This window comes from Theropithecus gelada, chromosome 6 (genome assembly GCF_003255815.1).
Source record: "Theropithecus gelada isolate Dixy chromosome 6, Tgel_1.0, whole genome shotgun sequence".
Taxonomy (NCBI): domain Eukaryota; kingdom Metazoa; phylum Chordata; class Mammalia; order Primates; family Cercopithecidae; genus Theropithecus; species Theropithecus gelada.
Window position 1 is genome coordinate 24,666,856 of NC_037673.1, and position 72,089 is coordinate 24,738,944.

A 72,089-nucleotide genomic window follows, 5' to 3' on the forward strand; every position below is an offset into this window, starting at 1 on the left:
ACAACACAATTGCTTGTGACTTCTTAGGGAAAAGTCACTCATTACTGTTGTTAAAACTGTTTTCCTAGACTAAAGTGATGGAAACCTGTCTTAAGAATCCTTTATTTACTTCTTTTTTTAAAGAGGTGCAGAAGAGGTTTTATTCTATTGATACAAATGAAAAAGGTCAATTCTCAGTGACTGATGTAAAACTCAAAGCATGCAAAACTTGCAACCTGGTTTCCTGGAGCAGGCCCTGACGGGATCCATAAACATGCTAAAGTTTGGTCAAGGAAAGTCATTGTGAGTCAGGGAGACATTGTGACATATTTCTGTAGATCTAAGGTAAATCTTTCCAAAAAGGAACTGAAATAGAGGTGCTTTGGATTTCATTATATATAAATTACTTTTAAAATTTACTGAATACTCGCTTTGAAAATAATATTGTAAAAATCTCTGTGGAGAACACAGAAATTAGAAATAAGGAAGGGGCTACAATTTAGTACATCGATACCTTAACCTACAAAATTTCAGTGTGTTAGTTTATTGAATAATTATGGAATCTCTATCATGTGTTATCATGTTATCAAGTATAACAAGGCAATCCCTGAAAATTTACATCTGTTTCCAAAATTTGCTCCATGGAATGAGAGAAAAAGCTAGGGATATAAATCAGTATTTGTTGAATTCTGGACCTCTGCTTTGTCAAAATTATGTTGTAAAATAATACAATTGCTGTCTCTGGCAATAGGGTTAGAATTCTAATGATGTAACTGGCAGCCTGATTGAGCTTGGACTATTTAGCCACTTTGGGCTGATAGGAACTGCTTTATAGTGCTTTTATTGGGCAATATATATAAGAATAAATAAATTACATTGGGGCATAAATATAAAGTTAAATTTAGCTGTTTCTACTGTCATTATGACATTCTCGTTCTCTATAGTGTTACTGTTCTTTCAAGGAAGACACCATTCCTGTCTTTAGAAATCTCACAATTTAGGATCTAAATAAATTTTCTAATAACCACGTGTAAGGAGAGATAAAATGCAGTGATGAAAACAAAGATGAATCATAAAGATAGGAGAAGAAGAGAGTTTACAGAGACCAGGAAAGATCAGTTCTAATCTGACAATCGATCAGAAAACTCTTTAAGGAAGGAAAGGCTTCGAGTTGAACATTCCAAGATAGAAAAAAAAGAAAAAAAAATTAGCAGCTCATGTTGAGGATGTGATGGAGGAAAACTCTAGGTACAGAGGAGAACCATGGCATTTAAATAACATTTCTAAAAATGTTAGAAAAATGTGTGTTGAGTAGAGTGTATAAAAATTGCCTCGGTATTTGTAAAATAATTAGCGAAAGAAAAGTTTGGAAATATTAATTGAGGAAGTCTAAGAGAAACCTATCTGCCAATCTAGGCTGTGGCAAACTAGAGGTATTATCATTACTATTATATGCTAGATGAACTACAATTTGGCATGAAGAATTGTTTCCAAAGTTGATTGTTTTGAGATTTATATTTTGTGATTTTAATGCTTGTTTGTTGCCAAATATAAGACAGCGGCTAATATTAACATGCAAAACAGTACCCCTTAATTTAACAATATTATCCTAGACATATGCCACGTATTATGTGTCTATTAACACAAATTATCTTCTTTCTCTGCCTATGAATGCTGTTGACAAGCATTTTGTAAAATGCATTTTTATCAATTTATTCACTTTTTTGGTAAAATTATGCAGCCAAAAAAACCTGTATTATGGAACACTTTTAAAAATTCACTATATTACCTTCAATAATTCAATGGTTCTTCATTCTAGCCCAACTATCCCTCTTACTAGCTACACAACCTTACATCGGTTATGCAGGCTCCAGAAGGTTTGGTTTCAATATTTTTAAACAAATTCTTGACTAACTGACAATCTATGGTTGTTCGTGGTTAATTCGTTATATATTTGCAGTTACACAAAATAAACTGACCAGAAAGAGTCTCAGAAATTAATTTATACAAATCAGGGGAATTGAGGGAGAGACAAGACACAGGAATTTAAAATTATTTTTTTTAAATTGATGAATCTACATTTTAACTTTATGGAATATGTCTATCGAACTGTAGTCTTAATTTTTCTGCATAGAATAGCTAATCACAATTTTCAATAACTTTCTTCCAGTTTAAAAACAATCTACAACTCACAAATGCTTCCACTATTTATGAGAGAATTTTTCAAAAATAATTTGACATTTTTTGCCAACTACCATGCTTCCTTCTTGTTCTCTCATCTAATATATTATCACAGCAGATTTCCCCCCAAAAATTATATAGATTTCCCCTAGAAATTATCTAGGGCCTTGCGAGTATGAAGATTCTGATTTAGCAGGTAGGGCAGTGGACTGAGATTTTATCTTTCTAAAGCTTTTAGAGAATGCTTTTGTGGCTGCCTGGGGACCACACGCCAGGTGGGAAGGTGCTGAAAGCCTTCTCAAGATTTCCCTCTTTAAATCCTTTTCCCTTGGTGGGCTTTGTAGCCTTCTTAATGTATTTTTGCCAGTCAACTCTTCCGAAACCATAATCAAGATCCATGTGGTCCCTTGCTTGGGGCCCAAAGCCTGGAGCCATCCCATCTCTTACATCCCATGTCCAATCCTGTTACAACCACCTTGAAAAATTTTCAGAATGTGAACATTTCTACCTTTCTGCAAACAGTACTTCCACCACCACCATATGGTACCACACTGGGTGTAAGTCTTACTAATTTCCTCCTAGGTTATTATAATAGCTTCCTTATTACTTCCATGAACATATCCTTGCCCCCCCGCAAAGTCTTTCTATTGTTAATGCGAGATTTTCGGTGATACTTTTAAAACTTAAGTCAGATCATGCCACTCTCTTGTTCAAAACCATCACAGAACCCATTTCGCTTAGAATGAAGTTCATTTGCTTTACAATGTTCTACAAGGTCATACATAATCTTGGTTTCCAAACCTCTGAAAAATTATCTTCCTCTGTGCTCTCCCTTACTCTAGCCACACTGACCTCTTTGAGGGCTTCTTGAACATGCCTGACCTGCACTCCTTCTTATTCATATAGCTATATACTTCACTTTTCTTAAATCTTTGTTCAGATAGCACTTTATAAATCAGGTCAATTATGACCATTCAATTTAAAATTGTAACCCATCTTCCAGGCCAAGTTCTCCCTCTTCTGCTCATCTTCTTTTTACATATTATTAAGTATGTCACTTGCCAACTTCTAAATCACTAAATGATTTACCTATTGAGCATGTTTGTTCATTTTTAAAAATTATGTCTAGCCCCAGTAAAATGTAAACTTCTTGAGGGAAGAGATTTTGTCTGTTTTCTTTATTGTTACCCTCGCTGATTTAATTCAAACAATTCAATGGTGCCTGCCATATTGCAGATACTCCTATTGGCAGATACTCCCAAAATATACGATAAATAAAATGATCAAAATATGAACTAGGAACCTGGGCAGGAGAAATTTTCTTGACATCATTGGGGAAGATGTGAGATAATGGTAAGTTCTAAAAGAAATGAGAGGTAAGAAGTTGAGATAGTTGATAATTAGAAACAATATGCACGGAAGAAAACTAATATATAGAAATCAAAGTAAAATATTTATTTTTATTATTTTTTAAAAAAGAAATGAGATACATGAGTATATTTTTGGATTGAGGGAAACAACTATGAGATATGAATATGGCAATTGTTAAAGTCAATGTTTCAGAGGATATTTGAGAAAATCACAAGCTCCAGTCAAGAGCTTGCTCTCAAAAAGGAGCAAAATACGGGTTTTTCTTCGATAATAAAATGAGTAGGAATAAATGAATACTTATAAATTAGAAGTCAGCACTTGGAAAAAATCTACTTTATCAATATTATTAATTAACGAAGATTTTATGATAGGGATTATGAGAAGACTAGTGAAAAGAAAAACAACTGCGTATGTGAAAGGGTTGCTGATTAGCATGGAGATACAAGTTTAGGAATGGTGAGTGTTTAAACTCTCACTCCTCTACAGCTTGGTGATCATTTAACAGTATGTGGAGATTTGCATCGCTGGAATGATGCTTAGCTGGAGCTTTGCTGAACAAGTGTAACTGAAGAACAAAAATGGTGCAGATAAAATATTAGGTCTCTATAAGGTGAGAAGTTTCTAAAACCAATGTTAAATTTGTCAACTATATCCAGTATTGAAATAAAAAAACTGAAAAACTAGGGTATTGCATTTGGACCCAGGGATATTCTAGTTTAAAATAGCTCGTGTGTATTAGTTAAGAAAAATGATATTGTCTGGGTTATGGCCATCCATGTAAGAGGCTAAAGTGGTTTTGGAAATGAAGAGGATTAAAAAGTTAAGGAGATTAAGAAAGCAATAAGAGGATGGTGTTGGTTTACTGTTTACAAGAAGGTAGGGTGACCATACATCCTGTCCTTCCAGAAAAGTTCTGCTCTGCGACTGTTTCTCTAGCTTAAAGAGAAATAAAGCTTCCGTTTTACTCAAATGCGTTCCAGTTTGAAGGATAATTTGTTAAGCCTGTATATAGGATGTGTCATTTTGTGAGGTAGACGCCACATTTCTTAACAATTTTGAAGTGTATGGTGAGTCAATAAACAATGGTAAGGAGGAGTAAGAAGACAATTAAATAGTTCAAGGAACAGGGACTCAAACATTTCAAGTTAACATAATTCTTCTGTAGATCAATCTTCCTAGTTGTACAGTGAAAAACGTCTCCCTATATTTGATATGCACCCCTTAAAAGTCTATCCCAAAAGTCTATTTAAAGTAAAATAAATCATTCTTAAATAATCCAGGACTTCAATTATTAGAAAGTAGAAATTGTCACCAGTATGACTACTTCTTTAAGCCCAACATCCTAAATGTCTTTCAATGTTATCTCATTTAAATAATTTTAAAGTCTTCACTACTACTTTATTTTTAAAAGGTAGTTGTTAAAAATAAATACAATACCTTTTCATGAATGACAAATTGATACTAGAAAATGATTGTAGTAGTTTTTAGTGAGTGCTACTATTCCTACTAGTGTGTCTCAAATATGAATTAATTTTTGGTGTTTTTCATTTTTAATTTGTTTTGGTTTTGGATTTAACAAAACAGTTGAAATCCATATTTTTATTCCTTTCAGCTAACTCGCTTAATTTTAGTTGTTTAAAGAGATAATAGTAGGGAAAAACAGAAACATATTTTTTTTTTTATGCATAGGTTCATTCTTAAAATTTTTTCTTTGTCAAATCTATTTAATTACATTTTTCTTTTATTTTCTTTTTTTGCTTTTTTTGTCTTTTGTACCTCAGGTGTGTGGAATTAGGTTCATCATATTTAGTTCATGGAACAAAGTGATATATTTGATTGCCATTTTGATAGCTCAACTTTAAGGATGTTGATAAGGTATATTATCGAGGCCCAAACAGAACCTCTGATTGTATTTTAAAAATAAAATCAAAACCCATTTACTTCTCCTTTCCTCATTGTTACAATTCTTTTAAAATATACTATTATTTCTTGCCTACACTACACTGAATGCTACCATTTTTATGCTTCTAACTTCTATGGTTGTCTACATTTTAATTTATACAACGCAAAACAATAGCATTTAGAAAACATATATGCCATTTCTCTTGTCAGTTGTTTCCAGTGTACTGGGGAAAATATATAGATTCTTTGCTATGTCTTTTTAGTCTCTACGTGAATTTGCCTATTCCTCCAACTTGATCACATCTCACTCTCTTTTCTTCACTCCATCCTTTTAGCGATACTGGCTTTTAGCCAGTTCCAAAATTATGCTGTGTTCAAGTTCATGTATATTTTAGAACCTTCAAATTTTCTTCTATCTAAAATGGAGTCTCCTGGATATTTACACGGTTGGTCTCAATAAGAAGGTAAACCTCTCCGAGAACTATCTTGTGAACACTAAATCTAAAGTGATGTGCACAAGTCACTAGACATCATAACAGACTGTTTTATTATTTTCCTCACACTTGCCCCATCTGAAATAATTGTGTTTTTTCAATACTTGACTATGTTTAGTTTCTGTACTAGATTAATATCCCCATAAAATAAATAAATAAATAAATAAACAAATATATATATTTTGTTTGTTTGTTTAACACTGCAGTTCCAGTATCTACAAAAGTGTTTTGGAAAAAGTAGATATTTAGTAAATAGTTATTTAGAAAACTTATTATTTTTGTGTAGGGAAAATGTCTGAAACCATTCAAAATTTAAGATAATTGTATAAACCTAGTGTAAGGTAACTATTTTTATTCTGTTTCTTTAAGACAAAATGAAAACTAAGTTGGACATTTTGTAGATATTTAATAGAAGAGGGATTAAGTAACCCTAGAATAAAGAATAGAAATCTATTTCATAATATTCAAGATGGATTTATAGCTCATTTAAATATTTGTAGGTTTATGAGGAAAGCACAAATACAAGAATTATATTTTTTCTATTAAAATCAGCAAGGATTAGAGATAGCAATATTCTAACGAATTTAGGTAATTCATGTTTTTGAGATTTCTCCACTTGAAAGTTTTCTGAGCATTCCTTACATTCCTTAATGTATTTTATCAGGGATCAAGAATTATGTAGATCTGCAACAAGATTGACCATATGCTTTTTACCATGGATCAAACTGCTGAACTCGGTAATAATAGTTATGGAAACTAGTGGCTGCTAGAGAGTAACTACATTTAACATACATATTTGTATTCTCTTATTTATATGATCATTCTTAAAACTTTAACTTTGCCAAACTTACTTAATTACATCTTTTTCTTTTGTATTTTAGCTATGAAATTAGGTTAATCTTATTTATTTCATGACACAAATAACAACTTGTAGAAGCATATTTTTGCTATTGCCATTTTCTATGTAAACTCTGTAATATTGGATGATGACTTTTATTTCTACCACTGGGTATCTTGAAATATTTTTTAAGTCTTTAATCTCTCCTGCTTGCTTGCTCTTTTTCTCTTTGTGTGTGTACTCTTCCTTTTTTAGAAATAAGAAAAACAACCTCTCAATTTGATGACAATTTTTTCTTAAATTTTTTTTTTTTTTGAGACAGAACCTTGCTCTGTCTCCCCAGGCTGGATGCAGTGGCGCGATCTTGGCTCACTGTAGCCTCCGCCTCCTGGGTTCAAACGATTCTTCTGCCTAGGCCTCCAGAGTAGCTGGGATTATGAAGCCCACCACCTCGCCTGGCTGGTTTTTGTATTTTTAATAGAGACGGGGTTTTGCCATGTTGACCAGGGTGGTCTGGAACTCCTGACCTCAGGTGATCTGCTCACCTCAGCCTCCCAAAGTGCTGGGATTACAGGCATGAGCCACTGCACCCGGACCCATTAATTTATTTACATTTAATCTGGCATCTTTGCTCCCACGTATCATCTTCCCTAAAATTAATTAGTTATTGTGGGAAACTCAGTGTATAGATTTAAATGTTTAAAAATCTTCCTTCCTTCCTTCCTTCCTTCCTTCCTTCCTTCCTTCCTTCCTTCCGTTCCTTCTTCCCTCCTGCCTTCCTTCCTTTATAGTTTATCTATCCTGTCTATACCATTAATATAAACTGCCACTATGCCAGGTTTCACAAACTATAGCTTTAAGGACAATTTTTTTTTTTTTTTAATGACTGAAATTACAGTTTCTCACCAGAATTAATTTGGAGGAGACACTAAACATATGTAGGGAGTTTTGATCAATATCAATTTTACCAAGGAATTTGCACAGACCTAATGGATGAAAAAATATATATCAGGTTCAATTTGACTTTTCTTTTTTTGATATAGTGTCTTGCTCTGTTGCCCAGGGTGGACTGCAGTGGTGTGATGTAGGCTCATTGCAACCTCTGCCCGCCTGGCTTCAAGAGATTCTCATGTCTCAGCCTTCCAAGTAGCTGGGATTACAGGCATATGCCACCACACCAAATTTCTGTATTTTAGTAGAAAGGGGGTTTCTCCATGTTGGCCAGGCTGGTTTGGAACTCCTGACCTCAAGTGATCCGCTCACCTCAGCCTCCCAAAGTGCTGTGATTACAGGCGTGGGCCACTGCACCCGGCCAAATTTGACTTGTTCTTTTAGCGTGCCTTGTGTTATATCTTTGGTATTCATTGGAGTTTGCTTACTCTGTATTTTGGGGCCATTATTCCTAAATTCTGTTTTTTGATTCTATACAAATTCAGGAAAGCATATGGTACAGTGGCTTAGAAGATAAACTTTAATATCAAACAAGACATGGTTTGACTCTTGAATCTGGTGTTCACAAAGTACCACAATGTTTTTTAATTTCTCTAAATGTCTCCTATGAATGCATACAATAATAATCCTCTAAATTCCCTAAAGTTCTCCTATGAATGCATATAATAATTCTCATTATCACTGAGAATTCTGGCAAGATTTAAATGAAATAATATGTGAGAAATCTTAGGCTAGCCCATAATAAGTCTTCATTTTGGTGGTTACCATCATGATTATTCTGATTACAGATTTTGCTTTTTGAGTAATTACTTTTCTCCCTGTTGTTCCCTCAAATTTTATTATACAATATTTTGAACACCAAAAATTTGAAAGATGTTCCCAATGAACATTTAAGTACTGGCAGCCTCATTTCTACTATTAACAATTTACTATCCATCTAATCACGTCTATATTCATTCATTAATTTATCTCATATTTTGATTTATTCCAAAGTAAATTACAGATATTAGTACACATCCGAGAAACACTTCAGTGGGGATTTCATTAACTAGGTCCCACTATTTCTTTTTACATTTTTTGTTGTGTTATAATTTACACACAACAAATTACACAGATCTTCAGTGTACCACTCGATGACTTTTGCAAATGCACACGCCTGTGTAAATCAAACTCCTCTCAAGATGTAAAATGCCACCATCCTTCCAAAAAGTGTCATCATGTCCATTATCAGTCTGTTCTGGCCACTAATCTTGCCCCTAGGGAAAAACACTATTTTGATTTTTTTTTTACTCTAACACAGAATTTCATAATAATGAAAGCATATAGAATATATATTTTTGTACATGCTTGTGTCAGGAAGATATTAGCCATTGTGTTCTAAAACATGTAGTTATTTATGTTTAACTCCATTACTTCAATTTAGTTTCTGGGTATGATAAATTTTTTTCCTATATGAATTTCCAGTTGTTACAATGTCACTTGTTGAAAAGACTTTTCTTTCTTAATTGGGATTTCTCTTACACCTTTGTCGAAAAATCAAATGACGACATCAATTTGGTCTATTTCTGGGTTCTGTAAATTGAATTGGTATATTTGTAAATTCTTAGGCTGGTACTATGTTGTATTGCTTTTGTGTCTTTATAATATTTCTTGAAGTATAGAAAGTGTAAGTCCTTAAATATGGCTCTTTTTATAAATAATTATTTTAGATAGTCTAGATTATTTGCATGTCCACATGCATTTTAGAAACAGCTTTTCAATTTCTACCAAAAAACATGTGGGAAATCTTTCAATAGGTTGCATCGAATTTATGGGTCCATTTGGCAAAAGCGGTCTTCTGAATAACACTGAGTCTTTCAATACATGGGTATTTTTCAGATCTCCATTCATTTGCTACCCTTCAATTTTTTCTCAATATTAAAAAAATTATAGAACAGGTTTGCAGTACATCTGTTGCTAAGTTTATTCTTTGGTATTTTGTTTTGTTATTTTTAAACTTCATATTTTAATGGCATATGCCATATTATAAAAATAAAATTTATTTGTGTATATTGACTTTATATCCAGGATTACTAAGTGTACTTAATAGTTCTAGTAGATGATTTATCTTATCCTTAGGATTTCTGTTAAAATTTCTGTAGTCTGCAAATAGAGACATCTTCCTTTCTTCATTCATCCTTCTGTCCCTTCCTTCTTTAGCCTTTCCTCCCACTTCTCCCTCTTTCTTTTCCGCTCCTTTCTTCCTCTAATATTAATGATTTTACTCATATTCCTTGTTTTATTAAAATGGAATCTACAATGCATTGTGGAATAAAAATATTCCAGATCTTGAGGGGATAGTGTTCAATATCTCAAATTAAGTGCAATGTTGATTGTAAATATATTATACCATATCAGACTGAGAAAGTTCCTTTTTTTTTCTATTTGCTAAGAGACCTAATCAAGATTGAGTGTTGAGAGTTCTCAAGGACTTTTAATGTACATATTGAAATTCTCATATGGTTTTTCTCCTTTATTCTTGACTGATACTTAATCGTGATTTGTTGGCAAGTGGTAAACCAAACTTACAAATCTTATTAGGTTATAATGTATTATTTATTTATTTTATGTATTACTTGAATTCATTTTATAATTATTAAAGATTTAAAAATCTATGAGGTAAATTGGTCTGTATTTTAAAAATTTTCTAATATCTTTATGAGATTTGGGGTTATGATGGCTTCTTATGAAGTCATTTTATAATAATTGGGGAAGTATTCCCTCTTTCTCTCTTCAATAGTAGTTTTTGTAAGTTTGATGTTGTTTCCCTCTTAAATAATGGACCAAATTCACCATGAAAACCTCTGGGTTGAAGCTTTCTTTATTTATGTTGATAATGAGTTCAACTCTTAAATGCATATTGAACTACTGAAATTTTCTATTTTATCATGTGTCAGATTTGCTGAAAACATTTTTAAAAGAAATGTGTTCATGTATATATGATTTTGAATTTTCATTGTAAAATATTGATACTATTATTTTATAATCCTTTTTATTTCTATTAAGACTTTTAATGATTTACCTCTTTTATTCCTGATATGGGTTAGTTCATATTATCTCCCTCCCTTCTCTTCTCTTCTTTCTCTCTCTCTTTTCTTAACCAGTCTAGCTAGGGCATTGTTTATTTTGTCAATTCTTTAAGTAGCTAGTTTTCTTAATTTTCTCTATATTTGTTGTTGTGTTTAATTAGTGATTTTTATCTTATGATTATTTCCTTCTTATATTTAACAATAACCTTCTTTGTTTTTTGTTTTTGTCTTCTTAAAGAGACAGATCATCTTTCTTCTTTCGTAATGTGATAAAATAGAGCTATAAATTTCTAAGTGCTCATTCAACTGCAAGCCACACATTTTATGTTGTATTTCATTTTCAATAAATACAAAATACATTTTAATTTTATCTTAATTTCTTCTTTGGCCTAGAGATTATTTTAAATTTTGTTGCTTAATTTTCAAGTAGTTTGTCTTTTTAAAGATATTTTATTGTTTTTCCTTTCTAAATTACTCTTATCATCAACAGATAATACGCTCTATATAATTTCAATCTTTCTAAATTTATTTACACGTTATTTCCTAGTGCATGCTCTATCTTGATAAGTGTACAGTGAGCACTTGAAAATAATAGATATTCTGCTATCGCCATTGAAGAGTTCCATAAATATCAATTCATGATATTTGTGTTATTCTGCTTTGCAACATCTTTTCTGATTTGCTTCTAGATTTCTTTTCCACAATTTATGTGAGAGTGATGTTAAATTATCCAGCAATAAATGAGGAATTATGTATCTTACTATCAATTTTGCTTCGTGAATTGAAGCTCTTGTAATAGGTAAATACATTTATAATATCTTGTCTTCCTGATGCATGAAACATTTTATCATTATACATGTTCCTTTTTGTCACTGGACATTCTCTTCGATAATTTTGTGCCTACTATTAGTACAGTCATAGACATTTGTGACTATCATTTACATGATAAATACTTTTTCATTCGTTTTCACTCAGCCTGTTTCTTTATATTTAAAGTGAATCATTCTAAAAACACATAGTTGAGATTTACTTTTCACTTCTCTGTGCAATCTAGGCTTTTTATTGGTCTTTTTGTTTATTAATGTTTAAAGTAAATGTTTATATTTTAAATTTACATTTGTTATTTTGTTTTATATTTTCCATTTTTCCTACCTTTTTCCTTTTGCTTTTGTATAGATTATTTGAAATATGATTCCATTTAACACTCTTCACTATTTTTTAGTAGTTACTTTGGAGATTACTGTAGGCAGTTTATAGTTTTCTTGATCTATTGATAACTAAAATTTTAACATTATATATATAATATGAAAACTTGGTAATATTGGAGGTACTTTGCTTTTTATTTTATAGTGCTATAGTTTTTATCCTCATATGAGATATAGTCCATTTTAATTTGTTCCTTCCTGAACACATTAATTTCCACTTGCTCTCATGTCACTTCAATATAAAGAACTTCCTTTGGCCGGGCGCGGTGGCTCAAGCCTGTAATCTCAGCACTTTGGGAGGCCGAGACGGGCGGATCACGAGGTCAGGAGATCCAGACCATCCTGGCTAACACGGTGAAACCCCGTCTCTACTAAAAAATACAAAAAAAAAAAACTAGCCGGGCGAGGTGGCGGGCGCCTGTAGTCCCAGCTACTCGGGAGGCTGAGGCAGGAGAATGGCGGGAACCCGGGAGGCGGAGCTTGCAGTGAGCTGAGATCCGGCCACTGCACTCCAGCCTGGGCGACAGAGCAAGACTCCGTCTCAAAAAAAAAAAAAAAAAGAACTTCCTTTAAGATGTCTTGTAATATGTCTGCTGCCAACAAATTTTATTGTTTTTTATCTATGAGTATCTTGATTTCATTTTTATTTTTGAAAAATATTTTCTTTTGGTATAGAATTCTGTGTTGATTTTTTTTGTGTGTGTGTGTGTGTTTGTATTCTGCACTTCAGTGGTGTTGTTTCACTGTCTACTGGTCTCAGTTGTTATTGATAAGAAGCTGATTGTCATTGAAAACATTATTTCTCTGCATGCTATGGGATTTCACAAGCAAATATCTTGGCATTTTTTGTTTACTCTGATATTTGCTATTGTTGTTGTTGGTAGTGGCAGTGCTGATGCTGCTACTACTGCTTCTTTTCCTTCTCTTTCTCCTTCTTTTTCTTCTTATCCTTCTCCTATTTCCCTGCTCCTCCTCCTTCTTCTTTCTTAGCCTTCACTCTTCCTCATCTTCATAGTTGAGCACTCTTTTTTAACCCATGTGATTGTTTTATCATCAAGCTCAGTCTTTAATCTTTAATATTTCCTCTTTACTCAGCTGGCCAGCCCACTGCATTAGTTTTACATTGATTATCTTACAGTATGTAGTTTAGAAGTCTGTCAGGGATCTCTCTGTGCTAATATCAAGGTGTCTTCAGGGTTATATTTCTTTCCGGAGCTTCTAGGGAGAAATATGTTTACTTCTGTCTTCTAGCTTCTAGAAATCACTTACATTCTTTGGTTTATGATGTCCTTCTTCCATCTTCAAAGTCAGCAATAGGGGGTAGAGTCATTGCATCTCTCTAACCTCCTCCATAGCAACATCTTCCTCTCTAATCTCATCATTTATTTCCTTCTTCCAGTTTGAAACACTCTTTTGGTTACAACAGGGCCACCCAGATGATCCAGCCCAATCTCCACATTTCAGAATCCATCTTCTTAACCAAATTTGCAAGCTTCCTTTTGCCATGTAAAACAGCTTATTCTCTGGTCCTGGAGACTGGGATGTGGAGATCTTTGGGGGACATCTACCACTACCAATCAGTAAATCTTTTTACATCATATACTTAATCTCTTTGTTTCAAAATTTCCATTTGGATTTTTAACATGGTTCATTTCTTTCTGCTAGAATTTCCATATTTTCACTCATGAGCACATGCGCTTTTCTTCAAAAATCATATTTGCAATGACTGCCTTTAAATTCTTACCTACTAATCCCAATGCTTATTGTTTATTGCTACACATTGCCATTTCCTTTGTGATTGAGTCACATTTTCTCATTTCTTTATACGGTAAGTAATTTTAGGATGTGTGAATGTTTATTTTTTAGGTGTCAAGATGATTGGATCAAGGGACACCCAGATACCCAGCAAAGCATTGTTTTTGGATATGTCTGTGAGGATGTTTCCAGAGGAGATTGGCATTTGAATCAGTGGATTGAGTAAACAAGATCTGCCCTCAACCCAATGTGAGTGGCACCATCCAACTGGCTGAGGGCCTGGATGGAACAAAAAGACAGAAAAATACAAATTCTTGCTGTTGTTTTTTGAAATGACATTCCTTTTTAGACCCTTGACCATCATAACTCCAGGTTCCCCAGCCTTGGGACTCCGGGACTTATATCGGTGGTCCTAAAGTCACCTATGATCAGTGGATCAAGGAAAAGAAGATTTGAAGCTGGTTTGCAGATGACTCTGCATGATATGTAGGTACCATCTGAAAGTGCACAGCTGCAACCCCGACTTATAATCCACCTCTGAAGGGCAGTGGTGAAGGAAAATATTTTCAGTGGGCAGAACTTTCAGAAGTGCACCTCGTTGTGTACTTTGCTTGAGTGAAGAATCAGGCATATGTGCAGTTGTACTGCACTGCAGTCAACACCTTGCACTGCGGTTCATGCACTGCAGTCAACACCTTGGCTTGAGGGTAAGGAACTTGGAAGGACCATGATTAGAAAATTGGAGATAAAGAAATTTGGGAAATAAATAAAAGTATAAACTTCTATGAATAATCAAAGGAATACAGATATTTGTTTCCCATGTAAATGTTCACCAAAAGGAGGCCTTAGGAGAACATTTTAGTAATCGTGGATAGGCTGACTCATTCTGTGGAGACCACTCAGCCACTTATTCCCATCACACTTGTCATTGTCTAAAAATCTTATGGAAAAAGTTGTCATAGTGGCAGAAATGGAGGTTATGCATGGGCTCAGAAACATGAACTTTTCACCAAGGCTGACCTGGCTATGACAATTTTGGGTGCCCAACCTGCCAGTAGCAGAAACCAACACTGAGACTCTGATAAAGAACCATTCCTTGGAGTGATCAGCCAGCTAATTGATGGCAGATCAACATATTGAACCCCTTTCCTCATGGAATGAGCATTATTTTGTCATTACCAAAATAGACAGTTATTGTGGATATGGATTTGGCTTCCATACTTGCAAAGCTTATGCCAAAATTACCATTCATAGACTCACAGGATCCCTTATCCACTGTCATAGTATTACACACAGAATTGCTACTAACCAAGGAACTCACCTCAAAAACAAGGAAATGAAACAATGGATTCATACTTATGGAATTCACTAGTCTTACTGTGTTCTTGTTCATCCTAGAGCAGTAAACTTGAGAGAGCTCTTGAAAATGCAGTTACAGGGCCAGCTAGGTGTTAAGCCCTTGCAGGGGTGGGGCAAGGTTCTCAGAAGGCCGTATATGCTCTGAATCAGTGTTTGATTTACAGTATTGTTTCTTCCATAGCCCGAATTCACAGGTTTAGAAATCAAGGGGTGAAAATAAGAGTGGCACTACTCACCATTATACCTAGTGACTCACTAGCAAAATTCTTCTTGCTGTTCCTGGAACTTATGCTCTGCCAGCCTAGAGGTCTTAGTTCCAGAGGGAGAAATGCTTCTACCAGGAGACACAAAAATATGCCAAAACACTCGATCATAAGACTGCCACTCAGCTACTTTGGGCTCCTCATGCCTCTGAGTAAAAGGGCTAAAAAGGGAGTTACAGTATTGGAGGGGGTGATTAATTCAGACTATCAAGGGAAATTGGTCTATTACTGCACAATGGAGGTAAGGAGGAGAATATCTGAAATACAGGAAACCATTTAAGGTGTCTCTTAATATTATCATGCCCTATGATTAAGTTCAGTTGGAAAATATAACAAACCAATTTGGTCCAGACCTTTCAGAAATGAAAATTTGAGTCTCCCTGTCACATAAAGAACCACAACCAGCTGAGGTGCTTACTGAAGGCAAAGGGAATACAGAATGGATTTTAGAAGAAGGCAGTTAGAAATACAAACTACAACCATGTGGCCAGTTAGACACAAGGACTGTAATTGCCATGAATATTTTCTCCCTTTTTTTGTCAATAATACATTTGTGTGTGTGTGTGTGTGTGTATATATATATATTTATGTGTATATATAGACATTTATCAAACATACCTTCATTTTCTTTTCTCTCTTATTCCTTTATTATGTAACATAAAATGTATGGAGTTTATATCAATATTTAAGTAATGTTAATTTTGCATCATAGTATTTAAGTTATGGAATATCAGAAAAAGCATAAATATCACTCAAGGACTTTTTACCTCTCTTTATTGGGAGGGGATTAGTGCATTTATGGTTGTACACAGAATAGTTACATCATTATAGGCAGAACTATGACTCTGTTACTCTATTTACAGATTAAGTATGATCTAAGCAGATGGATATGCGTGCCAAGTTGACAAAAGGAGGACTTGTTATCATTAATTTTAGATGTCAACTTGACTTAATTAAGTAATAGCTGGTACAGCATTATTTCTGGATAATATAAAGATGTTTTAGAGAAGATTGGCATTTGAATCACCACACTGGCTAAGAAATATACCTTCACCCAATGTGGGCAGGCATCATCCAATCAACTAAACAAAAAGGCAGAAGGTGAACTGTGTACTTTCTTCTAAACCTAAGAAATCCTTCTTATTCTTCCTTTGGACATTAGAATTCCAGTTGTCCAGCTTTTGGGCTCAAAGACTTTCACCAGCCTTTAGCCTGTTCTCAAGCCTTTAGCCTGAGATTGAGAGTTATACCAGGAAGCTTTTGGACTTTAAATGATCCATGCTTCCAGCTCCCTGTTTCTTCATCTTGTAGTTGGTCTATTGTGGGACTCTTCAGCCTCCATAATTGCATTTACCAATTTCCCTAATAAATCCTCTCTCATCTATTTATCTATCTAATCTCCTATTGGTTCTATTTCTTTGGAGAACCCTGATTAATACAGGGCATTTCTTGGACATTTTAAATGCTGTGGTTTGAAGAATCTGAATTCTGTCATATTTCTCCAGTGTTGATTTTTGTGTGCTGGTTTGTTTTAGCAGACAACTAATTTGGTTGAAATTAAAGTTCGATCTTTGTCTTTTAGAGAGATGTTAGAGATAAAGAGAAGTTTAAAACTTAATACAGGCCGGGCGCGATGGCTCAAGCCTGTAATCCCAGCACCTTGGGAGGTCGAGACGGGCAGATCACGAGGTCAGGAGATCGAGACTATCCTGGCTAACACGGTGAAACCCCATCTCTACTAAAAATACTAAAAACTAGCCGGGCGAGGTGGCGGGTGCCTGTAGTCCCAGCTGAGGCAGGAAAATGGCATAAACCCAGGAGGCGGAGCTTGCAGTGAACTGAGATCCGGCCACTGCACTCCAGCCTGGGCGACAGGGTGAGACTCCGTCTCAAAAAAAACAAAAACAAAAACAAACAAACAAACAAAAAACTTAATACAGTGATACTAGCTTTTGCTGTGAGGCTTATAGTATGCCTGTGCATGTGGGTCATGGGCCAGGCTCTTATTTGAAAATAGATTACACACATAATTTTTAATTACTTTCCTTTTATTTGTCCTTTCAGGGATTCATCCATCACTTTAAAGCAGAGATTTTTTTTTTTTTTTTGGTCTCAAATTCTGTTATCTGGTTCTCCAAGTTAAAAACACTGCAGAATTTTTTCAGTTATAGAAGACATAATATGTAGGTAACTCATTCAGAGTCACTCCCTTTTTCAAAGGGCTGCTCCCTTCTACCAAGCGTTAACTCCCAGTCAAAAATTTTATTTTTTCACTATCTTTTTTTTTTGCCTTTTTTTCATTATTATCTTGCACAGAATAAATAGTTCTTATCTGCACAAAGGTTAATACAATAGGAACATACTTTTCAGAATAAGAATGGGAGAGGAATGCTGAAACTATAAATTTTATATTCAAAGTTTTCATTTTTCTTACAAACTTATTCTCACTGAATCACAAAAGTTTGGATAGAAAGCATCATTGTCTGCTCAAAGCCTAACTGAAAATCAAGTTTTAGTTGTACAAAACCCTGAAATATTTTTAAAACATTATTAAACAGAAACATTCATGTGGCTCAACTCATGTCTGATTTTTTTTATTAGAGTTTGAAGCCAGGTGTGAATAAAATGTACTTCACTCATTAACTTATTCATTCAACTAATATTTATTTAGTTCTACCTATGTGCAATATCTTTAAGTGATAATAATACAAAGACTACTAAAAACGGCATGGTCCCTAGAGTTTAACAGAGTAGAAAATATTCAACAGAGTATAACACAAACAGAAAACTGCAAATATGATAAAAAAAATATGAAGGAGAGGAGCATGCTGATAAATGTATATATTAGATAAAAATTATTTAGGAATGAAGGCTAGTGTAGGCTTTCCTGAAGAAATAACTATTGAACTAAAAAGTAAGATTCAACGAGATGAGGATTAGGTACAATGGATGAACAGTAGGAGAAAATTTCAGACAAGATAAATAGCCTCGGATGTTCAAGATGGATCTGAAAAGACGGCAGAATAGCTGAAGCACAGAGCAGGAGGTGCAAGCATAATGCAAAATGAGGCTTGCAAGGTAGATAGAGACCGGATAATTCAGGGCCTTGTGGGTCAGGCTAAGAATTTTAGTCTTTGTCCTTTGATAAATGGGTAACAACAAAGTCCTTGTTTCATATTCTCACAATTGGCTTTCACGATATTCACAGGTGACCGTATGAGTTTTCTGTGCTTTTATATAATTAAGAATACGCATTTTCCTTATATAAGTCATGTCTGTATTTTAACTAACATGAATTTTAGTATCATGTATAACAAAACAGAAAAATGAACATAAAATTCTGCATGGAACACATAAAACAAAAGGAAATAGCTGAGTATTTGTTTTATTTAACAAAGTGTATAGATTGAACGTTGTTGGAAGAGTGGCTAATTGTTTGATGGAAGACGTTAAAAAACGAGGTCTTATTTCATTTAGATAATATTTAAAACAAAACTGACTAAGTACATATCTGAACACAATTATGGTATATCTAGAAGTATTTAGTGATTGCAATGTTTCTCAAAATCACAGTTCATGAATTCCCTGAGACAGGGTCATGTCTTTACTTTGTAAGAAATATTTATAAATTATGCTTGTCCTTTGGTGGGGTCTCAGAGGAGCAGTGATCATATAATTATACATTGGCAAACTTGAATTTATTGCAAAGAGAATTTAGCAACATAGCTCTTATTTTGAAATGCCAGCACATATACATGAAAATTGCCAATATCTGTATTTAAGGACAAACAACAGAATTTATGATTGATAAAGAGCCTAGCACTTTAAGCTCATCCAGAGATCTCTTTTAAGTCTGAGGGAAATGTGTACTGTTGAGATGTACCAGATGAAATCCAGCTGTATTCTAATCCCATTTCAATCTATCATCATGAAAAATATTGACTATTTTTTTTCCCTTAGACATGCAGCTGTCAACTATTCAACTATGGGTCTAGATTTACATTATAGTTTTATTTCCTACCTATTCATTTTAATCTAAAACACTTGTTCCATGAAACAGCTTTTACTGTCTGAAAAAGGAAAACAGGATGTGCGGTCTCATCAAACCTGTCAATGGATGTGCATGGGCACAGCAAATAATATTTGCTAAATTCAAGGGGATATATTTCTACTTTGAAGAAATGATAGAATCACTATACATCTACATGCATTATTAATACCGTATTTATCACTTCAGTGAAAAGATTGCCCCTACGTGCCAACAGTTACAAAAATTCACCGCTCTTCCTCCACTCCAAGAGCCTATTACACATTCAAGTATTTGTAAAGCGTGTATGCGTCACTTAGAAAGCAAGCAAAGTAACAAAAGCCCCTGGGTGCTTCTATAGACTGCAAGATCTTTGAAAAACTTAAAGAGGTTTTATTAGCAGTAGCAGATAACATTAGTAAAGATAGGCAAGACTGAAGTGATCATTAAATCCAAAATGTAATGGCTCAGGAGAATAAACGTTTATTTCTTTTTCCTAAAACAGTCCTTAGTGAATGATCAGAGTGCTGGAAGCACTCTCTTCTGCATGGTTTTGCAAGCATCCAGGCTCCTTCTATGGTATAGCTCAGTTATCCATTAGGATATCATTTTCAATTAGATCCAGTCAGTATTTGGGGAAAAAGAAAACATGAAAACTGAGGAATTTAGCCCTTGCCTAACTATTCAACTTCAAGCTACAATTCCACGTCACGCAGAGGGAGAAAAGATTTTGGTAAATAGCTTTTTGCCTGCAACAGAGAAGTGTTTCTATTCAATTGCTATGGATATAAGAGCATATTCTGTTTGTTGTATCCTGTTTTGGTTTTTTGCTTGTTTATTTTTCTGGCCAACTAGTTACATATGATGATCACTAAGGCTAAGCAACTTATACTAAGAGCAGTTACTAAGATTAAATCTACAAAATACAATGTCAGCAAGTAGAGCTCAGAGAGCTAAACTGAAGAAGCAATTGTAACTCCGTATTTCATCTAAACCTAGAACAAAATAAAGGATGAATTTCCATGAGTAAAAAGAAGGGGTCTTGGAGTTTGAGGTTAATCTGGCATTCTTAGTGATGATATAATAAAATAACTTTTAATCATTTGATTGCACGTATATAAAGCCCATTAATATTATTAGCACGTACTATAAGTGCTATTCCGCTTTCTGAATATTCCAGGAATTTCCAGGAAAAAGGAATATATCTTAGGAAGTCATGCATATAATGAATTATCTTTACAAATTCTATGAAAAATTTGGTTTGACATGGCTGCAACAGTGTATGTCTAACTAAAGTGGTTTTAAAATTAGAAATGTATGCTGATGCCCGCCTGCCCTACTCTTCTAATCTTTGTCTGCCAGCAGAAATACTCAGTAAATTTGCAGTAGATTATTTTTAAACAATAAACATCTTTATTGCATGAGCTAAAATGAGAGGAGAGAGGGTTCATTTTGTCTCTGGACCTTTATTTTCCTCAGACAGAACTCTAACAACTTTTACAAAGCCATCTGCTCAGTCACACAAGCCAGTCTTTGACACTAGAAGATTTTTCTGGTGGTCCTAGTCCTCTAGAAAGCTATAGATTTTGGTTGTCTTTTTCCTTTTACTATCTTTTCCTGTATTTTATTTGACTTTTTTCTACTTAAAATCTCAGTCTCCTCAAATATCAGTTCAGTCCCTTTCTGAAGGCCTCAGGGCAATGGCCAGAGAGACTTGTCAATCTGCAGGCACAGTGTTCTATTGACGAGCACATTACAGATCTTTATTGAATGTCTTGTAGATTACATCCATGGTTCTAGTTCCCAGAATGTGGAAAGGACTCCACTTACCTTTTTTGGAAGGCATCCCAGTATATACTTCAGGTTCTTGTAGTAGAGTTTTCTCTTGCCTTTATCTCGTGGTACGTGGGAAGTGATTATCACACAGTGCTGGATGAAAAGAGCAAGCTGTTTAATAATTTATGACGATTTTATTGACCTGTATCTATATACTTGCATATACTTAAAATAAACCTAAAAATTCATTAAGACATCCAGTTTTACTGTAATTTTTTTTTTCAAATCAGTATAGTCTACTAGCATCTTCCACACAGTTTAAAGAATAAGGGCTGTTCTTAGAAATAAATGAGAAATGTGTAAATCATAAAGTACTGCATCTGCATTAATTGTTACTACTGTTGAAATATACAGAACATTGATTGAGACTTAAATTTAGGTGTTTTTTTTTTTTTTTTTTTGAGACAGTCGCCCTGTCACCCAGGTTGGAGTGCAGTGGTGTGATCTCGGCTCACTGCAACCTCCACCTCCCAGGTTCAAGCGATTCTCCTGCCTCAGCTTCCTGAGTGGTTGGGACTATGGGCACGCACCACCATGCCCAGGTAATTTTTTGTATTTTTAGTAGCGACGGGGTTTCACCACGTTGGCCAGGATGGTCTTGATCTCCTGATTTTGTGATCTGCCCACCTCCATCTCCCAAAGTGCTGAGATTACAGGCATGAGCCACAGCACCTGGCCAAATTTAGTTTTTTGCTTATGATATTTTATTCCTCTATATAAACCAAAATAAGACTGTGGCTGTTATTTCTTCTCTGAAATACAGCAGAACTTAGTGGTGTTAAGTGTCGTCATAACCCAAGCTCAAACCCAAATTCTGCTGCTTACTGACTATACAACTTGTACAAATTACTTGACTTATCTTTTTTCTCACTTTTCTTATTTGCAAAATTCAGGTATAATAATAATGAGGAAATATGTTAATATAAGGAACTCAGAACTATGCCAGGAACATACTAAATTTTATATATTATCATTTTGTTTCTTTGACTAAAGTAACTATTCTGTTAAAGCTGTGAACCCTGTACAGAAGTGTCACATTTGCAGAAGTGTCACAGCATGTAAAACCAGTGAACATTTATAAGAACAGGTATTAATTTTATATGATGAATTCAAACTCACTATTATTGACACAGCGAAAACCTGAGAAGAGACAGGAGTGGACATATGCTATGGATAAGACATCTTTCACCTACAGCTTGGTTTTTGCCCAAATATTGGTACCACTAACTTTCTTGTTGGTTCCAAGGTCCAACACTGTGTCTGGAGTTCTAGAATGATTTGAGGAAACTATAAGCCATGTTTCTGCTCAACTCTGCAAAAAGAAAAGTCTGACTGTTCAAGTTACCATATGATTGTTTTAGTCATTCTAATGATGCTGTTTTTCAAAAATTTGTTAATCCTATATAGCCATAAAAATGGTCCACCAAATTGAGAGGTGACAACGTGCTAGCAGCCCTCGCTCTCGGCACCTCCTCGGCCTTGGCGTCCACTCTGGCAGCGCTTGAAGAGCCCTTCAGCCCCCCACTGCACTGTAGGAGCCCTTCTCTGGGCTGGCCAAGGCAGGAGCCGCCTCCCTCTGCTTGCAGGTGGGTGTGAAGAGAGAGGCGCGGGCGGGAACCCGGGCTGCACGCGGCGCTCGCGGGCCAGCGGCGGGTGCCGGCTCGGTGGGCCCCGCGGGCCGCGCACACAGAGCGGCCAGCCGGCACCGCTGGCCAGGGCAGTTAGGGGCTTAGCACTCGGGCCAGCAGCTGCGGAGGTTGCCCCGGGTCCCCCAGCAGTGTTGGCCCACTGGCGCAGCACTCAAAGTCTCGCTTGGCCTCACCTGCCTCCCGGCGGGGCAGGGCTCGGGACCTGCAGCCCAGCCCGTCATGCCCAACCCCCGCTCGCGCAGTGGGCTTCGGTGCGCCGGAACCTCCCGAGGAGCGCCGCCCCCTGCTCTTCAGTGCTCTGTCCCGCCGACTCGTCAGGGGCTGAGGAGTGCTGGTGCACAACTCAGGAATAGCGGGCATCTCTGCCTGCAGTCTCTGCGCGGGATCCACTGGGTAAAGCTGGCTGGGCTCGTGAGTCCAGGGACTTGGAGAGCTTTTATGTCTGCCTGGGGAATTATAGATACACCAATCAGCACTCTGTGTCTAGCTCAGGGTTTGTAAATACAACAATCAGTACAATGATTAGTTAGTATCTAGCTTAGTGGGGACTTGGAGAACCTTTATGTCTAGCTGAGGGATTGTAAAGTTACCAATCAAGACTCTGTGTCTAGCTCAGGGTTTGTAAATACACCAATTGATACTCTGTATCTAGCTAACTCCGTCTAGCTAACCTAGTGGGGACTTGGAGAACTTTTCCCTCTAGCACGCTCTCTAGCTCGAGGATTGTAAACGCACCAATCAGCACTCTGTCAAAACGAACCAATCAACTCTCTGTAAAATAGACCAATCAGCTCTCTGTAAAGGGACCAATCAGCAGGATGTGAGTGGGGTCAGATAAGGATAAAAGCAGGCTGCCCTAGCCACCTAGGCGCAACACAGTACACTGTGGAAGCGTTATTCTTTTGTTCTTTACTGTAAATCTTGCTGTTGGTAACGGTTTGGGTCCATGCTGCCTTTAAGAGCTGTAACACTCACCCTTAAGGTCTGCAGTTTCACTCGTGAAGCCAGCCAGACCACGAACCCACCAGAAGGAAGAAGCTCCAGACACATCTGAACGTCCGAAGGAGCAAACTCCAGATACAGCAGCTTTAAGAACTGTAAAACTCATGGCGAGGGTCCCCGGCTTCATTCTTGAAGTCAGTGAGACCAAGAACCCACCAATTCCGGACACAAAATGACTGGATATCAACTTTAATGCATCCTTTCAAAACAAAACATTACTGATAAAAATATAAAAATCCATCACTTTTCATCCTCATGGTATTAGAAAAGTATTACAATTATAGATGTGTGTGGAATTTTGATCAATTAAGACAGGTAGAGATGATGAAAAGTTCTCTTTATGTAAAATCTAAAATATTCTTATAGATAATAACATTTGAGCAAATATAAAATACAGCCTATGGCCCAGACTCCAAGATTTTCTGTAAAAATAAGACGTGCTTTTGTCTTTCATACTCTTAACACTCAGCACTGCTAGATTTTGCTTATAAATACTTTTTATGAAAGAAACTTCCACTCATACATGGTTTTCCTTAAGTAGACATTTCTGTGAACTTTTTCTTGTTTCATTGCTGGCTGTGTATGTGAGTCCCAGGATCATTAGATCTCTGACAGCATTTACCATAAAAACCAATGAAGGAAACAAATAGAAGCAAAGAGACTCTGACGAAATAGACAAAGTGCAAAACAAAAGAAAAACAACTAGTTAAAAAAAAATCTTCTGAGAGTGGAACCAAATATAAGATGCTGTAAAAATAAAAATCAGAAAATTAAGAAGCTCTTAGGTATTGAAAAGAAAAGTAAATTTAGAAACCAAAACTTCAATGCAAGGTGGAAAAGTAAAAGGAATAACAAAAAAAATTTCTTCAAGTGAAAGCCAACAAAGAAAAAGAGAATAATAGAAGAGAAAACATAGGAAATGACAAAATAGATATTCAAATATGCAACTTTACAATAATTTTATAAAAAAAGAAAGGCAAATAATGAAAAAGTTACTACAGAAAAATGCAATGATTATCATCGGCATTAAATTGCACAGATTTCTATATATATAAATGCTCAGCCTAATTAATATAAAAATTCGTCATGGCATGTAATTATTAAAATGAGAAAAAGATATCTAAAAAGCTTGAATAATGAGAAAAAATTAGAGGGGTCAAACACATATAAATTTTGCACATAAGAATCCTTGCAAGATGAAAATTTCATTCAGCCCATCATAGAGCGTAGTTGAAGGTGAATTTTTTTTTTTTTTCTTTTGAGATGGAGTCTCCTCTGTCACCCAGGCTGGAGTGCAGTGGCACTATCTTGGCTCACTGCAAGCTCCGCCTCCCGGGTTCACGCCATTCTCCTGCCTCAGCCTCCCAAGTAACTGGGATTACAGGTGCATGTCTGGCTAATTTTTTGTATTTTCAGTAGAGTCGGAGTTTGACATGCTAGCCAGGATGGTCTCGATCTCCTGACCGCATGATCCGCCCATCTCGGCTTCCCAAAGTGTTGGGATTACAGGCATGAGCCGTCGCGCCCGTTCTGAAGGTGATTTTAAAATTGCATTTACTAGAACTTAAGCAGAAATCTCAAATACTTAGTATGCATTGTTTTATTTTCAATTCCTATTTCATATGGTAAAAAATGAGTGAATGAATTCTCTGATGAAGTATGAACACGAAAATTGTGGTCGGAAGCTTTTATTCATTCCTTCAACCCGACATACCAACCGCATGTCAGATACTGAGTTGAATGCTGAGAGAGAAACAACTTATAGAAGACATATCCTGCACCTTAAAGATCATAAAACTTTATCAGAAATTCAGATTGTAAAATGAGGTGCCATGAAAGTTAGGGGATCCATATACAGAATAAAATGTAGCCTGTGTTGGGTGGTAATGGTGGGAATAGGGACTAGGGATTTACATCTACTCTTATGATTTCATGAGAAGAGACAACAGTAAAGATGACATTTTTGTTTCTATTTCCTTAATTACACTCTGCTCCCTGAATCCCCTGGGAAAATATGAATGAATTATCTGATTAAATTCAAGAGCTAAAATTGAGGTTGCTTGGCCGAGTCTGCCTTCTTTTTCTCTTTAGAATGTTTGTACTTGCACAGAATGTATTCAGTGCTGCTACTCCATGCTGTAAACTTTACAAGGGACAGACTGAACATTTGTGATAAGGGCAGATCATTAGAGCACGGTGGTGGTTGTTAGGCATTTTCTAGGAATGGGTAAGACTAATCCTGGGGCTTAGATTTAGAAAGCCCATTAGGCTATGCACCTAAGCCATGTTTTCCCACAGCTCAGTCATTTGACCTACATCCGTGTTTCAGTTGCTTATTGCTGAATAGCAAACCCATCCAATATTTAGTGGCTTAAAACGAAACAAATTCATTTTTTTCTCATGTAAGCTGTATTAAAAGCAAGTTGAAGCAGGAGTGGTGGCTCACACCTGTAATCCCAGCACTTTGGGAGGCCGAGGCGGGCAAATCATGAGATCAGGAGATGGAGACCATCCTGGCTAACAAGGTGTAACCCCATCTCTACTGAAAATACAAAAAAATTAGCCGAGCATGGTAGCACATGCCGGTAGTCCCAGCTATTTGGGAGGCTGAGGCAGGAGAATGGCATGAACCGGGGAGGTGGAGCTTGCAGTGAGCAGAGATTGCACCACCGCACTCCAGCCTGGGCAACAGAGCGAGACTCAGTCTCAAAAAAAAAAAAAAAAAAAAAAAAAAGTCTACTGGATCTACTTAACTCATTTGTCTAACTCTCAATTGGTTCTGAACTTGGACAAGGAAGTGGGTTACCATACATTAGAGTCCTGAAATGACAGCATTCTTTCCAATCTTCTTTCTTTCATCGATGCTATTTTTTCTTATAAGTGTTTATTTCTCAGCAATGCTTCCTTGAAAATTGTATTGATTATTTAAACCTTATCTTCTGCATTTCTTCTATATATATTTCTAATTTAAACACATCTCACCTACTTCAGAATTTAGTTGCTATCTTTGTTTTTAGCAAATTACATGCAAATTGTAGATGATCATTTTTACTTTTATGGTGGCTATCCTTTTCACAGTAAGCAAATATTCTATCTCATTAAGAAATCATTTTCCCACCCAATATTTATGATTTCTTTCCTTATTATTTCTATAGCTTTTATGTTTTAAACCTGTTAATACCATATTGTGATTATATGTGAAACATTTAACAAAGCGCTTTGTAATTTACCCAGGTGTGGTATATCACGTTTCAAATTAGTATAATGCCTCTGGTACACTGTTTTTCCTCAGAATCACTTATAAAAACATATGTAATATAATACTGATGAGTATGATTTTGTTTGAATTGAGGATAATAGCTTGAAATGCAGAAAAAAGAATTCTCAGAAGATCAGGGAACTAGAAGAAAGTGGATAAAAATCTCAAAAACTTTGAGTAGCAGTTAATTTCAACTTCAAGTTATATACCTGGATGAAATAAATAATCCATTAATTTGGGAGTATTTTAGAGAAAAATTCTGATAATTTTTTAAATAAGTAAATCTCCAAAAAAAAATCACTCCTGTGACCTCTATCTTAGCGTAGTGAGATCCACAAAAATTAGTGCTTACACCTGGAAAAAGAAAAATATGGGATCTTGAAAACAGAGCAATTGGCAAAGAAAAAAAATGAGAATTTTCAGAGTAAGAGTAAAAGAAATAGTAGAAGAACTGAAACATCCTTGGATGCATTCTTAGTCCAGAGTTGATCAACAAAAGAGAGGGTTTGGTAGGAGGAAAACAAATGCATGCAACAGGAAGACAAATAAGTGATATTTTCTTCTTTAGAATACTTTATTGAGAAGTTGTTTCAGGCTATTGGACAGTGTGAAGAATTGGCAATAGGTAGGTAGAGAAATGAGCATATAAATAAGAACCAATTGATTCCAGGGGAAATGAAAAAGTTGCAGAACTAAATAAATGTAAATGCAAACATAATGCATTACTTGACTCAAAGAAAATAGTACTTACATGGCTGTAACATTGTAATAACTAAAAATTGATTTAAACAAAAATTGTAACTATGTTATACAGAAGCAGGGAAAGAGAAAAGGGGGATCTGCTAGTGGTAGTGTGTGTGAGCTTATTTAAACATAATAGAAAGTAAGGAGATTATGCTTACCAATGTTAAATAAAATGGCAAGATAAGAACTACTATTAAAAAATGAAAGTAAATACCACATGAAATAAATAATATAATAAACAGGACTTGAGTTTAGTTGGATATTTCACTACTATTCTATTAGAATTTTTTTAACTTTTTAAAACTTGGTCATGTTTTGACTGTAAAAATACTTTAACATTTTTAAAAGTCACATACTTTCTCCCTCATAATTAGCTTAAAAGAAAACTAACCTCCCATTACTCAATGGTTGCAAGCAGGACATTGTGAAACTTGCTTCCTATTTTGAGTTTTAGCTAATTATTCCCTCTATGGGAATAAGTGAACACTAGTGGATTCTCCAAATGTGGTTAAGAAACCATGCAGAGAGCCATTGCCTTGACAGGAGGGATAAAGAATGAAGGCAAATCACTTCCAAGTTGTCGGAGACCTGAATTAGAACTGGAACAGATTTTTGAAGTATGAGCCAAGGAGCTTCGTGGTTTTCTAGCCTGGAGTTGACAGATCAGAGTGAGCGGCCAGTTCCCACTTAGTTCCATCAGTTGATTTTGCTTATGGTCAGAGCAGAAAAAAATAGACACTTAGATATGAATATTTTCTTTGATAGATAGATAGATAGATAGATCGATAGATAGATAGATAGATAGAAATTGTATACACTAAAGGTGTAAAAAATGATGTTTTGTTATACATATACATAGTGAAACAGTTATGACAGTCAAGCAAATTGATTTATATCAATTTATATCAATTGATTTATATACATTGTTACCCTTTTCAATATATTTTGAAGTTAATTTATTCAATATATAGGTCAGCAAACTATAGCCTATTAGCCATATCTAGCCTACTGTCTATTTATGTATGACTATTTATATTTTCAAGTGGTTGAAAAAAATCAGAAGAATAGTTTATAATACATGATAATAATATGAAATTCAAACTCCAGTATCCTCAGATAAAGTTTTATTGGAAGACAAACATGTCTGGTGATTTACAATTTACATATTGTCTTCGGCTGTTTTTGTGCTTAATAGCACAATTGAGCAGTTGCAAAGAACCTGTAAGGCTCACAGAGTCTAAGAGATTGACTCTGTGGCCCTACACACACACACACACACACACACACACACACACACACACACACACACTCTCTCTCTCTCCCTCACACAGCAAATGTGCTGAGTCCCCTGCACTATAGGAAAATATAAGCCATTGAAATATTTAACTTTTAGATCTCTTCCATATATATTCCAAGAGAGGAATCCAGCCATTGTGATGAACACAGAAAGCACCGAACAGGATGTAGAAGTTAGTTACAATAAGCATTAAATCTTAGCCACTTTAAGCTGTTTATTGTCATTTGATAAGTCTAATCAGTATGTACAGAGAGAGCTTGCCCCAAATCAGATATCGAGTTAGATTTTGGAGATCATGAAATCTTCATTCTTTTGGGGCCAACTCAGTTGCCCAGGATCCGGGGTTATTTATGAACTGGCAGGCTTGAAGTGCTTCTGTAGACTGCAAAAAATTTATTTAGGTAAAGAGGAGGAAGAACTCGAGAAGTAAGCTTATAAAATCTACCACTTTATTGGAATGAATATCTTCTGCAACTGGTCATTGTGCACTAGTTTTTATTAGTTTCTTCCAAGTGGAGAAAGTAACTATTCAGTTGGGGACTCAAACTATGCAAACAGGAATTTAAGTGAGGAATGGTCTCATGAGATAGTAATAATCACCATGTGAGTCTTAGATACTCTAAATATGTCTGGCCAAAGGGTGAGATAATACAAACTGAAGCAACACTGGCACAAAATTGCTCTTCCCAAGGAGAAAGGCTCATGATGAAAGTTGCAAATGGGTAGTTTTCATGGGTTCAAACATTTTGAATGGTTCCTGAGAAGAATCCTTTCAGATTATCATAACCTTTCATATGGCATACTGTTTTAAAAAATTGGTTATTTCTAACTCTAGCTGGCTTCCTGTTCTTCTTCACAGCCCTGAAAGAAAACCGAGAGACAACCCACTAGGATATCTTCTTCGTCCTGCAGAAAATGTACGTAAACCAAATTAGAAATAAACGTTAGAGGATCGCTGATTAAGAATTGCTGCCAGAAGCCTGAATAAACACTTTCTAATCTGCCTCCTCCTATGAACGTCTGTTGAATATTTCAAAACTAACTCATTTCTCAATAAACCACAGGTAGTGCCTAGTAGAGGCTGTCTCACATGAAATAACCACACAGCTAACATTGCCTCCAGCAGTATAGCACACAGATTTTGTGCCCCTTCCCCCACCACCAAGTTCAGTGGTCATAAATCTGGAGACTATGACACTTAGAGAACAAAACTTCATAGGGAAACCACAAGATGTTTGACAGAAAAGCAAACACATACATGAGCGCACGCGCACACACACACACACTTGTTTGTTCATTCATTCAAGAAATGTTTTTTGAGCATTTACTATGTTCAAGGTCACACAACAATGTAAAGGTTGAGGCACATCTCTTTGGTTCTATTGTAATTAAAGCACGCTTTTGGCACAGATGAGGAAGAGTCTTTTGACTTCTCATATTGTGGACCTGACTGTCTCCAGGGTTGTCAATTCTGAAACCACATTTCCTGACAGTAACTGTGAAGACAAATTTTGTAGTAAGAGAAAGTGAAATTTAAGGAAAGATGTACAATAAAATGCAAACAATTAAACTTAAAAATTCTAAAGGTAAGAAACAAAGATCTCATTTGACGTTACAAGCTCCGAACAGAAATTTATCAGGAAGAGTTTTTGAAAATATTTCATAGCATGCAAGATGAAGATGTATATAGACAATCTCCAAATTAAAATGGTTCCACTTAAAAATTTATCGACTTTATGATGGTGTGAAAGCAATACTGATTCTGTAGAGACTGTGCTTTGAGGACCCATACAACCATTCTGTTTTTCACTTTCAGCACAGTCTTCAATGAATTACCTAGACTGTCCAACACTTTTATATAAAATAGACTTTGTGTTAGATTGTTTTGCCCGCTGTAGGCTAATGTTAAGTGTTCTGAGTATCTTTAAGGTAGGTTAGGCTAAGCTATGATGTCTGGTAGGTTAGGTGTATTCAATACAACTTTTATCAGGACGTAACCCCATTATAAGGCAAGAAACACCACTATTATACTTGTGGCATAAATCAAATTAATATGTTCATTAAAATTACAATGATTATACTTTTCACATTTTTCTTATCCTTTCAAAAATCGCTTTGAAATCTAAATGACTGAGATTATTGTGTCTAACTTCATATTATACTCCTATCAATAGTTCCGTGAAACTCAAATATTTTTACATGTCTGTATATCTATTTTCCCATCAATACAATTTTAATTTCATTGCAGTTTGCTCCTTTAATCATTTTAATGAAAGTTCAAATGTTCTTTTCAATGTTAATTTTAATTTAAATTTGTTTAACACAAATACTGTACTACCTAATTTTTAAGGTTTGCATTTGTCTAAATTACGTCAATATTCTTAATTTTAAAGTTTAGAGTCCCTTAGTTTTTGATGTGATATCTATAGTCAAATTTATATATGCTTCTAAAGTGAGTCTTTTTTAAATTTAATAGATAGATTTATCATACACAATGTAAAATATACTTGTTTAGTATTTTATTTTCTTTCTTTCCCCTCGACTTTTATTTTAGATTCGGTGGTACATGTGCAGGTTTGTTTCCTAGGTATACTGTGTGATGCTGAGATTTGTGGTATGAATTATCCTAGCATCCAGATACTGAGCATAGTATCCAATAGTTTTTCAACAGCTTCCCCGACTCTGGCCGAGTAGTCCTCCATTTCTTTTGTTGCCATTTTTGTGTGCATAAGTACCCAATGTTTAAGTCCCACTTATAATTAAAACATACAGTATTTAGTTTTCTTTTCCTCCAATAATTAACTTAGAATAATGATCTTCAGTTGAATCCATGGTGCTGTAATAGATGTAATATCATTCCTGTTTATGGCTGCATAGTATTTCATGGTGTATATGTACCACATTTTTTTCCAGTCCACCACTGATGGGCACCAAGGTTGATTTTATATCTCTGTTATTGTGTGTAGTGATACAATGAACGTGTTAGTGCATGTTTATTTTTGGTAGAATCATTTGTTCTCTTTTGCATATATGCCCAGTAATGGGACTAGGTTGAATGGTAGTTTGATTCATGTTCTTTGAGAAATCTCCAAACAGCTTTCCACAGTGGCTGAATTATTTACATTCAAACCAACAGTGTATAAGCTTTCCCACTTCTCTGAAGTCTTGCTAGCATCTGTTTTTTTTTTTTTAAATTTTTAATAATAGTCATTCTGACCTGTGTGAAATGATATCTCATTGCAATTCTGATTTGCATCAAAACCACATATTCAAAGTAAGGGGATAGAAAATGATCTGCCATGCAAACAGAAAAAAAACAAACAAAAAGAGCAGAAGTCATTATTTATATGTCAGATAAAACAGACTTTAAACTAACAATCAGGAAGGACAAAGAGGGGCATTATATAATAATAAAGGGTTCAATTCAACAGGAACACTTAATGATCATGAATACATATGCACCCAACACTATAAAGCACCCAGATTCATAAAATAAGCTCTTCTTGACATACAAAAAGACTTAGACAGCTACACAGTAATAGTGGTGAACTTCATTATGCTGCTGAAAGCATTAAACAAATCGTTGAAGCAGAAAACTAATAAGGTAATTTTGAAATTAAATTCAACATTGACCAATTGAACTTAAGGGATATTTACACGACACTCCACCCAACAAAAAACCACAGCATATTTATTCTTCTCATCCACAAACAGAACGTCTTCTACGATCCACCGCATACTTGATCATAAAGAAATTCTCAATAAAATTTTTTAAAAAGTAAATCAAACCAATCACACTATTGGACCACAATGCAATAAAAATAGAAATCAATACTAAGAAAATTTCTCAAAACTACACAAAAACAGAAATAAAACAAACTTCTCCTGAATAACACTTAGGCAAACAAAATAAATAAGGTAGAAATATTAAAAAAAAGAAATTGATGAAAATAGAGACACGATTTACCAAAATCTTTGGGTTGTAAATAAAGCAGTGTTAAGAGGAAAGTTTATAGTCCTTAATGCCTTCATCAAGAATTAGAAAGTTCTCAAATTAATAATCTAATGTCACAGCTAGAGGAACTAGAAAGAAAAGAATACAACTCAAAAGCCAGCAGAAGAAAAGAAATAACTAAAATCACAGAAGAACTGAATTAAATTCTGCTTATTTTAAAATTGTATTGTTTCTTGCTTGTTAAATTGTGTAAATTCCTTATAGATTCTGGGTATTAGATGTTTGTCTGTTTACTCTGTTGATTATTTATTTTGGTGTACAGAAGCTCTTTAGTTTAATTAGATCAACTTCTCCTTTTTTGTTGTTGCAATTGCTTTTGAGAACTTAATCATAAGTTCTTTCTCAAGGTTGATGTCCAGAATGGTGATTCCTTGATTTTCTTCTAGAATTCTTATATTTTGAGATCTTACATTTAAATATTTAATTTATATTGAGTTAATTTTTGTACATGGTGAAAGGGAGAGTCCAGTTTCATTCCTCTGTATGTAGCTAGCCAGTTATCCCACTGCCATGTATTAAATAGGAGGTTTTTCCTCATTACTTATTTTTGTCAACTTTGTCAAAGATCAGGTGGCTGTCATTGTATGGCTTTGTTTCCATGTTCTCTAACTTGTTCCATTGGTCCATGTATCTGTTTTCCTTTTGTTTGTTTTAACCAGTACCATTCTGTTTTGGTTACTGTAGCCTTATAGTATAGTTTGAAGTTGGTAATGTGATGCCTCCAGCTTCATAATTTTGTTTAACATTGCTTTGGCTATTTATTGATTTGTGTACATTGAACCAACCCTGCATCTCAGGAATAACGCCTACTTGATTGTGGTGAATTAACTTTTTGATATTCTGTTGGATTCAGTTTGCAAGTGTTTTGTTTAGGATTTTTGCATCTGTGTTCTTTAAGGATAATTGCCTTTAGTGTTCTTTTTTGTTTGTGTCTGCCAAACTTCAGTGTCAGACTGATGCTGGCTTTGTAGAATGAGTTAGGGAGAAATCCCTCCTCCTTGATGTTTTTGAAAAGTTTCAGTAGAGCTGGTACCAGCTCTTGTACATGTGGTAGAATTTAGCTATGAATCCCTCTGGTCTGGGACTTTTTTTGACTGGTGGGTATTTATATTATGGATTCAATTTCAGTACTCAATATTGGCCTATTCAGGGTTTCAACTTCTTCTTGATTCAATCTTAGGAGATTGTGTGTTTCCAGAAATTTGTTCATTTCCTCCCGATTTTATAGTTTGTGTGCATTGAGGCATTCATAAGAGTCATAGAGGTCTTTTGTATTTCTGTGTGATTGGTTGCAGTGTCATCATTGTCATATCTGATCGTGCTTATTTGGGTTCTCTCTTTTTCAATCTGTTAATTTAGCTGGTAGTCCATTGATCTTGCTTATCTTTTCAGTGCATGAACATTTTGTTTCATTGATTCTTTGCATGGATTTTGGGGTCCCAATTCCATTCAGTTCCGCTCCGGTTATAGTTATTTCTTTTCTTCTTCTAGCTGTGGGGTTAGTTTGTTCTTGTTTATCTAGTTCCTCTAGGTGTGATATTACATTGTTAATTTGAGGCCTCTCTAACTTTTTAAGGTAGGCATTTTTAGCACTATAACCTTTCCTGTTAACAGAGAATCTAGTATGCTGTATCTCTGTTTTCACTTTTTTAAAGATTTGAAAAATTTCTTTCTGAATGCCATTGTTTCTCAAAAGTCATCCAGGGGCAAGTTGTTTAATTTTCGTGAAATTGTGTGGTTTTGAGAGATCTTTCTGGTATTTATTTTTCTTTTTATTCCACTGTGGTCCAAAAGTATGGTTGGTATGATTTTGATTTTTTAAACATTTACTGAGGTTTTCTTTTTCTTTTAGACACAGTTTTGGTCTTATTGCCCAGGCTGGAGTGCAATGGTGCAATCTCGGCTCACTGCAACCTCCGCCTCCGGGTTCAAGAGATTCTCATGCCTCAGCCTCCCTAGTAGCTGAGATTACAGGCATGTGCCACCATGCCTGGCTAATATTTTATTTTTAGTAGAGACAGTTTCTCCATGTTGGTCAGGCTGGTCTTGAACTCCCAACCTCAGGTGATCCACCTACCTCTGCCTCCCAAAGCCCTGGGATTACAGGCATGAGCCACCGTGCCTGTCTTTTTGAGTTTTTCAAATGTTTTGGCATGCGGTTGATCTTGGAGTATGTTCTGTGTACAGATAAGAAGAGTGTGTGTGTGTGTGTGTGTGTATATATATATATACACACACATCATTTCCTCTAGATTTATATATATTTATATAAATGTATATCTGTATATAATTATTTTTTTGAGATAGTCTTGTTCTGTCACCCAGGCTGGAGTGCAGTGGTGAGATCTTGGCTCACTGCAACCTCTGCCTCCCAGGTTCACGCCATTCTCTTGCCTCAGCCTCCCAAGTAGCTGAAAATACAGGTGCCAGCCACCACACCTGGCTAATTTTTTTGTATTTTTAGCAGAGACTGGGTTTCACCGTGTTAGCCAGGATGGTCTCGATCTCCTGACCTAGTGATCTGCCCACCTTGGTCTCCCAAAGTGCTGGGATTACAGGTGTCAGCCATCGCACCCGGCAGAAGAATGTATATTTTGTGGTTGATAGGTGCAGGATTCTGTAGATGGCTATTAGATCCGATTGGTCAAGTGTTGAATTTAAGTTCAGAATTTCTTCGTTAGTTTTCTGTTTTGATAATCTGTCTAAAGATGTCAGTGGAGTGTTGAAGTTTCCCACTCTTATTGTGTGGCTGTCTAATTCTTATGTGAAGTTTTGATCTTGTCATAAAGTTGTTTACTTTTTGCTTTATATTTTCTATTGTGTGGTTGCTTTATAGGGTCTGTGCGCTATGTATGTAAGTGTGTTTATATGATAGTGAGTATTGCTCTTTTGTTTCCAGGTTTAGAAATCCCTTAAGGGTTTCTTGTAATGCTCCTACAGTGTTAAGCAATTCCAGTAGTACTTGACTGGTTGGAAAAGATTTTATTTTTCCTTTGCTTCTGCAGTTTAGTTTGATGGGATATGAAATTCTTGGTTGGAATTTCTTTTTGTTAAGAATGCTGAAAATAAACCTTTGACCTCTCCTGGCTTTTAAGTTTTTTGCCGAGAAATCTGCTGTTACCTTGATAGGGGTCCCTTTGTATATGATCTAACCTCTTTTGTAGCTCCATATATATATATATATACACACACACATAAAATAAATAAATTATGTATAATATAATTATAAATTATATATAATAAATAAGTATATATTTAATCAAACAATAATTGTTTAATCAAGTAATAATTATAATATATATAAATGTAATATATATATATTTTTTAATCGCTGACCATGGACAATCTGGTGACTACATGCCTTGGCGATGTTCATTGTATCTAGATTCTCACAGGTGTTCTCTGGATTTCTTGTGTCTAGGTGTCTACCTGTCTAGCAAGATTAGGGACATTTTCTCAAATTGTTTCCTCAAATATGTTTTCTAGGTTGTTTACCTTTTCCCCTTCTTTCTCAGAAATAACAGTAGTTCATAGGGTTTTGCCACTTTACATATGCCATAATTCTTGAAGAGTTTGTGGACTTCTTAAAATTCTATTTTCTTTATTTTTGTCTGGCTGGGTTGGTTCAAAAGACCATACTTGAGGGTCTGAAATTCTTTCTTCTGCTTGGTTCGGTCTACTGATAATGTTTTATTGTTTTAATTATATTTTGAAATTTCTTATGATGTGAGTTATTCAATTCCAGAAGCTCTGATTAATTTATTTTAGGATGTTTATTTCTTTTTTCATTTCCTTGATTACCTTCGAAGTTTATTTGTGGTGATTTTCATACTTGTCTTGTATCTCTTTGAGCTTCCCTACAGTCCATGTTTTGGATTTTTTATCTGCCATTTCTGAGTTTCCATTTTGGCTAGAGACTATTGCTGGAGAGCTACTGTGATCCTTTGGTGATGTCGCTATATTCAAGTTTTTCATGGTGTCAGAAATCTTGCACTGGTTCCTTTCTAATTTGGAAATACCAGCATTTGTAATTGATCTAATTATTGTTTGAAGTAGGATTTTTTCTTTTTCTTTCTTTCCCTATAATATTTTTGTATTTTTGTTTCCCTTTCTCTCCCCCACCCACTGGGGATGTGTGTTTGACTGTAGAGAATGCTGGGTAGGGTCTTTTGGCTTTGCCTTTATAGCCCTATGCACTTCTGTCAGCAGGTTTTATATTGGGGTGTGCAATTCAAGTTACAAGCTGGTAGATGTATCTTATAGGTAAGAGCCAGCTCTAGCCAATGCATCTCAGTATATATTTGATCTTTGTTTATGGAAGAAGCTCTCTGTTGCCTCAGGCAATGGGCTGCTGATTCATGCAGTGCACAGTGTTCTGGTCTTCCCGCTCGCCCCAGGGAGATAGGGGCCACAATGCTCAGGGCTGGACTGGACAAGTCTGCCTACAGGTCCCTTGATGACAGGCACAAGCACCAGCACCAAGAGAGGATCCAGTGGGTAGCCGTCAAGCACACAAAGGTGTACCTAGCTATGGAGGTAAGAGATCTCATTGGCCCCAAGTTGTCTGCATGGGAATGACAGGCAGCCTAAATTGCGAATCCAGGAGAGTGGATGCTCCAGATGACTCAATATCTGCCAGGGTGTGCAGCAGAAGGAGCCCCCCTGCACCAAGTTCTTTGCACAGGGGGATTGGCCTTCTCAGGCTGACGAATCAAGTGAGAGGGTGCCCTGAATGACTGGAGACCTCCCTAGGTATGGAGCAGAGACAGCCTGGCTATACCGTGATCTATGTCCAGGAAGGGTGGAGCAGCTTGGGCTTCTGCTACAGGCAAGCAGATTCTCCATTTGCCTGGATTACTGCCTGGGAGTGGACCAGAGAGGGCCCTGGTGTACCTTGACTTCAAGGGAGCAAGGTAGGGCACCCAGTAATGGCACACACAGACCAGTTCCAGATTGCCACACTGGTACTGGGTGCAAGTCTCACCATCTAGGAGAAACTGTAGCTATTGCAGTTCTCCTCCTGCCCCAGGATTGTGATGGGGAAAGAGCACAATTCCAGCAACTACTGCTGAGGCACTTTCCACAGTTGGAGCTGTGGAAGCCCCTACCCTACTCCAGAGCAAGCACTCCAATATCTGGCCCAAGACTAAAGTACTTGTGTGGCCACACTGCCAGGTTGCCAAAGAATAGTTGATTTTGTATGTGCCCGTATTAAAAATGGCATTCTGATCTTGGTCTCAAGTCTGATAAAATGACTTCGGCTTTTCCAGGTGTCTTTCTTTCTCAGCGTATTCAAGACTCTCCCCAGGATAGCTCTGGGACTTGGGAGAAACCAAGTGCTCTCCCTCTACCTGGGTTGCTATAGAGGGGGGTTCTCTGCCTCTCTCACAGACAGGGGCTTCCTTCTGTTTTGCTGGTTGAACACCACCATGGGGCTGTTTGCTGGCATGCTTCTCCCTTGGATCTGGGGCATTCTTCATCGTTTCAGTGGATTCTCATTTTCCTTCTTGAATTAATGCTGAAACAGTTGATCTTTATGCACTATCTTGCTATTTCCAAAGGGCTGATGCAGACTAAAAGCCTCTAATCTGCCATCTTGGGGAAAAATGACATTTGATTCTCTACATTTCTTGTTTCCTGAGTATTTTTCATATATATAAGTGTGTACATATGTGTGTATATATATAATATGTATATTTTATATATATATATGTTTCATGTTACTAGAGTTCATTTTTTTCTTTGCAACTTAAGAAGAATAAAGCCTGTTTTCTAGTAAAAGGGTGGACATACATATACAACAATTACAATTATTTTTAAACTTTACATGTCCAGAAAAAATTATTTATCAATTGATATTCTTAAATGAAACAAGAAAACATATTCCATACTCTTCTTACCCCTCTTTCTTCTCCAGCCCCACCCAAAATCTTTTCTTTGTTTTCTCTCTCTCTTTTTTTTTTTTTTTTTTTTGGCATAGTCTAGGTCTTACCTTTTAGGCTATGAATGTTAATTCAATGTTTATTCTTATAAAAATTATTCTGCTTGAAACTATAACATTGTAAATTATTTAAATTGGTCCTATCCCTAAATTTATTTTTTCTGTATTATTTCACCATTTATGTTTTTATTTTTGAGATATTCCTATTTGTTCACTGGTTTAACTTTTTAAATTAGCTTTTTAGGAATCGAAAGTATTCCTTGAATCAGAGCAATTCAAATTTTTGCTTCCATTTTCTGCAGTCAGGAATAATAACTCGCATTAGTATAAAATTAGCTGATGACAATCTTTACTTCCTCAAAAATCTACAGATTCTGTTCCTTTGGCCTCTATGTCTAACACTACTAAGGAAAAGGCTGAGGGAAGCCTTGCCTTTATGTTTTGCTTTGTAGGTTACCAGATTTTTGTGAAATTACCAGATTTTTGTGAAATTATCTTTTGAATTGGTATAAGATTTTCTAAACTTTAAGTTCGATAACATTACCAAGTAAAATCTATCTATCCATCTATCATCTATCCATCTATCATTATCATTTAAATATTTTCTCTTTACTTTTTGTTTTTTTCAGAACTAATTGAGTCCTTATTGGCTCATTAAATTTAGAAAAGGTTACTTAAAATTTGGATTTATTGTTATTTCTCTTGGTTAGGAACAACAATAATCTCTAGGTTGGATTTCCACTGGTTCTATTGTAAAATTATAATGTTGCTTTTATGTCATTAATTATCTGTGTTTTCTCAAAATTTTCTGCGATTTTTCTTAAATAGGTTCTAAATATCTGTGATTTTTTTGGTGTTTTAATTCTGCCCTCGTTGTTCCTGATCGTATTTGCAAATTGTACATTAGCATTCCCATCTTGATTTTTTTAAATAAATTCTCTTTTCATCATATTCTATTACTTTATCATTCTTTGTTTTAAACAGTACTTGTTTTTAGAATTCCTGAGAGGTGTAGTGTTAGCAATTTTATTTCACGTCTGTTGGAATGCATCCAATACACTATTCATCTCTATGCTGTCTGACATTTTCCTTTTCCCCTCTTTCTCTGCTGCACTTGCAAAGGAACTATGTAAGATTTATTTTGTTCCTGTTTTTCTATCAGTTTGTTCATCTTTGAAGAGATGCAGTTCTATCTGTGTCTAACCTTTTACAAAAAAATAAAAAGTGACTGGAATTGCCTTTATTCTTCTATTTATGTGAACAGTTTTTGATATTTCTCATAGAAAGTATAAGTGGGTAATCTCAGGGTTGATATTTTATATTTTATATTAAGTAATTGGGTTGCTTCGAGTTTGGGGGAGAAAAGGAAATTGGGTTGAAAAGAAAACTTTAACACACTTGAAAACTGCATTCTGAAATAATCATCTCTACCTATATCTCAATTTTATGAAAATCTCTTACCGTTACGCCTGCAAGTTGTGAGAGCATTTAGCAGACTTAACCTTTTTCTTCTTTTTTTGAAAATTATACTTTAAGTTCTGAGATACATGTGCAGAACGTGCAGGTTTGTTACATAGGTATACACATGCCATGGTGGTTTGCTGCACCCAGCAACCTGTCATCTACATTAGGTATTTCTCCTAATGCTATTCCTCCCCTATCAGCCCATGCCCCAATAGGCCCCGGTGTGTGATGTTCCCTTCCCTGTGTCCATGTGTTCTCATGTTCAGCTCCCACTTATGAGTGAGAACATGTGGTGTTTGGTTTTCTGTTCCTGTGTTAGTTTGCTAAAAATTATGGTTTCCAGCTTCACTCATCTCCCTGGAAAAAAAAATGTACTTTTTTTTCATAATATTCCATGGTGTATATATGCCACATTTTCTTTATCCAATCTATCATTGATGGGTATTTGGGTTGGTCCCAAGTCTTTGCTATTGTGAACAGTGCTGCAATAAACATATGTGTGCATGTGTCTTTATAGTAGAATGATTTATAATCCTTTAGGTGTATACCCAGTAATGGGATTGCTGGGTCAAATAGTATTTCTGGTTCTAGATCCTTGAGGAATCACCACACTGTCTTCCACAATGGTTGAGCTAATTTACACTCACACCAATGTATAAAAGCATTCCTATTTCTCCACATCCTCTCCAGCATCTGTTGTTTCCTGCCTTTTTTAATGATCGCTATTCTAACTGGCATGAGATGGTATCTCACTATGGTTTTGATTTGCATTGGTCTGATGACCAGTGATGATGAGCTTTTTCAACACATACACCCTCCCAAGACAAAACCAGGAAGAAGTCAAATCCCTGAATAGAACAATAACAAGTTCTGAAATTGAGGCAGTAATAAGTAGCCTACCAACCAAAAAAAACCCCAGGACCAGACAGATTCACAGCCAAATTCTATTGGAGGTACAAAGAGGGGCTGCTACCATTCCTTCTGAAACTATCCCAAAGCACAGAAAAAGAGGGTCTCCTCCCTAACTCGTTTTATGAGTTCAGCATCATCCTGATACCAAAGCCTGGCAGAGAAACAGCAAAACAAGAAAATTTCAGGCCAATATCCCCGACGAACATTGATGCAAAAATCCCCAATAAATACTGGCAAGCAGAATCCAGCAGCACATCAAAAATCATATTCACCGCTATCAAGTTGCCTTCTTCCCTGGGATGCAAAGCTGGTTCAACATATGCAAATCAGTAAATGTAATCAATCACATGAACAAAACCAGTGACAAAAACGACAGTTCTCAATAAACTAGGTATTGATGGAACGTATCTCAGAATAAGAGCTATTTATGACAAACGCATAGCCAATATCATACTAAATGGGCATAAGCTGGAAGCATTCCCTTTGGAAACCAGCACAAGACAAGGATGCCCTCTCTCACCACTCCTATTCAACATAGTATTGGAAGTTCTGGACAGGGAAATCAGGCAAGAGAAAGAAATAAAGCATATTCAAATAAGAAGAGAGGAAGTCAAATTGTCTCTGTTTGGCAATGACATGATTGTGTATTTAGAAAACTCCGTCTCAGCCCAAAATTTCCTTAAGCTGATAAGCAACTTCAGCAAAGTCTCAGGATACAAAATCAATGTGCAAAAATCACAAGTATTATTATACACCAATAATAGACAGAGAGCCAAATCATGAGTGAACTTTGATTCACAATTGCTACAAAGAGAATAAAATACATAGGAATCCAACTTATAAGGGATGTGAAGGACCTCTTCAAGGAGAACTACAAACTACTGCCCAAGGAAATGAGAGAAGACACAAACAAATGGAAAAACACTCCATGCTCATCGATAGGAAGAATCAACATCAATAAAATGGCCATACTGCCCCAAATAATTTATAGATTCAATGCTATCCCCATGAAGCTACCATTGACTTTCTTCACAGAATGAGAGAAAAGTATTTTAAATTTCATATGGAACCAAAAAGAGTGCATAGAGCCAAGACAATCCTAAGCAAAAAGAATAAAGCTGGAGGTGTCATGCTACCTGACTTCAAACTATACTACAAGGGTACAGTGACACAACGTGGTACTGGTATCAAAACATGTATATAGACCACTGGAACAGAACAGAGGCCTCAGAAATAACGCCACACATCTACAACCATCTGATCTTTGACAAACCTGATAAAAACAAGCAATGGGGAAAGGATTCCCTATTTAATATATAGTGTTGGCAAAACTGGCTAACCATATGCAGAACACTGAAACTGGACCACTTCCTTATACCTCATACAAAAATTAACTCAAGACGGATTAACGACTTAAATGTAAGACGTAAAACCATAAAGACCCTAGAAGAAACCTTAGGTAATACCATTCAGGACGTGGGCATGGGCAAAGACTTAACCTTTTTCAGCACTTTTTTAAATGGTATTTATTTTCTCACAAGGTCTGTGCCCTTGGTAAGAAGTTCATTTCTTGATGCTGTCTTATAAATATCATTTTACAGATGATATGAACATCAATGGGACTTTAACTTTTCCTTTTGTTCCTTAAAAGCAAACAAAAAAGCTAGTTAACATATCTATCACCTCAAATATTATAATTTATTTTTCCCGTCTAACTGAAACATTGTACTCTTTGAGAAGATCTCACTTGCCCCAGCCCTTAGCCTCCTTATTCAGTCATTCCACATTGTATACTTATATTATAGCATCACTTTGTACCCTATAAATATAGGCAATTATAACTTGTCAGTATTTAAGACAAATAAAAAGAAAATGTATAATAGTATCATTTAAAAAAGCAAGCAAATAAAAAAGTGGAATAAATTTCAAGACCCTTAGACAACTCAGTATCCATCATGACCTATTTATTTGCACATTTATTCTATTTTAATAGAATATCACACAATGTTCAGACGAACATTGTCAAAATGTTTTTATCCTTTAGTTTAAGAGATATACTATCTTCCTACAAAGGTACATTATGATATGAACCAACAATGTTAAATGAAAGCAAAGTAGGAAGCTATTTTTTTCTAAATAGACACATCCTTCAGAAGAGAAGTGTTCTTACCCTTTCATAATACTATCTGATTTTAAAATAATTGAGCATGGAGACTCAATCATACATAGAGCTTTCATGTTATCTGAAGTAATTGCAACAGTCAGGTGCCTTTTTGTTATGTAGTACTTATAAAAGACCAAATTTAAATATTATTTTTAAAAAGGTTATTCCAAGAAATTGGAAATCATGTAACCATAATTATTTTCTAAATAAAATGAATTTATCTTTCTCAAAAAGAAAAGATCTTTCACAATTATATTTGTTTATTTTTAATTCCTGAGAAAGAAAAGAAATAACTATTGCCAATATGGAGTATAAAAGGATTTTTGGGTTTTACATGTGACTGGACAAAGTATATTTTGGAACAGGGATGGGGCAAGCAATGAAAAATTAGCAAAGTGCAATTTTTGATAGAGAAGTGTGCTCTGAAAAATAGTACCATATAGATTAAGAAGTGAGTGGAGTAACAAAATCTCTGAAGACATCACATTCTCTTTAAGTTTTTATTAGTAAATGTTTGGGTTTGCATCTTTGGTACATGAGTATCTGTGCAATGGAGTCTTTATTATGCAGACTGCAGATCATTAAATTATCACAGTTGAGAGAATTAAAAATGTGCACATCAAACTCAATAGTCTTAAGTTTCATAGCCATTTGCATTAAGCTTTACAAAGGAATATGAAACTTGAGTGCTAAATTGAACTATAAAAGGAGATATTTAAAATCAACCAATCACAATGTAATTGCTTATTTTTGCTAATGGCCATTATAAGAAAATCCACAAACACAGACGTTTTGTGAAAATAAAGTAAGACAAAGTTTGTTTTCATGGACAAAAACAATAGGATTTTTCTCTGGAATGGTGAGAAGAATAATGATTTTTCAAAGATGTTCAAATCTTGATCCCCAGAACCTATGAATATGTGACCCCACATAGTAAAAAGGACTTTGCATATTTGATTAAGTTAAGGACTTTGAGATGAGAACATCATGTTGGATTACCCCAAGTAAGAACAATCTAAACTTGGGGGTCCTTGAATTGAAGAAACTTCCCTGGATATGATAAGAAGGAGATGAGACCATGACAAAATTGTTTGAGATGCAACCATGCTGGCTTTGAAGATGGAGGAAAATGGCTAAGAGTCAATGCATGTGGGTGGCCTCTAGAAGACTCAAAAGGCAAGGAGACTTATCTTCCCTACAACCTCAAGAAAAGAATGCAGCTGTGCAGATACCTTGATTGGATTCCCATGAGACCTGTGACAGACTTGTGACCTACAAAACTGTAAGATAAAAGTTTATGACATTATGAGCTAGTAAATGTGGTTTTTTTTTTTGTTGTTGTTGTTGTTTGTTTTTACAGTTGTGATAGAAAACTAATACACTGGGCAAAGCTTTCAAAGGAAGGAACAAATGCTCAAACACAAGCAGAACTGAAAAAACACAGACCATTTTCCTATAGGCGTTGCCGATCTCTGCCCATTCCTAACTCTTGCTGTGTTCTCCGCTACTTTCTTCAGGAGGATTTGGGGTCGGTTATTCAACATTGGGGAGGGAGGGGAAAGAAGAAATTCAATATCTGTAATTGTTGGGGAGAGGAAAATGGCAGGCCCAGACTCCATGCAGATGACTTTGGGGAGAAGTGGCATCTAACTGGGGAGAATCAGATGGCACAAATATTTCAGGCATAGGGCTATTCTTGGATGTGTCAGCAGGAGCCAGTATATGTTAGAAGAGACACACCCATGCAGTGACATTGTTGTGAACATTTGGCAATGTGTATCAGCACAGCTCTTCCCTTTAGTAAGATTTGTTTTGCAGTTCCAGATAGCTGATTTCCAGGTCTCGGATTCCTCCGAGGTAGTAAGCTAGATATGAGATATGTTTTCAGAGTGTAATTTGGCAAGATGTTGTTTTTTTTCTGGCTATTTTATCACTGCTAATATCAGTAGAGTTTCCATCCCACAGGTTGGCCCTGCTTCAGCCTTTACCCCACCAAACCATGGAATGAAAGTCAGTAGTATATTTCAAATTCTAGGCCATATTTGACAACATTGCCTTTTTAAAATTTATTTATTTATTTATGTATTCTTAATTTTTTTTTTTTTTTTTTTTTTTACAATCTCACTCTTTTGCCCAGACTGGAGTACAGTGGCATGATCTTGGCTCACTACAGCCTCTGCCTCACAAGCTCAAGCAATTCTCCTGCCTCAGCTTCCCAAGAAGCTGGAACTACAGGGGCATGCCACCATGCCCAGCTAATTTTTGTATTTTTAGAAGAGACAGGGTTTCATCATGTTGGGCAGACTGGTCTCGAACACCTAACCTCAGTTGATCTGCCCACTTCAACCTTTCAAAGTACTAGGATTACAGGCAGGAGCCACCATGGCCAGCCAACACTGCCCTTTGATTAGTAATATAAAAACTTCTATGTTGATCTTAATAGCCATTTTATTTCATTTATCTTATACTGCAAATAGCAGAGACTGCTTAATGTCTATAATAAAACACATTTCTGGATTTCCTTGTAAATAATATTTTCTTATTTTTAGTTCCTCAGTTGAAGGTAAGAGAATTGCTTTTAAAGTGAATTTTAAAACCACTCTCTTTTGAAGAAATTCAAGCAAGCTTGTCAAATTGTGCCTGTGACAGAAGAAAGAAACTACTTCTGTACTGATAGTCGTGATTTTCTGAATTGTTCAAACCTCCCACCATTTTCATGGGGAAAGGCTGAATATCTGGACCAATGAATATTCAGAAATCATTAAGGAATAAGTAAGTGGGTCAGCATCACCTTAAGTGTATGACAATGTAGATAGAAGAATAAAATTTGAAGAGGGATGACATGATAAAAATGCCACATCTTCTTTTATGATATATCTAATGGTTGATAAAGATTCAGATGCCTTTTATATGTATACTTAAATATATAGTAAATAATGGAATTTGGAATTTGGGATATTTTTATGCTTTCTACCATTTTAGTTTTAGCCACATTGAGCATACAATTTAATATACTTTATAAAATATTCCCTAAATGTAAAAATTATTCTAAAACACTGTGTAAAACACTGCGGATTCTACAGATCAGATCATGTTACATGTGATTATAGATAAATATGATGCATCTCATATATTGTTCCTTGTAAAACTTCTGACACAGATGTTGTTGTTATTGCCCTGGACAAAAACAATTTAATTAAATTTCCATACAAGTTCTTGTAAAATGAACATCATACCATTTTTAAAGTTTAAAACAATAGCTGCATTTCTAAAAACAGAGAGACTATTTTCATCAGGTTTCACTGGTGATTAACACTGAACATGTTGCGGGAAGCATGTCTGTTTCAAATCCCACCCTCGTGTATAGAATTTGACACCAGATGGTTTCAAACTAACAAGGAATTAACAATTTGTGTGTTGTTAATTGTTCCATTATAAAAGTACTCTTGTGAAGTAAATAAGAAATACATTTCCATGTCATACAACTGAAGATATAATTGTAAAGTAATACAAAATGTGAACAAAAGTTTCGGTAATTGCTAAAATGTGTCAGAAAAGGCACAGTATCATTTCTTTTTGAATATTGCTTTTTTCTCCATTCTTTTTTCTTTTGGTTATTTGAAATTAAAATCACCACCACCATAATTTAAATATGTACAAAATATTAATGAATGGAATACGCTACGTAATGTGTAATTGTATATGTCAACTTGACTCTGAGTTAAGGAATACCCAGATAGCTAGAAAAATTGTATTTTTATATGTCCTTGCATGAATTTCTAGAAAAGATTATCATTTGAATCAATAGATTGAGTAAAAGTCTTGCTTCTCAATGTGGGTGGGCATCCCTCGATTTGTCATGACCCTGAATAGAATAAAAAGTCAGAGGAAGGAAAAATTGACTCTCTTTCTTCATGAGCTAGAACAATCATCTTCTCTTGATACGGAACATTGGTGCTCCTGGTTCTCAGACCTTCAGTCTCAAACTCAATTATACCACAGGTTTTCCTAGTTCTCCAGCCTGCAGGTGGCAGACTGTGGAACTTCTCAGCATCCATAATTGCATGAGCCAATTCCCATAATAAATTTCCATCTCTCTGCCTACCTACCTACCTATCTACCTACCATCTAAGCATCTATTTTCCATCTATCTATCTATCTATCTATCTATCTATCTATCTATCTGGCATCTATCTATCTAATCATATGTCTTACTGGTTCTGTTTCTCTGGAGCACATTGACTAATGCACACTATAAATATATTCGGTTGCACATTTCAAGTGTTACTAATTTTACTTTTTGATGTGTAGCTATCCTGTGTTGTTCCTATTTGACATACTGTGAACAGTATGCATTGTATAGACAAGTGCATGATGGGAACAAAAGTCTGAATTCAAGGATTTTAAGAATATGTTGAGTATTTTTTTCATAATTACTATATATAAGAAATTGCATATATTTATGGGAATTACAACTCATAATGAAAGGCTAGGAAAAAAATTCTCAAAGGTTTTGTTTCAGGACACCTCTGCACACTTAAAATATTGAAGACCCCAAATAATTTTGTTTTATAGCTTATATCTTTTAATATTTACTATACCTGAAATTAAAACTCAGATTTTAAAATTTTTATTGAATAATTTAAAAATAGCAAGATTAGCCCATTACATGTTAACCTAAATAACATCTTTCTAAAAATATATTTCTAAACCAAAAAATAATTGGTGAGAAGAGTAGCATTTTTCTACATTATTGCAGGTTTAAAGAATATCTGGCTTATTAGAAAATAGCTGAATTCTCAAAACTCTTTTGCATTCAACCTATTATAATATGTTGCTTTGGTTAAAGTATTAAAAAATCAGGCTTATGCAGAAATATAGTAGGAAAAGGAATAATTATTTTAATAATGTCAAAGATAAACTTAAATTTGAGACAAAATTAGTAAATGCTGCTTATTCCTGATCTTGCAGCCTTAATGGAAACTATCTGTGGCCATGCTCTTTTCAGCAGGATTCAAAGGTATTTGAAGTTTTGATCTTATAGAGGAAAAGGAGTAAGTCCTGAGATAGATAGACTCTGATTAGCAAGTTTTCTTAACGCTTGAATGGGATTTTTGAAAGTGGTGGAGATTTTCTAATTGCTCTTCAGGTAAATTTTTATGTCCTGTGTTGTAGGACTTTTTCCTTAGTTCAGCTAAGAACCGGTTTCTTGTCACATGGCCATGAGAGATTAGACTCGCACTTTGAAGGTTGAAAAAAAATGGAAGTTTTGGGCAAAAATGGACAAAAAAGGAAACAGGATTCTCTGCAAAGCCAGAGTCCTGCAAGTGTGCGTCCTGCCTCACAGATTGAATTCCAGGTTCCACCCAGGAAGAGGAAGGGCCAAGCTCCTCCCCACTGCAAACGCACAAACTTCCCAAGGCTCCGTCCCAGTGTGCACTTCTCCCAGGGACAGGTGGGTTGGGGGTTCTCTGGGGACCTCTTTATAATCAGCTCTCTCACTTGGTTGGCTGCAAGTGGGTAGATAAGCGATTTGGGGAGGTTTCCAAACAGGACAAACTTGTTTAATCTTAAGAGTGACAAGCTCACTGTGGCTAGCCATTTTGTGGAACAAAAGGAGGTTGATGGAATTACTTTTCTCACTCAAACTCATGCCGTTTTTATGACAGGCAATCTCTCAATAATATATTTAAGTAATATTGCACATTCTTCTTTTATACTATACCAAAACTCCACAAGTGGTAGTCTACTTAGAGTTAGTTGCAATGTGTTAACTGAAACCATATCAGTAAACTTTTTATCATCTGGTACATGAAAATCCATTGGTGTATTTTGAATCTGGTACATTAAAATCCATTGGTGTATTTGAAAAGTGGATCTTTTCCCAGCATATGATTTTACAACCCTGTATATTTTTCAATTGAAAAATATTATTTTATTGATTTATGCAAATCTCGCAAATGTTGGCACATTTAATTATAAAATATTTTAAAAATAGCATCCATTCATATAATCACTGACCTTGTCAGGAAAGACTTTTAAGAGTTGGAAGACTGTCAAGCTCACAGTCATTGACATACATTTTCTAAAATTTCGCTTTTCATAAAAAGCTCAATTTTTATCAATCCCAACAGATACTTTGTTATGTTCTCTGGAGTGACATGCTTGCTTTGTTGATTTTTCTAGAAAATGTCTGCTAAATGCCCATGCCTGAATGACAAGAGTAAGATTGTAAGCCAGTCTTTGAAATAAAACTTCTGTTGAATGGAAAAAAATCAACTGGCTCAGTTTGCCACTCAATCACAGATGTGCTTTTCTTCAAGACAACATCAATCACCATAATTTAGTAGACAGCAGAAGTTCTTCATGAGAATTCTACCTTTTGTCACACAGAATATCAAAAATACATATACTCAAAGGTCATTGTTTACAAAAATTAATCATATTTTACTGCTTTGGCAGTAAGTTGCTGCTGTTGTTGTTTCTCCCTCTGAGTGTGTGGAGGGAGGTTATAAAAAGTTTGGTAGTACAGTCTTGATTGGTGTGAAAGCATCAATGGTTTTATCCACCACTGGTTTTGTACCATGAGTTTAAATTTCAACACAGTAATAAAGGCAAATGTCAGTGTACGTTCATTGTGGAAATAGTTTTGATCTCAAGGGCTTCCTGAAACTGCAAACATCTTGAGTACCTCATAGTATATGGCTTAGCTCTGGAAAACAGCTGTGGTAGAGGAAATGAAATCTGAGCTCTATCCTTGATTCCAAGTTTTATCTCCCAAGGTTGTGGGGGAAAAAAAGAAAAGAAAAGAAAGGAAGAAAAGAAAAGATAATTAATGTAAATAATATTAATTGCTAAGAACACAAATGCAATTATTATTAGCAATAGTAGTAGTAGCAGTAGTAGTAGTATTAACTTAGTTATTATGGATGATTATATTGACCTGACACATAAAACTTTGCATTAAAACTAATTAGTTGGGCAAATATACCAGTCTTCCATTACACTTTTTATTTATTCCAATAAATTTGGAATTCCTGTATTACGTTTGGAAATTATACAACCATATGAGTACTTTCTTCTTAAAGTAGAACCCCCGCAACTGCTGCCAAATGTTCTTCCACTGGCACCTTTATGTCCTGGCCACCTGGCATATTGCCTAGGTTTTACCAATCAGATTCAGCCCAGTGAAAATTCTGTTCAAACTTGAGCACCTTAGGGAAGGTACATCCATGTAAATAAATTTTATTCATAAAGGTGACTGTAGAAGCTTGTGGATTACAAAGAAAAATTGGCTGCATCAATGGGTTCTCAGTGATGTGACTGCTGTTAACACGTGGATTGCAGGGCAAGTCAACAGCCTGGTGGCAGTGCACATGGCAGATCTATGGTGGCCATGGCAGTTGTGAAACTTTCTTTTTAGGCAGATCTTCTTGTTGCTCTCAGCACTGTTTCTGAACGATTATACTTTAGCCACCTAGCAGTCATCCCAAAGGTACCTTGAGCTCCCCAATATTTTTTAAACAACTTTTATGCTTAATCATCTAAAATCAAATCCCTTTGCAAAAAAGTATCCTATCTAGAGCAGATAATGCTTATGTTGGGATATTATTATTTTTTTCTTTTGTAAATTTGGTATACTCTGAGAAACATTTCACATGACATGTCTCATTAGTGATAATAAAAATTTATTGCATTAATCAGAAAAACAGAACCATTAGGATATGTGTGTGTGTATATGTGTATGCATGGGTATGCATAAAAGGTGATTTATTATGAGGAATTGGCTCATGTGATTATAGAGGCTGAGAAGTTTCACAATCTCCCATCTGCAGGCTGGAGACCCAGGAAATCTGGTGGTGTAATTCAGTCCAATTCTGAAGTCCTGAGGAGATGGTATAATACCAGCCTGATAACTGGAGAAAATGAGATGAAGTGTTCCACCTTAAGTGGGCAGGGGGAAAGCAAAAAGGGGATGAATCTTTCCTTCTTTCGTGTGTTCTATTCAGGCTCTCAACCAATTGGTTGATGCTCACTCATCCTGGTGGCATCCCCACAATGGGGAGGGAAATCTACATGACTGACTCCACTGATTCATTGCTAATCTCATTAGGAAACACCCTCAGGAAACACCTATGGAGAGACACATCCAAAAATAATCCTGATCCAGATACCTGATCATCCCGTATTCCAGTCAAGTTGACACAATAAAATTAGCTATCACATTTACTATTGATATAAATAAATGTTCAGATGTTCAGATCTTTTTCCTATGGCCAAGTTTCATCAGTCCAGGTTATATAAAAGCAAAATTACTTTCAAGGTATATATGTGTATTTTTACCATGTTGTTTAATACAGCATACTGCTTAATTTGAAACTTTAGTCTGTCAAGAAAATCTCCTAAGCATTAGTGTAGGAGTTAAATGTTCATTCGATAAAATGTATTTAACAATTTAGGCTTGGCTAACCTTCATCAGAGGAGATTTGCCTAAAGTAAAAGACTGATAGAAACTCTATGAAAGCTCCAAGAACGCTTGTGGCTTATTTGTTTGCTGTTTCAGCAGTTGTCAATAGATGAAAATATATAGTTGAGAAATAATATTATATTTCGTGCCAGACATTGGCTTGCTGTGCACACAGGGTATTATTGGACAGAGACGGACAACTGTTTCATTAAAGAAAAAATTGCCTCAGTACTCAGAAATTATGATTCAAAGGGCATGAGCCCACAGTGTTGATGGAGTAGAAGCTTATTCTTTGAAATTTTCCTTCTGCATTGCATATTTATTAATTCATTTTTATTATCTAAAAATCATGTTAGGGCATTCTCTCTGTATCTAGAATCAGAATTCTTTTTATCCTGAAAATTGTGGGAATAGGGGCTTTCCACCAATGCTAAACCTTTCTCCCTTCCCTTCTACATTTCATTTTTAGGAAAAAGTGGAGGACACTTTGAAGTATAATTTTAAACTAGTTTCAAGTTTTGTTAAGAGAATCTTTCTTTTAATAAGATGTTTCTGGGGCTAATAAATAGTTTGGCATTATAAAGACTAGGTGTAAACCTTACATACAATTCAATGATAGTTTTTTGCTCTGATAAGATTGTTACTCTATCTATAAAATTATATCCATAAGAGGTAGTATTAAATTAAAAAAAGATGGAATAAATCCTGACGGCTGAAATTGTATAAGAATAGTAATTATTGTTATTATTAATAAGTTCCTTTGAGGAATTATTACTTAATCAGTACAGCAAACATGTAATGATACATTCTGAATACATCAATAATGAAGTTTTTTAGACTACATGCTTTACAGAAACTTTGAACAAGATTTTCAACCTCAATTTGCTTCGTATAGGAGAGAAAACTCTGTAACTCCTTAAAAGTACATCTAAAAAAGGGATTTTCTCCACTTTCCTCACACGTGCACGCATGTGTGTGTGTGTGTCTGTCACCTGTGTGAAAGATGACAGAAGCAGATAGAGCTAAAAGAATTTTCTAAAAATAAAATGCACTGCAGAAAAGCTCTGAGATCTTACAGAGAGTGCCAAAATATCAATGCATCAGTAGCCAAGGGGATAAAAAGGGTATAAAAATTCCATTTCCTTAAACTCCACACTTTCCTGGAACAATGTAAAGAAGAGAGCAGTGCTGCCAAGTAAGACCTTAACTTGAAATGCCAAAGTCTCTCGAAAGCAGTTTCTCAAGGATGGTATTTTAGGGTAAAAGATCAGCAAGTCTTTGGTTTCTAGTGTTTCGTTTTCTTATTCATGTAGCTTCTAAAGTTGAAAATAATAAACTTGTAAATTGGATTGAAACATTAAAGTATTAGATATTGTAAATGTCAATATCAGACACATATTACCTTTGTTGCTTTTTTCCCCCCGTACTGTTTTTAGGTGTCTATCAGTTTGTATGTCTTCATCCAGTCTGCTCTTTTATGAAGCTATCCTCAGCTTGCAGAAAAAATGCCCTCTTTATCAGGAAAACTCCAGGAGAATTTACTTGTTGCAGCTCTCATAGGGCTACTTAAAAAACAAACAAACAAACAAACAAACAAACAAAAACAAAAACTCTGAATAACTACACTGTTGTTGAGAAGTCTAGGCCTTTCTCCATCTCAGGATGAATTCGAGGATTGATAATCGGATTTTTATAAAATGCAATCTGAGCTAAAGAATGTGACCAGAATTAGATTTTAAATCCTTCCCCACGTGTTGTCATTTGTGACATCACTTTTAACTCAAACATCATCTTCTGTGAGTTCTCTAATCTCACTAATTAAATCTAATCCCACTATTATGCCCTCCTTTTCAATGTCTCCTGGTCAGTTTCATTAGAAGTCAAAAAATTATGTGCCTTTCATTGAAATATAGCTTTTCAATGAACTTCTTCAATAAACATAGCTTTTCATTGAAGAAATATTTGATATATATCAGTGGCAACTTCCAACAACTATGGCACAGGTGTCAAGCAACTTGAATTTTATATGTCAGCATGATCGTCAGATTGAAGGTTTGACTAAAGCATGTGAGTGTGTATGGGTTATGTGTGTTTGTGTGTACACTTTTACTCCTCTCTGGAAAAATTTTCATTTGATGGGTCTAGGACACACAAAAATAATGTGTCTAAAGTTTCCATAATTTCCAAATAATTACAAATGGCTATCATATGTCTAATAGTAACTATTCACTATCCCCACATCCCTCAGTTTCAACAGTTAGGCAGTCCTTCACTTTATTATCACATATTTTGAGAAAAATTTTTCCATAGTATATGCACTGTCCTGCTGTGCTGTAATCTTTGGTTTATCGTCCACCTTCCCACTAGACGGGGTCATAGACTATATTATTTATTTCTATAGTCTTGCAACTACAATTTAATCTGACATGTATATGTTGACCAAAGTTTAATAGACATATTTAGTTTGGTCCATATTTGTTTAGGTATTAGTTTGATCATTATGGTATAAAGAGAGAGAGAGGAGAGTAACATTTAGAGATTTATTTTGGAATCAAATTTTAATGTGTAAAGATCTTCTTAGTATTTGCCCTTTATTCATAGTATAATCAATTTTTTTTGTTGTTGTTGTTAAAAAGAGAGAAACTGTGATGTGCATTTACCCTGTACAACATTTAGTAGAGCCATCAGAAATCAGGCATAGGGGACTTCACACTGAAACTGTGTTATTTTCTTTTCTTACTCAGGAGGGAGCTCAAATATGGCATGCTACCTTTGTGGACATTTAATCACCGGTTATGCTTTCTTTACGTCTTCAGAGTAAAACTTCTTTCCTTAAACATTTTGCCCAATTGTAAAACTTAACTGACACTTCTCAACATAGATGAGTAGTGTTACTAAACCATGAAAATCTCCCCAAATATGTCCATCATTGTCTTCCTTTTCTGTCTCACGTTTTTCTGCCTCAGATTGCTTGGTGAACATCTCTCTCAGTTTATATATTTCACCAGCTAATTGCACACCTATAAAAAGAAAAAAAAAATCCACACAATACTTTTCCACCCAGATCAGGTGTGTTTCTTCTCTCTTAGCAATGTCTCTGATGTCTCTTATTGTCAATCTGGACCTCCTCTCACGCCACACATCCTCACCCCCACACGTCAATTATTCTGGCTTGAAGCCACCTCTGAGTGACCTTTAAATCTCCCTATCCTTGGTCATCCCTCTCCTTTCCAAATAGTTGCCAAGCACCTCCTCTACGGATGAAAATTGTTATAGTCACTTTTTACTTCATTCTCCCTGACAGTGTTCTTGCTCACAACCTACACAACCTAGTTCTTTCATTAAAATATTGAATTAATGGATATGAATTCTGAAGAAATTAGGCAATTTACTTAAAAATGCAATGCAGCAAAAGGTTTTCCTTTTCTATTGTACAATTGTAATTACTTAGCATCTAGGATTTTACTGTAAAACACTCTTTTCAAGTTTTCTATGTTTAAAATAACAATAACTATTTTATTAATAATAGTTATTAATAAAAAATTAATAACTATATTAATTCAAACATCATCATCGTTGACTGTGAAGTGCCTTAATATCTGTGATTTTCTTTTCCTTTTCTATTTTTTGGGCAGAAATCACATTAATAAGAACCAACATGGAGTCTCAACACGTAATACAGACGAAGCCAAGGAAACACAGATAGATTGAGGCAGAAAATGCAGAGACTATGAATCTCCTTGGATCCACATGAAGGTGCCCACTGAGAGCTCACCTAAAACATTAGGGCCCTGCAGAGTGTGCTTCAGATAATGTTGTTGTAAATAAATGACATTTTCCTGAAACACTTGTGAGCAAGCTATAAAGTGCTAAGATAACATATAGAAACTATTTAGAAAAAGAGGTCCAAAACAGTTGATTCTCGTTATTTGTGGTAGTTATGTTCTATAAATTACCCACAAACCCTGATTTAGCAAATACTGAACCTTTGCTCCTGGGAGAAACACAGGGCTAGGTTCCTGAGAGCATCTGGGCACATTTTAATCAACCAGTCAATATGCAATGCTGTTTTATGTGTGTGCCTGTTTAAAGATGCCTTATTTAATCTATGTTGTTGACTTATTCACATTGAACTCACAACCAACAGCACTATAACTCATGACCAAATGAAGCTAATCTAACACACATATTTTCTTTGGAAGACACATCACAGGCTTCTTGCATTTAGGAAATCTAGACAGCACTTCAGTACTGTTTAGGGGCCATTTTAAACAATGAAATTGCCAACAAAAATGAAAAAATAAAGAGCATAGCACTAAGGAGACTAGGACACTTGTTTACAGCATGAGAGGTGAGATAAGAAGGCAGAGCATGGCCTTATTAGATCTCAGTTAAAAACATACGCGTCAGATGACTCAACATTTTCACTGATTTGCACATGTCCTTGGATGATGGAGAAGGCATCATGAGTATTGATTTGGGGTTCTAAATATATTTCACTGTGTAGGCAAATTTGCCAACAAGCAGTCTATGAATAATGAGAATAGACTGTAATCACTTTAATGTGTCAGGAATGAAAGACAGCATGTTTGATGCAGATATATCTTCAATGTTGATTACACCTTAATGCAGTATTATTTAGTTCCTTAAAGAATGCAAAGAGAGACATTTGCAGCAGAAGTACAAATGACTTCATGCATGCTCATCCAGAAACTTTTTTCTCTAAGTAATAGTTATTGTTTAATTATATAGAATTAAATATATTCTTTTTATATTTTAATATAACTTTAATATTTACCAAATATATGTAGCATAAGATACACAGAATTAATTACATAACATCATATTTAATAGCCATAAATGATAACATATTACACGAAGTCAGATGGAGGGGAAAATTAGGTCTTACCAACGTCAAAGTACAAGCATATGATAGATAAATATTTATAATATATTTTAACTGTTAAGAAAAATCAGAAACCGCCATGAAGGTGAAACCCACTTATACTACTATTTAATAAAACTTTCTCTCACCCACATTTCTATGAATAAAATCCTGGCCTCCTGCCCTCAGCTGAGTGGTTCCCCTATTCGTTTTTGGAAAATGTCATAAAATGGCTTCATTGCCCAATAATCATGTGGGACAGGATAGAACAGATGAGTTGAGGGTTGATCTTAATGTGGAACACCTAATAAAACCTCCTGTTTTTCAACTCTGGGAAAAAGATTGTGGAATTATTATTTTCTTTTTCCTTTTTTTCTCCTCATTTTCAGAGTCTGAAGAGATCAGGTCCTTACTTCCTTTCTGGCCATTCATTCATTCGGTCACCTATAAACCACTTTTTTTAAAAAATTTTGAATTTTTAATTGGCAATACTGTATTTTAAATTTTTTTTATTATACTTTATGTTCTAGGGTACATGTGCACAACGTGCAGGTCTGTTACATCTGTATAGATGTGCCATGTTGGTGTGCTATATCCATTAACTCGTCATTTACATTAGGTATATCTTCTAATGTAAGGCTATCCCTCCCCCCTTCCCCCACCCCACAATAGGCCCTGATGTGTGATGTTCCCCTTCCTGTGTCCAAGTAATCTCATTGTTCAATTCCCACCTGTGAGTGAGAACTTGCGGTGTTTGGTTTTCTGTTCTTGTGATAGTTTGCTGAGAATGATGGTTTCCAGCTGCATCCATGTCCCAACAAAGGACACAAACTCATCCTTTTTTATGGCTGCATAGTATTCCATGGTATAAATGTGCCACATTTTCTTAATCCAGTCTGTCATTGATGGACAAACTGGATCCCTTCCTTAACCCTTATACAAAAATTAATTCAAGATGGATTAGAGACTTAAATGTTAGACCTACCACCATAAAAACCTTTGAAGAAAACTTAGGCAATACCATTCAGGACATAGGCATGGGCAAGGAATTCATGTCTAAAACACCAAAAGCAATGGCAACAAAAGTCAAAATTGACGAATGGGATCTAATTAAACTAAAGAGCTTCTGCACAGCAAAAGAAACTACCATCAGAGTGAACAGGCAACCCACAGAATGGGAGAAAATTTTTACAATCTACTCATCTGACAAAGGGCTAATATCCAGAATCTACAAAGAACTCAAACAAATTTACAAGAAAAACACAAACAACCCCATCAAAAAGTGGGCAAAGGATATGAACAGACACTTCTCAAAAGAAGACATTCATACAGCCAACAGACACATGAAAAAATGCTCAACATCACTCGCCATCAGAGAAATGCAAATCAAAACCACAACGAGATACCATCTCACACCAGTTAGAATGGCAATCATTAAAAAGTCAGAAAATAACAGGTGCTGGAGAGGATGTGGAGAAATAGGAACACTTTTACACTGTTGGTGGAACTGTAAACTAGTTCAACCATTGTGGAAGACAGTGTGGCGATTCCTCGAGGATCTAGAACTAGAAACACCATTTGACCCAGCCATCCCATTACTGGGTATATATCCAAAGGATTACAAATCATGGTGCTATAAAGACACATGCACATGTATGTTTATTCTGGCACTATTCACAATAGAATTAAATATATTCTTTTGAAAATATGAGAAATAATAATAAAAAAAAACCCCTGATAACCGGCAATCTCAGCAATTAGAAAATCAATGATAAAAAGCTTATTCTGCTTGCTCATTTCAGGATATTACAAAAATTGGATACATTGTTTTTCACTAAATTTTATGGGCTGAACAACTTTCTGAAACATAAGAACTAAAAGACAGAATTTTTGGTAACTAAATAATGGTTACCTAATAAGAATGAACTATATCTTTAACCAATAAACTATCTTTAGATATTTAAATGCTTCCTCCATTTTGCTAGTTCACAGAACCATGGTGAGCAATCTTGAACTCAGATGTTTAATGTAGTATGTCTTTGGGATACACAGGAGGATTTGCAGTCATATCAATCAAAGTCCCATCAGGAAAACAAAACTTATGCCAGGTGGTGCAACAGAGAGCATTTTAAAAGAGAAACTACTTACAGATCTACTTTCAAGAACATATTTGAAAGACAAATGGGGCAATGAGGCAACTCAGAAGTTAGCAAAAGGTTGAAGCTGATATTCTCACTCAGGTTTAAAGGGCAAAAGAGGAGATAGCCATATTATCAGCCAAGAATTAGGGCTGGCTTCCGGGTGGAAGCTGGGATCACAGCTTGGGCAAAATGATGATTTGAAACTACAGAGACTTCTGGCCAGAGATAGAAGTAGAAACACTCCACTCTCACTACTTTCTTTATCTGTCTGAAATCGCCCATCAGTGTTTCTCCTTGGTTCAACCTATTCTGAGTCAAGTGGGGGTAATTATAGGGGAATAGATCTGCAAGAAAAGAGGTGAGTGACTTCACACCCCTCCAAAGGGTGTGGACTATCTGGAGTTGTTTAAAAGAGAGGTTACATTAAATGAAATTCCTTAAGTAGGGCATAAGAAAGCTCACTTCTCCATACACTTACAATACTTGTATTATAAATATTATTTTACAATTTACTTTTCAAATTGGTGGGAAGAACAATCTTATACCTATTTTCTTTTTTTTTTTTTTTTGGTAATTACTAATATGGTTTAATGCTTTCTCTACTTTTTTCAGACTATTATAGCTCCCAGAAAAGTCTTTTTAGGTCTCGTTATATAAGTCCTAAAAATTTCTTATTAAATCTGTTCTTAGATTGCTGTTGTGAGTAGGAAATAGCCTTTCATTTCTATTTTCTAGAGAGTATTATTTTTTAATTATACCTTTATTCTGAAACAAAAATCAGATCTTTATAAAGATTGTGAAATGTTTAAAATAACTTTTATGATTTCTGTATTTAAATTCACATATTTTTCTGTATTTTGCCAATACTTTGTCTGTTTATTAATCTTTTCTGAAAAAGATGGTAAGTTGTAGATATCATACACTATCATCTTAAATGTGCATACATTTCTTTTAAAAAGGACATTATCTTTCATAACCACAAAGCAATGATCAAGTTTAGAAAACTTAACGTTGTTAAAAGTTATTATCCACATTAAAATTATGCTCATTTTTTGCAATGCCTTCCTTTATGGCACCCCCCAGCTTTGGTTTTCTAGGCAGGCTCATGTGTTTGTATTTGGTTGTCATGTTTTTCAGGACATTAGTGTTTATGAAGTAAAGAGGCCTGCTGTTTTGTAAAATGTTCCTCAATTTGGATTTATTTCATTGCTTTTAATGATTAGAATTTTGTTTTAGTTTATTTTGTTTTAATTTTGAAAAACTCTCACACTTAACACAAATATCCAAATATTACATAAATAACATTTTCCTTAATAGAGGATAAGTTGTCAACACGATGTCCCATCACCACTGAAATACTTAAGGTATAATTTCTATAACAAAAACATTCTCCTGTAGAACAACACTATAAACATCAAAATTAAAAAATTAACATGACTACGTCTCTACCAATGTTACAGAGTGAACTACGTTCACCTAAAATGTATCTTTTAAAACCCTAATCCTCAATGTGACTGTATTTAGAAATAGAGGCTTTAGGGAGATAATTAAGCTTCAATGAATCAAAAGGGTATGGAACTAATCAAATAGAATTGTTGTTTTTAACAGAGGAAGAGACACTAGGGGTGCCTGCTGACAGAGGAAAGGCCCTTTGAGGCACAGGGAGAAAGTGTCTGTCAACAAGCCAGGAAAAGGGATCTTACCAGAAACTAACATCATGACAGCCTGGTCTTCTAGCCTCCAAAATTGTGAGAAAATAAGTTTCTGTCATTTAAGCTACCCAGGTATTCTGTTTTGGCAGTCCAGGCAGAGTAATACAACCACTTAATATTCAGATCTGTTTAAGCATTGGTACTTATGATTTCAGAAGATGGATTCAAATCAGAATCACTTATAACATATTTTTAGGTTTCCATCTGGAGTAACTCCTCAATCTTTCCTCGACTTTCAGGATCTCGACTCTTGAGAGTTAGTGACCAGACGTTTTGCAGACTTTCCTTTATTTGGGCTCGTCTAATTTTCATACAATCAAACTCAAGAAAAATGAAGCTATGATTTCAGCGTATTCTATGAAGTAACACATTCAAATATGTCCTCTTTTTGGTGATGTGCACTTCACTTGATTAGGGATGTATTTGTAAGGCTTCTCCACTATGTAATTATCAAGCTTTCACTTTATTCACGTAGTTAGTTATGTAAGTGGTCTTATCAATTTACTGGATTGTAATTAGTAACTATCATTAGTTATTTTGCTGTTCATATTGCCCCAGATTTGGCAGGCTGTGGGAACATCTTTTAGTTGGGTTTTGTGTCTTTTGATATGTCTCCGTCATTCTTTGAGCACTTAATTACCTTATGGCTCAAGATGGTGTTCTGTTCTCATCTTATACTTTCTGTATCTGTTGGGGCTCTTCAGAGAAACAGGCAGAGCTGAATAACCAGGATACATTCTGAGAAATACATTGTTAGGCAAATTTGTTGTTGTGCAAAGATCACAGAATGTATTTACACAAACCAGATGATACAGCCTACCACTCACTGAGATGTATGGCACAGTCTAGGACTCTTAGGCTACAAACAGTTACAGTATGTTACCGTACTGAATACTGTAGGCAACTGGAGCACAGTGATATTTGTATATCTAAACACAGAAAAGGTGCAATAAAAATATGGTATTTTAATCTTATGGGACCACCATCATATATGTAATTCATTATTGACCAAAACGTATTTGTCACATGATGGTAAATAGAAAACAGAAGTAAAACTATACATGGCTCCCCCTCTGTATATGAAGGGGATTGATTACAGATATCCCACTCAAATGTATACTGAAATCCATGCATACTCAGGTCCTGCAGTCGGCCGTTTGGATCCCACTTATGTGAACATTTGTTTTTCCATATAGATGGATTTTGCGTCCTAAGAATACAGTCTACATCCAACTGGAAAAAAAAAATCTGCTTATAAGTGGAGGCTTACAGTTCAAGCCTGTCTTTTCCAAAGGTCACCTGTATATATGTTCAGTTGACCCTCGAATAACGTGGGGGTTAGGGGTGCACAGATAAAAATTTGCACATAACTTTCGACTCTCCCGAAACTTAACTACTGACAGCCTACTCTTGACCAGAAGTCTTAATGATAACATAATTAGTTGATTAACATATAGTTCATATGTTATATTTATTATATGCTGTGTTATTACAGTAAATTAAGAAAACTGTAAGGAAGTGAATGTATATATTTACTTTTTTTTTTTTTTTTTTTTTGAGACAGTCTCCCTCTCCGCCTCCTGGGTTCACACCATTCTCCTGCCTCAGCCTCCTGAGTAGCTGGGACTACAGGCACCCTCCACCACGCCCAGCTAATCTTTTGTATTTTTAGTAGAGAAGGGGTTTCACCATGTTAGCCAGGATGGTCTAGATCTCCTGACCTCGTGATCTGCACGCCTCAGACTCCCAAAGGGCTGGGATTATAGGCGTGAGCCACCATGCCCGGCTATATTTACTATTTTTAAGTGGAAGTGGATCATCATAAAATTCTTCATCCTGGTCATTAAGTTCAGTAGGTTTATGTAGAAGAGGAGGGTGAGGAAGGCTGGGCCTTACTGTCTTAGGTTATATATATATATATATATATATAACCATGCAGTTAAACCTGTATTTTTCAAGGGTCAACTGTGTATATATTAGCTTGTGCTATTCCGGGGGTTGGCAAGTCTGAAATTGGTAGGGCAAGCCAGCAGGCTGGAAACTCAGGTAGAATTTTTTTATGCTATAATCTTGACGCAGAACTTCTCCTTCTTTGGGAAACCTCAGCTTTTGTTCTTAAGGCTCTTAAACTTATTTTAAAAGTTAGCCACATCTACAAAATGCCTTCACAGCAACATTCAAATTAGTGTTTTTTCTAACTGGTCCTCATTGCCTAGCCAAGTTGACATAAAATTAACTATCACATTTTCTTCGTTTCTTCTGCAACAGTGAGAAACTTGGCTGCATTTTCTTTGATATAATCACTTCTTTGATCACTTCCCTCTTGTATGTTTTAATCTTCCATTGCTTCCACTCCCCCTCTGCATGCAAATGCCTTCATCACCCTACCTGCCTTCTGACACCCCATGCAGGGTTTCCCTCCATCACAGAAAGACTCCTCACACTACTCAAGCACTGACACCTTCTTCCAGACTGCCCTACAATGCTAACATCTTCTTAATCCTGTTAAGTTTCCGTTATCATGCACAAGACTACCTCTCCATGTTGCCCAGATTCACCAGTGTGGAGTATCACTGGAGAGACTGAATATATACATGGACAGGGACCAGGCTATATGATAATAGAACTCTCACCTATAATCTCTGTAGCAACCAACCCAGGAAGTCAAGCCACAGTCTCTGCAGCAACCATACCAGTTCAGAATGGTTAGTACTTGGTCAGTGACCACCAGTTTCCTTATGTTTTTCCCCCTGCTTCCACCTCGTGATCAACCAGGGCAAACCAAATCTTCTCCACAAGCCAATTCCATAAGGCATCCTGCCTGCTTCTAGTTAGCCCACCTCCAATTTCCCTATGCCAACAACTTCCAATCAGAACATACCTGGAGGTTTTTAATTTTTCACTCTAAAGCTTTCCCACTCCCTTTCTTTGAGTCTGTATCATAGGCAGGTGATGATAGCCAACTTCCTTTCTGTATTCAAGGAAGACACTTCAAAAATTCAAGGAAGACGCTTCAAATAAATAGCGTCTGTTTGTTCTGATTTGCATTGCCTTTGTTCATTTCCCCAGCTTCCCTGAAAGTTCCACTATGACGGAACTCCAGCCTTCCCCCAGGGTGAGTAGCCATGGAAACCCATCACGCGTCATGGTTTGTTGAGTCTGCACTGACATGGTACAATAGCACCAGGTTTGAAGTCCATGATTTGCATTGTGGTTCTTGGCTCAATTTGGTGCTCTGGTTTTGTTATTCGTCCTTCCATTTTTTTTTTTTTGGCATTACTTTTCATCCTTTTATTGCCCCTTTTTGTGCTTCTGTTTGTGTTGCGCTGTCTGAAAATGATGTGTGTTAGAATAAGAGAGTCACAGCATAGAACACAGGCATGGGCCCTAAAGGCTTGTTGTTCAAGCTTCACGCTGGGCTTCCCACCCAGAGTTTGTTTCTCTCCGCAGACTGGGGTCAATTTGAACACACCACCATAGGGCACTGTGTAAATTCCTCTTGCTGCTGTGACAAGTCATAAAAAATTTGGTGACTTAAATTCTCTTACAGTTCTGGTGCCCAGAAATCCAAAATGAATTTCACCGTGCCAAAATTAAGATTTCAGCGGGACTGTGTTCTTTCTGGGAGCTGTAGAGGAAGGTACATTTCCTTGTCTTTTCCACCTTCTAAAAGCTAACTGCATTCCCTGGCTTGTCGCCCGGTCCACCGTTTTTAAAGGTAGCAATGTACCACTTCAAATTTCACTCTAATTCTGATGCTTCTGACTCTCTTTCCCTTTTTAGGGACTCCTCTGATTGCCTTTAGGCATCCTGGATAGTATCAAACAATCTCCTCACCTCAAGATCATTAACATCGTCACATCTGTAAAATCCCTATTGCCATGTAAGGTAATATAGTCACAGGTTCCTGACACTAGGATGTGGACGTCTTTGGTGAGCTATTATTCTAACTGGCATAGTAATAAAACCAAATGAGTTTCTCCTTCTTATTTGATCTTTTTTTCTTTTTGTCCTGAGAACTTGACTTTGATGATGAGTTCCTTCTGATTTTCTTCTTGATGAGGAGATAGAGACAGGGGGAGGGGGTTTGGATTGTCAGATCTACATTGAGAGGTGCCCGTTTGTCAGGCTGGAGGCCCAAGATGAAAAGTGTACAAGCATCACTTTGATTGACGTTGTTAATCCTCATGGAATCATATAATTCTAAATCTAAATCTAATTCTAAATCACCTCCTCCGGGGAAAAATGAGCACACTCTTTTTGCAATACTAATTTTTATACTCATCTCTCTAAATGGCATAACTTCATCAGGGATGATTTTGGGCTTCAATAGCCAGCTCTAGGATCACTGGACTGGAATCAAATTATTCATTTAAAATTATCATAGAAAAGAAAAGAAGACAAATTTCTAGGACTCAATGGTGAGCATTTATTTTATTGGTATGCTATGGCCACCAAACACAATTCTGATTAAAACTTTGTCATCAAAAAATATTTATTGGCCAAAAATTAATGGGCAAATTGACAGACTTTCACAACTAAAAATAGACTTGCGTTTCTAGTAAATCCTTCCCTTTGTTGTCCTCCAGTTGACACCCTTATATTCAGCTCTCTTCTACCCATTATGCTTCCGAGCTCTCCCCATGCCACCTCTCTTGACTCCTCCCTCCTCTTCTCCTTGTTCAAATATGCCTACTTGTCCCCAATAACTCTCCTAAGACTTTCAAAATGTCAGTTGTCCCCAGAGATCCATCTATCCCAAGATAAGATGTGCAAGCAACTGTCAAACTTAAATTTTGGTTTCAAGCTGAGTTTTGATATAATATAAGGATAACCTCTTACTTTGTTTGGAGACGAGGCAAATGGTGCAGAATGATTTCATTTTCTTTCTCTGAGCCTTAGGAGAAACTTTCAAAGCATTAATCACAATTTTGCTAAAATGCAGTTTATTATTTAGAACACAACTTTTCTGATGAGGGAAAATAACTCTTCTATGAAAACTACATACTATCTAAACTTATCAGAGACTCCTCACAAAATTGAATATCTCAGAAAATAGATGCCTTTTTTTTTTTTTGGTCTTTGATACTTTTTTGTCAGTTGGCAAAATATTGCAGGTGACTTATATTCTGTTCCCAGTCATATCACCGACAAGTTGCCTTCCCATAACAGCTTCCTAAATGATATGATTTGGATCTGTGTTCCCACCCAAATCTCATGTTCAATTGCAATCCCCACTGTTGGCGGTGGGGCCTGGTAGGAGATGATTAGATCACGGGGATGTTTCTTTCATGAATGGTTTAACACCATCCCTTCGGTGCTGTTCTCATGACAGAATTCTCACAAGATCTGGTTATTTAAAAGTGAGTAGTACCTCTCCCATCTCTTTCTCTTCCTCCTATTCTGGCCATGTAAGACGTGTCTGCTTCTCTTTTGCCTTCTACCATGATTGTAAGTTTCCTGAGACCTCCTCAGAAGCAGAAGCCACTGTGCTTTCTGTACAGCCTGCAGAACCATGAGCCTATTAAACCCCTTTTCTTTATAAATTACACAGTCTCAGGTATTTCTTTCTAGCATTGTAAGAATGGACTAATACATTAAATAATCTAATTATGATCTTCAGGGAGAAGATTTTATCTGTTGGAAGAGGCATTAGAAGAAAACAATTCTTGAATCTTAGTGGAAGAGACTTTATCAGGTATTATTGATGGATATGGCAGTGAACCTTCGAGGAGACTTTCATATTTCACAACTAAAGTAGAATTCAGAACTCTGTGCAATTAGGATATCAATCCAAAAGTTGACCTCAAATTGAGGATTCATAGGGATCTTATAGCAGCCACCAATCTTTGGAGGTAGACACCTCACCTGAGACCATTGGAGTAAGCTGAAAACTTTCAGTAGTGAGCAGGTTCTAATCCAGACATCAGACCAAGATCCCTGTCCAATTCCTGTTTTGTTTTTCATTGCTTGCTTATAACTACTCTTCTTTTGTTTTTTTAAAAATTCTGTACACCCTGGTCCATTTGTTCATTCAAAAGGGCACTTTTCTGTTTTCTTTTCTCTTTATTATTATCACTAGGTCAGAAAATACTCATTCTAAAGCCATTCTTAGGTTGTACCAAAGACCATGCCAAGATGCATCTTCCTGCTTGCAACAGGACCTCATGCACCTTGAGCACTTTAGGAATAACACCTTATGCACTTTAGAAATTTTAGAATTTTCTGTAAACAGAGACACATATTCTATAAATCAGCAAGGCTGGAAGTTTTGACTCAAATATGAGCTCAAAAACAAGCCCACTCTTGATTAATCAGACATTCTACCTGGAGGAATTATTGATTCATTGTTTATACATACTAATAATCAGAGACATGTCCCAAGGACAGAAGACTGTAAGAGACTTGTCACTAACTCTGGCAGAAATTATTAATGACACTACCTCTGCCCCAGATGGAATACAAATCAGTCTCAAGTCATGGGCACAAGTAATGATGGACAATGTATTCCTCTAGATATTTGTTGGCTAGTCATGGTGGTATCTATGCAGTTGATAGTAATTCTTGCTGTACTTGCATCAATGAAAAAGACATGGGAGAACAGCCTGTATATACACACATTGCCTTAGGAATAAAGTGACTTGATTCTCTCAGTTTTATCCTCAGGGATTATGCAATCTAATGTTTTGGCCTGGATTGAGCAACTGGGTTTCTCATTTCAAACTATTTGAAGGATTCCTACCCAGATGTCTCCCTTTTCTATGTCAGTTCCTGAGTTACCTCACTGAACTGATCTCCACAGCCTGCCTCAGCCTCTAGCTCCTATTCCAGGGAATCACTTCTACATGGGCATTCTTATCAACATCCTTGGGCCCCAACACCTAGCTCTGGGCTGCTGTGGCCTTTCTTCACACTTGACTTAGTGCTATCTACTAGGTTTAGAATGGAGTTGTTTAGGACAGGAAGGAAAGAGAAAAGACTAAAGAAGAGAAAAGGAAAGAGCCAAATTATTCCTTTAGACTGTGAACAAATATTTGTGATATTGTAACTTTCTCTTTGAAACCCAACCGATACATTTTTGAAACTCAAGTGAGTTCTCTTTTTACTCTAGTCTTGTCATCAGCTTTCCTGAGAGCCTTAGGAAATGTCTCTGTGCCCTATTGCCCTGCCCCTAATTTTGCAAGATTATGCGTGAGTACCCAGTATCTCTGTGAGTACCCAGAATGTCTCAGAGGAATTTCTCTAAGCTTTCCTACCCTCTCTCCTGCCTTAGAGAGCAGAAAGCCTGGAATGCGTAGAAGACACTTCTCTCAGCTCTCCATTCTTCAGCCTTTGGTTACAAAACACCTGAAGCGCCTTGAATTAGTTCTCTCTCAAGCATTCTGATGTGCCCTCACTCACTGGCCTATACCCTGTGTTGTTAGTGAAGTTCCATAGGAAAGAGTAGATGGGCACGTGAATATTCACTACATTGATGAAGCGTCTCAGGAATTTAATCTATCCCACCAGTTCATATGCAGCCAGCACACATGTCATCGTTACATGTTTGTAAATGGTGTGACTAGCTTTTTGTATCACCAAATACAGTTGACAACTCCCCCTCCTGCAACTCTACCAAGAAAGAAGTCTTCTTTTTCCTATGAAGAATGTGTCACTGGCTAGAGTTTAGTTTCTTTGTGATTTTTCACACCTTTATTTCTTTGATACCTTTAACAAAAACATCATTTCATAATTTACTACACTTGGATTGGTGATTAGAATAGGAGCAACAATCTCTTATATTGTCTATAGCCTATATAGAAAAGGAAGTCCTGATTCTTTTTTTCTTATTTGTTTGTTCTTAACTAGTAAATGGATTTGTTGTCACTTGTCAAATTTAGATATGTTTGACATATTCCTATCCCTAATGTCCAGCACAGCATTACAAAGGTACTGGCATTTCTTTGCATGGTAACAACTTGATTCTCTACTGCCTTGTGAGGAAACGTATTCACCACAGCCTCGGGGTTTTGTCCTTTATGGTCATCCACCATTTCTCTTACACACTATTCTTCAAGCATATTCTATGCACACTACATTTCTTTATGTCCTATAAAAGCATTTACACCATTCTCTAAAGTGTTCCTTATCCTAATATTACATGCTTAAAATCTATCATTCAGGAACCAATTTATGTATAACCTACGTGTGTGTGTGTGTGTGTGTGTGTGTGTGTGTGTGTGTATGTATAGGTTTTGGAAGCAAGATATGTTTATACATTTACATTACATTATATGTTTATATATAATAACATATTTTATGTAACTATATATAAATGCACATATATAAACGTACTATTTGTATATATGTTTATATGCGCATATGTTTATATATAGGTAACTTGCTTTTTAAAAAGTATTACGTTTATGTTTATCAGCTTTCTATTTTCCTTACTAGACCTTATATTTATTAGTGGGAAACCATATCTATTTCTTTTTTTTTAAGACAGAGTCTTGCTCTTGTCGCCCAGGCTGGAGTGCAGTGTCACGATCTCAGCTTACTGCAACCTCCACCTCCCAGGTTCAAGCGATTCTCCTGCCTCAGGCTCCTGAGTAGCTGGGATTACCGGCACCCACCACCAGGACTGGCTAATTTTTGTACTTTTAGTAGAGACAGGATTTCATCATGTTGGCCAGGCTGGTCTCGATCTCCTGACCTCAGGTGATCTGCCTGCCTCAGCCCCCCAAAGTACTGGGATTACAGGCATGAGCCACCATGCCTAGCCATCATTTCTATTTTTCTATCTTTAACTGTATTATTTATATTGTATTGGTAAATCAATTCTGAATACCATGAAATAGAGGATATATGGATAAACCTTTTTATTGTTCTGTTATCAACAGTCCACTATCTGTCACTTATTTAATATGTGTTTACTACATACAAATGTGTGTATACAAATGATCACACACACACACACACACACACACATATATATATATGTTTCCTGTCCACTTTTTATCATATTTCCTTCAAGAATGAATGATGCTTTACTTCATTTATATGTGTTCGGAATGTGAATTATAACAAATATATATACAGCAGAAGGTAAAAAAATAAGTAGCATTTTTGGTGTCATAACTTAAACAAAAATTTGTGAAGATGTTCATTACATTTATCTATCCAAAGTTATAAGGAACATAAAGAATATTATCTAACAATTAATTTTTAACACAAATATACAGATTTTTATTAATTTTGGAGCTTGATGGATCCAGATTATTTACTTGCCTTTATATTTTATGTGTACATAAATATGCTACATCTACTGAAAATGTATTTGTAAAACAAAAAATGGCACGACATGTTGCTGGAGAGTCAATGCCTTGGCCAATAAAGAATACTTTCCAGCTGGCTGCAGTGGCTCAAGCTTTTAATTACAGCACTTTGGGAGGCCGAGGTGGGCAGATCACCTGAGGTCAGGAGTTCGAGACCAGCTTTGCCAACATGCTGAAACTCCGTCTCTACTAAATATACAAAAATTAGCCGTGCGTGGTGGCGAGTGCCTGTAATCCCAGCTACTCTGAAGGCTGAGGCAGGAGAATCGCTTGAATCTGGAAGGTGGAGGTTGCAGTGAGCCGAGATCTTGCCACGGCACTCCAGCTTGGGTGGCAGAGTGATACTCTGTATCCAAACAAAACAACAACAACAACAACATACTTTCCATACATAATCAAAAATGATTACCATTAATAAAATGATAAATAGACAAATCATAAGGGCAGATTTGAAGTAACACTATTAAAGTAAATTCTTTGTGTTGTCTAAACTGTATTTTGGGGTTACAATTTGCATATTACTTCCACTTCTCATTTTAAGTAAAGATAACCATATCTATAGCTAACTCTCAACTGCATGCACCAATAAGTATAAAAGAAAGCAGTTATGGGCAACAATGTTCATTTCAAGAAATTCTATATAGCTTTGTGCACACACCTAAAAACACAATATTTTATAAACAAATACTGAAACAGAACCAATGTCTGTCTTTACCCATTGATATCTCTTCAAATGTCAAGTCGCATTTGAAATATTCATGTAGTAGAGATTACTACATTTATGGCTTCAAGAGATGACTGGACATTTTATTTCTGCAAAGTAAAGCCTTTCTAACATGTGAGATTATTACATCTCATTAAGATTTATGTTAGTGAGATATTTCTTTTAGTTCCATTTGGCTAGGATCTGTAACTTTGTAATGAATATTCTTCATATAAATTGTCTACATTTGGTATTGCAGATTATATCCAAAGAATATACACCTAGAAGTGAAATTATAGTTTTAAAACTTGAAGCTCTTTTAAACATTCATGATAAATTTTTCAAAATTTCTCTCCAGAAAAGATGCATTGATTCAGACTTCTAACAATAGCTGTATAAGTATTAAAGTTTTCTAGGAATAGTCATTTAGTCATTTTTGATCATTAGTAATTATCAATTACCATTGTAGATTTGCTAAAAATTTGTCTCATAATATATTTGGAAAATTACAAATTTTAGATGATAGCATGACTATTTTTTATATTTACAGAACTTTAACATATCTAGTTTTATAAATTAGATGTTTATATTTTTCAATTTTTCTAACAGAGTTTCTTAATTATTTTATTTAACATCTCTTCAGGAAGTACAGAAAATATGCTGGTTTAAATAATTAAAACTGTTTTTGCTAGAATAGAATTTCAATATTTTGACTGAAATAACTTCCTGTCACCTCCCCCAATCTAGCCTCTTGCACACTGCATGCTCTGAAAGAGATAACGAAACAAGTCAGCAAAAGCAAGCTTTTATCTGTGCTTTATAGTTTGCAAATTACATATCATATAGCTTAATGCCTTTTGCCAGAAATACTTGCATACTCAGAGAGTTGCTGATGATGTTGATTTTGCTGCTATTTCTTGAGAGAAGCAGCAAAGAAAGCCTTAACCTTAAGTACTTACAATAAGTTTTCTTACTCTTGAACAGACCCCAAACAAGGTACCTTTTTCTTTAGAGACACTTTTACATTAAGTGATGAATACTTATCTTTTTTAGAAGATTTCCCTCAAGTTGACTTCCTCTCAGCATGAATTTGCTTCATCCTTTGTTGTTTGTTGGTGTCATATAGTAGCCTTAGTTGGCTTGATTTAAAACAGTTATGTTATTGTACTTTTATAGTTCCAGGTACAC